General features: G+C 34.7%; 1 protein-coding gene across 2 annotated transcripts; it reads right to left on the reverse strand.

The window, feature by feature from the left end:
- Positions 1 to 2,836: 2,836 nt before the first annotated feature.
- LOC123529499 (neuroglobin-like) lies at positions 2,837 to 53,330 on the reverse strand. Of its 2 annotated transcripts, none has more exons than XM_045309872.2 (4): positions 53,198 to 53,330; positions 50,787 to 51,115; positions 24,290 to 24,521; positions 2,837 to 6,398 (listed from the first exon to the last, which is right to left on the reverse strand). In XM_045309872.2, the coding sequence occupies exons 2-4, from the start codon at positions 50,963 to 50,965 to the stop codon at positions 6,234 to 6,236; spliced, it is 576 nt and encodes a 191-aa protein (XP_045165807.1). In that variant the 5' UTR covers positions 50,966 to 51,115; positions 53,198 to 53,330; the 3' UTR covers positions 2,837 to 6,233. The 2 variants fall into 2 exon arrangements, with proteins under 2 accessions (XP_045165807.1, XP_045165798.1); XM_045309863.2 differs by having other exon boundaries at positions 53,193 to 53,315.
- Positions 53,331 to 61,581: the final 8,251 nt, after the last annotated feature.

Genomic DNA, 61,581 nt, shown 5'->3' on the forward strand with positions numbered 1-61,581 from the left:
TTTCAGTTCTGACAACCTCTGTTTGCAGGCAAGTCGGAACATTTCCTGGAAATACAGAACGATTAATGACTCCAACAAATATTGCGTTCAGCGAAACATTTTCGAGTATTTCATGACAAGTTGTTTAAATTGTTTCCTGTTTTAGCCTTTAAGTTAATAAGCGAAACAATCTGAACAATATGGAGAGAGATACAGGCATTGATGTTTGTCCAACAAATGAAGTCGTTTAAAGGATTTTTCTCTAAAACCATACAAGCGAAACCATTTACACAAAATTGAGAGGCAGCTACGGAGCAAAATAGGCGAAAATCCATTAAGTGGCTCATAAGAAGTTAAATTTTTGCTATTTTTAGCTCAAGCTATGCCTGAATGGGACTGAGCATAAAGATTTTTAAAAAATTGAAAGATGTTTAAACAAGGATGACACAGACCAAGTTCGGTGAAGGTTCGTCATCTGGTTCATGAAAGAAAAAATGTCAAAAGATTTTTCTATTGTTAGCTCTGGCGCCCCCTAAAAGGGAATTATAAGAGGAACCATTTCAACGATTTTGAATGACAACCATAAACTGCTGTAACAGGTTAACTTTGATGAAGATTCATCACCTGTTTCTTTAGAAGTTGTTTCAAACTTTTTCTATTTTTAACCCTTGTGGCTCTACAATGATCCAAGCAGAACAACTTTAACGAAATTAAGAGAAGACAAAAAGTTTAGCGATAAGCCAAGGAGCAGTTCATAAGAATTTGTTAAAGGTTTTCCTCTTTTTAACTCAAGCGCCCTTTTAGCTCAAGCGGCCCCTAAAATGCCCAGGGTAGAACGACTTGAAACAAACAGAGAGAGTTATAAACAAGAATGTTTCAGACCAAGTTTGGTGAAGGTCAATCATTTGGTTCATAAGAAGAAATCGTTTAAATATTTTTAATTTTTTAGCGGTTTGGTTCCCTATGAGGGGCCAAGTGGGACCACGTAAAATATTTGACAGCGAATCCTACAAGGATGATAGAGAGCAAGTTTAGTTAAGATGTATCAAGAGGTCGTTAACAGTTTTTTCTATTTGTAGCTATAGCGGCTCCTACAAGAAGCTAGGCGAAACCATTTGAACAAAACTGAGAGAGAACAATATTATAGATGCTGCAAACCCAGCTTGGTGAAGATCTATTAACTCTGCATGGTGTCCTCTAAAAGGGGCAAAGCGGACCCATTTCAACAAAACTGAAATATAGCTATAGACCGAGTTTGGTGAAGATCCATGAGTGGTTCATGAGAAGTAGCCGTTGAAAGGTTAAGCTATTTTAGAACAAATGTAAAAGAGATCTAAGCAAGGATGTTACTGTCCAAGCGTAATGTAATTTAGATCAATTTAGATCAGTAGCTGTAGAGAAAAAAAGTTGTTTAATTAAAAATGTTGACACAGGACGACGGACGATTGACGACGAACACCAAATCTTCTACCAATACCTTAGCTCAAGCTGAACATAGTTAAGGTGAGCTAATAAACTATTCATTATTCATGCAGTTAGAGAGTTAACCTTATATCTAATTATAAATTTATCACACAGACATGTCTACTCTCAGCGTCTACATTATTTATATAACATTGAAAAAAAAAACCCATAGAAATTAAACATCAGATCAAGTACGTAGTGGTCTGTGATCCTGTTTACGGCATTTTCTTAAAATAATGTATTTAGTATCATGACTGGTAGAAATCAACTTCATGTAGCAATGTGCTATAACTGCATGTATAATAATGCTTCACCGTCATGTCATTGTTGTTTTGGTGGACATAATTTAGTTAGAAAATACACCATTTTTTGCCAGTATGTTCGTAAGTGTATTCCAGTTACTGAATATATTTCATGCACTTTTTTCCTTGAACTTTTCAGAATCCATCAAAGATTTCTACTTTCTTCTACTTACTTAATATGATACACCATAACTTTGTTTAGAATTAACAAAATAGCGGGTCGTTGGTAAATTGCGTTGAATTTCCCGCCCAACTTTTAATCTCCATTTAGCTTGATGGCAAGGATTGAGTTTAAGATAATTTGTTTCATGAAAATTCTGAATGCCGTTATGTTGTTCTATACAAGTGCAAAACATTTAACAAATAATTTATAGCAAAAGAGTGCTTTAACACTATTTATGCACGATGGGCGGTTATACGTCGGGCGTAATAATAGCACGAGGGCGCAGCCCGAGTGAAATTATTTGTACGACGTATTACCGCTCGAGTGTATAAATAGTGTTAAAACACTCTTTTGCTATTTATTATTTCGATTCTAATATGCCCTTAATTTAAAACAGTAGATAAAATATAGAAGCGCTCTTTCTTGGTCGCAACAAAACGTTGACGTCACCGCACGTTAACATGACGTCATTCTAGCATTAGAATGTTTTAACAGAGACAAGCATATTAGAATTAATGATAGAAGTTTTTGTACTATTGGTCCAAATCTGTGGAATGAACTGCCGTTAGAATTACGCAAAAGTAAATCACTTGATACATTAAAAAAAAAAATCTTAAGACACTGTATTTTAAAGACTTCATGGCATTGTTTTAATTTTTTAAATAATTGATTTACATGCGATAACAGCAGGTCTTAGTTATTAATTTTTTGTGAGTTTTTACATTTCATCATTTATATTTTTAAGGTTTGTTAAGTTAAATATACAACGCCATTGAATATGTCATTATACAGAAATAGGCGGTTTCAGTTTCAGACGTTAACACGGCGAAGATAAATTTAACATTCATTTTTTAATGTTGCAAGACGGAACTTAAGTCATTCGTATAAAAATAGTAATACAACAACAAAGAAAACATTAACATACACAATAATTTCATAATTTTATTTTTTTTCTATTGCAAATAAATGACATATAGGACGAAATGGGTTTTTTTTAATAATTACAAGTCGAAATTAACTCTGCTATTTACAATATTAAAATGTTTGTAATAATATCTATATGCTTCTACATGTATAAGGAAATGCTTTTTAACTTAATGTTTGTTTGAAGTTTCGACAAATTACTATTACCATGTAGGAGGATCCTGCAAAAAGTTATGTCACTAATGGGTTTCCGTAGTTTTATCCCAGGCATTTTTTAAAACGCTTCATTGCACTTGAATGGTGTGTCTAATCCGTTTATTTCGTGAAAACTGCTTTTCAAATGACCGAGTAATTTTAAAAAAAATACATGCAGTCATATACAGTGACCAATGTACTTGTCACATTGTAAAATGGACGAAAAGACTGAAATTCGCAGCTGTATTAAATGCCGCGTTAGGCGTAATATAGATTCAAAGCAGGTATTTGATGAATTGTGTGGTATAGATGGACCTCTGGCCATTTCAATGCGCACAGATTTTAGGTGGGTTAAAGCTTTTAAAGGTCGAGATGATATCCGTTCTGGTAGGTAGGCCTAAAACCTCGGTTACCGAGGCAAACATTGCTGCTGTAAAAGCTGTGATCGAACAGGATGCGCAATTGTCCACGACAACGCCTCCTCCCACAAGTGCGAGGTTGTTAAGTCTTTTTAGGCTTCTGAAAAGGTGGAAGTTGTAAACCATCCGCCTTATACCTTCTTCACATCTACGATTTTTTCTTGCGATTCGTTACGATTTGCCAATTCGTAGGCAGTCGCACGCAATCGTAAATAGCTCGTCGGTAGTCTTAAATAGCTCGGCACTTCTCGCAAACGATCGCAAGCAATCGTGAACGTTGAGGTAATATTTTTGACATGTCAAAAATTTCTTACGATCGTCCGCGATTTGAATTATCGGCGAATAGCTCGTAAAGAGCTCTTAACAAGTCGTAAGTATCGTAAACAACACGTAAACCACTCGTAAGCGCTCGTAAATGTATCGTGAAGACTTTGTTTTACTATTAAATACGATGTGTTTACGATGTGTTTACGACTTCTTACGAGTTCTTACGATTTCTCTCACGATGCGGTACGAGGGGTTTACGATTTGTTACGGGCACTTTACGAGTACTTTACGAGTACGCATGCTTTACGATTTATGAGAGGTATAAAAGCTGCCAAATCGAACAGTTCCTTTCAGTTGCTGTCAATACGTCAAAGGAGTGATAACTCAATCATATCTGCAACAATGCCACCTAAAAAGAAGGTAGTCAACAAGAAGAGGAGAGCACGCCCGCCTCCGTGCAAATTTAAACTGCAAAAACATGATATTCGTAAATACTCGTATCTAACACGCAACTACTCGTAACAAATCGTAAACAAATCGTAATGAACTTGTAAAGCCTTTGGTGAATCATGATATTCCGTAATTCACTCGCAACAGCTCGTAAATAACTCGTAAATAGCTCGTAAAACGATCGTATTGATCCGTAATTACTGGGAACAAATCGGTAATTTTAGTCGTAAATGCTTCGTAATAACTCGGAATAAATCGCAATTTGATCGTAAACAGCTCTGAAGTAGCTCGTAAATGTGGGGAATCGGTAAGCTTTTACTATTTTGTGCAATCCGTCACAAATCGTAAGAAAAATCGTAGATGTGAAGTGGGTATTACTCAACTGACCTGAGTCTCTGTGACTTTTTTTCCAAGGCTTAAGAAAATGCTTTCTGGAAAGAAATATAAGTCCAGAAGTTCTCTTGGCAGCCGCATTTATCAATGTCTCAAACAGATACCAACAGAAGACTATTTATCTGCTTTTCGCGATCGGGTAAAAAGGTTACAAAAATGTGTTTCGGTAAAGGGGGAATACTTTGAAGGTTTGTAATAAAAAATAATTTGATAAAACGTAGCACTTCAGAAATCCGAACCCAATGGCAGAACGTTTTGCAGGACCTTCGTCCTTCACCGTTTTAAGTATGAAGTATCTAACAAACCTCCTACCAACGTTTAAAATTCTATATAGCACTACCATTAAATTACTGTTTTCAGATTAAAAATCACATATCTCAGTTTGGTTGTAGTTGAATTGTCAGGTTGTTTAATTGCATGCATTCATGTTTTTATGTCAAAAATATGTTTAACATAATATGTAAGCACTACACTGTTTTGAAGAAATACAATATAACACTAACATAACATGGAATCGATCAAGATAACATGATTTCATTAAAAGTTGTGTGATTACGATTTTTGAACATTTATTACAAGCATTATCAGACAGTTCAAGACCTCATCTACGATATTACCTATCGTAAGTAATCGCAACGGTATAATGAAATGTCAATAACCGAATGAAGATATATTATGTCTCCCACACAGTGCTTCTGATGGTGAATGCATCATCTCTTATAACAACTACTGCTTTAACAACACTTACAGAAATTAAGGATAAGCCACATTCTTCGAGCTCCTGTCTGTTGATTTTCAATGCATACATTTTAAGTTTTGTATTGCAGAACAGATTCATAGAAAATATAATTCCATTCCTTGTGACTCTCATTAGCCTTGAAATGCTCTTTACACAAATGTATGGCTCGTGTTAGAATCATCTCACCTGTATTAATAACAACAATTTACAGAATCAGGAAACAAAATACTGTTTTCTTTAACGACTTTGAACACGCTACACTGATCTGCAAACTTTGTTTTTCCATTCGAGCAGCGAAAGTCTTTCATGCATTAAATACATGTCACTCCTGCCCTGGAATTTATATTACAGCTGAAGAATTTGATTATGTTTAGTGATGAGTTTTCCCGTGACTTTCTAAATTATTTACAGTCCCCAATGTTGAGGTCGTCTTATTACAAACATGATAATGAAACATTTCAGTTACATAATAATTATACTAATGTCATTCGGTATGACTCTTCCGGTCCAAAACATCATTACTGAACGTTGTATATGACATTTGCGATCTACGTAGCCGGACCAGTCATCACGCAAATGTAAGCTATTAGGCTTGCCGGCGAGTCCGACAACTGCATTTGAACCTCGTCGTTATATATAATTTGTTGAATATCATTGAAGTAAACTGGTACTACTTAGCATACTATCATGTTGTGAAGACACTTGGATAAAAATTCATTATCAAATACGTTTTAAAACTGAATTATTGCTTGGACGAAATCACGTGTTAAGATCCTCAACGTAATATTTTGAATTTGAATGATACCTCTTCCTCGTCAAACAAACGTTTTCATAATCCTCTATAAATTCTTCGATCTTTCTTACCACAAATCCAACTTTCATTTTTTTCATAACGTTCTTAACTATTTTCATGGCCTATAACGAATGTTTTAATATCATCAAGTGGAATTTCTTGTCGTTGCCGACGATAACTCGGCTTTAAGTGCCTCGTCCAAGTGTTCTAGAATAAATTTGATTAGCAGTCTATAGATGACATCCATATTATCAGTATATCGGTCACCAAGCGTGAGCATCACAGCTTTGAGGAATGGTTCTTCGATTCTCTGAAAATGGAAAACAGAATACCCTAAATCGATATAAAATTTTATTAGTGTAACAGTAAATGGTTGACCCAGCTATATAGATTTTAACTACATTATTCACAGACCTATAAAGTTGTAGTTAATGAAATATGGTAAGCAAGAAATATTTCTCATTGCCCTATATTGCTCGTATGAGTTTATGTCAGAGAAGCATCATTGTAAAAGGAATAAGCATAATACGTAAAAAGATTATCAGTTTCAAATACGATCTAAACCCATTTTGTTGATAAAGGAAATAAAGAAACATGTTTGTTTCTATGTATCTTTCGTTACACGCTGCATTTTGCCGTACACACTACACAGACATTCACGGAGATCAGGCAAAACGTCAGTGAAAGCAGTTCATGAACGGGAAAATAAAATATAGAATAACTGGTTTCGTTATATCGCAAAGTGAGGGTACGAATCATATCCTGCAAGGGAGACATTATGTCATTTTACACTCGGCAAACACTGATTTGGCCGTTCAAAAATTAATCGATAAGCATTTTTGTAGTCTTTTGTCATAACTTGTCAGAGCCTTTCAATCAATCTTTTCAACATTTTACATGGAGCGTAATTATACAAAAACCGTTTCAAACGTAACAGACACGTAATTTCGATATATCGGCATCTGTTTGTATGAGAATTTAACACTAAAGATTAATGAGATATCGAAAAATAAATTGGCACGTAAATAATCGCAAAAGTAAATGTGAAATACCTTCACATCCTTGCGGTAAAACAATGGTATTAAGCTATAGTCTATGTTCTCGGATCTGACTGTACATCAAGTTATACAGAAAAGTTAAATACGTTTTATAAATTTTACCCACAATAACGACTTTGCCTATGAACGTTTATGGCTGAAAACAAAATGGCAATCATTAAAAATTGTATGAAAGAATCAATGAATAGCGACAGGACTGATGAAAAAAACGCGTCCAACATTTTACCCGAAGAAGATTCTTACATTTACATTGATTTCATTAAAATAACGCATTTATTTAGGCCTAAGAAATGAATTTATTTTCTTTTTTTAGTAAATAATATGATACGACAGAATAAGACTACACGCCTGTGTCGTCATAACAACAAGTCGTCAAAACAACAAGTATGCACTAAACTGCGTTATCGTAAATGTTCGCCAAAACTTTCAATGAAACGAATAATTATAGCTTATTAGATTTGTATCGAAAAATATGCACGAGTTCTTGAGCGGAAATATTGCGCGACTTTATTATTCCGTGAAAAAAGGAGTTCATATTTCTTGATGCAAATATAATAATCTTTTCATTACATACGCATCTACGCTTAGAATTATTATATAAAATTTAATGAGCAAAATTGAAAATATCGTCGTTAAAGAACTTTTAAATTCGACGAGATACATGAACCTGACGTCATAAATTACGTCACACACCCGATATGAAATTTGAACGTCAATATGGAAAAAATATAGACGTTTCAAGTTCCATTGAAACTAAATGGAGTTATTAAATGAATATGTTATAATGATGAAGTATGTACTTAATTGTAATTTCACTTCTTATGTTATTATTTTTCATAACAGCTTCAATGCATAGGAAGCTCGATTTTCGGTCTCGTTGCGTATAATCACACTGGCCATAGCTTTCGCAGAAGCAGTGGTTCCAACGCAGCGGCGGTGGAGGATTCGTCGCAGAAGCGGTGGAGAAATATGGCCGACTGACTATATTTACGCTCTCATCGGTACATTTTCTAACGAGTGTTTCACGTTTGACTGAAAACAACCAGTGAGACAGGAGCCCACATGTGTATTCTTCCAGCCACAAGCACTTGTTCAGTGCAATTTTTTGTCATTAATGTAAACACTTCTGTACAGTTTGACGAGGGACTGCCGTTTTTGTAGAATTTCAATCAGAAATGGTAAAATCATGTACAAAACGACCCCTGACCACGTTTGCATCAAAATGTAAGTCTGACACTGTCAAGCAAAAACTTTTTCTCCTTAATCGGAGATTTTTAATTGCAAGCATACAAAATAATCAACCAAAAATCATCCCAACGCAGTGTGCGGTGGATACAGTTGCAACGCATTACGGTGGATCTTGTTTCTTTAATGTTCGCTATTGACTTTTAATTGGAGTAAACAGCATTTTCCCAGAATTTTGGTAGGGCCATGAAATTACTTTGACATTAGATAGCGATAGAAACTGATAGTTTAGAATAAATATGACATTGATTTGCAAATACGTAAATACATAATATCAAGTGACAATATAAAGTTTCTGATTTGATCACATGTGACTTTTGCATCGTATGATAAACTAACTTGACTAAAAAAAAATACAATTACTAATATGTAGCATACCGTAACAAAATGCCATTGAGCAGCTGTGTTTCTGGAGTTAAGACTTTTTACAAGTAGGCTAATTTACCTCTTCTTCAACAATATCCTTTTATTTTTAGACGTTTACCATAGAATCTTAGTGACAAGATGAGATTATTTGATTGCCCGTCGTCCGTCAGTCGTCTGTGCGCCCGTCGTCCGTCCACAATTTCTTTTGAACACGATAGAGACCTCATTTTCAACAGATTTTAATCCCTGATGAATTCAAAATGTTCAATTTATGAACATAATAGCAGTGACATTTTACTTTCGACTTTAACTACATTTACACACAAATTAAGTCACAATAAGATCTCGGTTCCTATTGAAAACCAGCTAGATTCCATCATATGTTCAAGAGATACAATCTGACTAAAGTACTTGATCTTCTAAACGAAGATATGAGAACGACCCATTCACATTCGTCTTCTGTATATTTTGGATTTCCAATATTGCTTTTTTTATTTTCGCAAATCTATTTTTATCTGAACCAATCAGACGACCTGTTCGAATGTCAGAGTAAGAAAAATTTGCAGTTAGTCCAAGGTTCGAACCCTGGACCCCTCGCTAACAAAGCAAGTGCCCTACTGACTGAGCTAACCGGCTATCTGACCTCTTACGACATAAGAATTGTAGATATCAAAAACCAAGGCTTTTTAAGCGTGCAGATTGTTGTAAGTTAGCTTTTGATTGGCTAGCGGAAGGGTCGTAAGTAGCTCGTGTTCAGATCCTAAGCGTAGCGTAATAGGATATGTATTGTGCTATTTTTTTAACCTGTCAAATGTGCATACATTACACGCTCTGTGCATTCGATATTATAATATTCGGACCAACTTCGGTGCTATCCGTATGTTTTACGGCAAGAAATTTTGGTTAGGTGTCCACATTTCATCATTAGTATTGTAAGTGAAACACGTACTCGTCGTTCGTATCTGTGGCTCAGTGGTTACAGCATATGACTATGATGCTGGAGATAGCTGGTTCGAGCCCATTAGGGGGAAAACATTTTTATTTTTCATTTTTAATTGTTTATATGATTTATAAGACTCCGATGACAGCAGTACCGACACCGCGAGCGAAACTGAATGATGAATTTAGCTTGTTGTAATTTATACGTATGAAATTTGTAATGTAGTAAAATGAACGGTGAATAAAAATAACATAAACATATATAAATAATGAGAAATTTAAAAAACGAGATAAAAATATTTAAAAAATACTTGTGAAAATACAATGAATGAAACATTGCATAAAAATGTACATGTACAAGGTGTTTCTTGAAAATTGTTAAGAAAAAAAAAACAAAGAAAAAAAAAACAGCCTCTGAACGGCTTCGATCTTAAGATCTCCAGGTTTCAAGCTATTGACGATGACCACTGAGCTATCGTGACTTCCCTACCTCCGTATACACGCTTTAAATATAAACCATTTTATATGCTGGTTACTTTCCGTATACTATACGGAATGTACCGAATATGAACCGAAGATTGAAATATTCTGTGCACCTCCCATGTAATCAATATGCATTTGACAGTTAAATAAAATAATACAATTCTTTAGTCAGATTGCAAGAGATACTACCCCTGAAAGAGGCAAATTTTCTATTTTGGCCCTCTCAACCATATACGGTTTCATTTATGCTTGGATTTGATACAAACTTGCATATGTGTGCCCAATCACATGATCGCGCTACGTCATATAAATTTGAGCCCGAAAGTGAAAGTGGAAACGTAAACAAAAATTATAAATCAGGGCGTAAGTTTATTATTCAATATATTGTGTTAATATCATGCACATCGTTCGAAACCTATTTGAAAGTGCTAGCCCCGGTACTACAATTGTCCCGCCAAAACTTTCTCGTTTTAACGCTTTTACTGTTCAGCCACTTTCGACAGTTTGCGCTCAATGTGCAAGTCAATTGAACAGGAATAGCATTAAAACGAAAAGCTTTTGGTGGGGAACTCGCGGGTATAGCACTTTAAAATAGGTTTCGAATCATATGCACGATATAAACACAATATATAGATAAAAAAATACGCCCTGATTTTCAATTTTTGTTTACCTTTCTACTTTCACTTTCGAGCTCAAAATGACGTAGCGCGAACACGTAATTAGACACACTGTGCATGGAATTTTTATCTTAATAATCTCTAGGTCAAGTTCGAAACTTTGTAAAGTGGGGTCAAAAACTAGGTCACCAGGTCAAATCAAAAGAAAAGCCTGTTAACGCCATACGCCACATTCATGGCCTTATCTTTAGTAATACTTATCTTGATGATTGAAAGATAAACGGAGAAACAGAGTACAAATCACTAACAAAGACAAGCAGAAAGAAATGTTACAAGAAATGAAAGACAAAAACTTCATTTTCCTCTGAAAACTATCACAGCGCCAATCAAACATATTAAGAGACCTTTAACTCCTTGTTCAAGTGCCAAGAGGACAAGGAATCAACTCATTTCAGTTATTCTTATTATAACAACTGAAGAGAAACTACAGCTGGGAATAAACTTAAATATGCTAAAACATGATTAAAAATCCTAAAAAAATGACAAATGGTTGCAGCATGTGCAGTGTGTTGGAGAATACTCCCCCGCCCCCACCCCAATGCGAACCTGACTTCGATATTATATGGCCAAAACAAACAAAGGGACAGCAGAAACCCTGTCAGTTTGTATATTAGATAAGATGGTCTGTTCGATGATGTAAAAGTCGCATGTGGTAAGCATTTAATCAAACAATCGATATTGTCAGTTGATATTTTGTATATAATAAGGGAAAAGAAAAATGAAGAAAACCTTCATGCTTTAATATCAATAATCATAATTGGGGGTGTATTTAGTACGAAAGAACATGGCGTTATTATCTGGCAGTTGATTTAGTAAAATGATTATGGTTTAAAATAAAGCTTTTCGTTTGTCATTCAACAGAACGGGAGTGCAAATCAATAGTATATTTTTACTAAACATTAAGTTTCTGTTGCTGTCTGATATCAAAGTGATTTCATGGACCTGCCCATACCAAAATCCCAGGAAAATGCTGTTTACTTAAGTTAAAAGTTCATAACAAACATTAAAGAAACAAGATCCACCGTAATGCGTTGCAATTGTACCCACCGCACACTGCGTTGGAATCATTTTTGGTCGATTTTTTCATATGCGTGTAATGAAAAGTCACCTATTACGAAGAAATAGTTTTTGCTTGACAGGGCCGTACTTACGATTTGCTGCAAACGTGATCAGGGGTCGTTTTGTACAAGATTTTACCATTTTTAATGGGAATTCTACAAAAACGGCAGTTCCTCGTCAAACTGCACAGAAGTGTTTACATTAATGACAAAGAATTACACTGAACAAAAGTTTCTGGTTGGAAGAGTTCACATGTAGCTCCTGTCTCACTGGTTGTTTTCTGTCAAACGTGAAAAGGTCATTAGAAAACGTACCGATGACAGCATAAAAGTAGTCAGTCGGCCATATTTCTCCACCGCTTCTGCGACGAATCCTCCACAGCCGCTGCGTTGGAACCACCGCTTCTGCGAAAGTTATGGCCAGTGTGATAATGTACGCAATACTTTGAAGGGATTACTATTGATTAATGGGTTTGTTAGTGATCGTGTACGGAAACACGAGAGGCCAGTATAATAACTGGAAGGACACGTAAGCCAAGTCCCCATATTTATCATACTGACGCCATACATTTCCGTGGAGGGTCACTAACACACCGAATAAAGGATTTGTTTTATCGACCTCTTACTGACACTTCATAGAAATATAGGTGGTCACTACGTGACCATCTTTTAACGAAAGAAAATGCTATGATCTTGTGGGAGCATAAACAAATTATAATGCATAGCTATTAAAGCAGCATCGTCAGTTTTCATTGTTAGTGTAATGTAATAAACGGGCGGTTATGAAGTCAGTTTAAAACAGCAGGACGTATAATCTTATTGATTTTGCATATGCACTTTGATATTTTACCTTTCAAATACTGCTTTAGACTGAAACGAAAACATGTATGTATTGCACTCCTTTATAATTACTATCTTAAATGCAGTGGCAACAAGTTTAAAACTTAACCACTTAAATAGAAAAAGGCAATCAGGTCTGTATGGATTTTAGTATCAATGAGGAAAGCTGAATATGTCTAGCAACTTTTCCATTTGTTACATTTGCTACCACGATTTGCATACAACAGAAAGCATATTCTAATACTGGGTACATGATATAACTTGTTGCTGTATGTCAATATATTGACACAGGATACGTTATTCGCGGCACGTATGTTCTGTAGCAAATACCGTGAGTTTGGCAAACAAAAGCTATAGACAATTTCTCTTTATCGACATGTCTAGCCAGAAGGAGAAATAAATTGCAAAATCAATCGGAGTCTGCCAATAAGATAAAGCACTTTCAGGCGATTTTGTTGATATAAATAGACGGAGTCCGAAAAAAATATTAATGTTCTTGCAATTAACTTCCTGCGCAACAAAATTGAGAGGTTCTATGATAAAAAAAAAACTAACTCTTCATCCGAATACAATGAACAATTTGTCAAATGAATCCAATGTGTTTGTACTGCGACACGTGGGATATGTATGAGGCATATCCTTTACATGACTGGTGGCTGGATAATTCATTGCCGACGTCAAGAACTCTGATTGGTCATTATATCTTTTTGTTGATGAAAGTACAGTCCGAAATGTAAAGCAACCGGATTGCTTAGAATCATCTTATAGAAAATTGACGAGCTATGAAATATAACAAGAATAGTTCAAATTATGAGTATCAATGAATATTTCACTATAAACATACAGTTTTGTCATTTGATGATTTGACGAGTACTGAATACATTGTGAGTATAGTAAAACAACTAGATCGACAGAACAAAGATCAGCTTAGTCGATATTTGAGGGTGAGAAGAGTTTTGTATATTCCCAGAAAAGTTGTTGAACTGAAATATTATAGATTTAAATAAAAGGACATTTTTATTATATATTAAAAATATAGCTGTGGTAACGTAGAGAAACAAAATGATGCCATGGGTTTCATTTTATAATGCACAAATTCGAGTCCCATATCCGCCATATGTACTTTTATTACGTATTTTGGTATTTCGCATTTCCTTTGCGTCGTCTCTGTCGTTTTGTTGCAATTTGTTATTTAACCGAAAGTTTTTGTCTTATATATCCTACAGAAGTGTTCAGCTTTTATGCCCAAGTAATGATAATGAATATTGATCGGCCTGGTTCAAATATACATGCGAATATGGAGCGTACAAGGTATTATTAATAACAGACTTTTTATTTAGATAAAACGAATACCGAGTCCGTTGGAAAACAGTCGCCGATAATAATGCCAAGTACCTGCTCTGTACGTAAATAATTTTGTTTGTTTGTTTGTTTGTTTTGGGTTTAACGCCCTTTTCAACAGTATTTCAGTTATGTAACGACGGGCAGTTAACCTAACCAGTGTTCCTGGATTCCGTACAAATACTAACCTGTTCTCCGCACGTAACTGCCAACTTCCCCACAGGAATCATAGGTAGAGGACGAAATATTTCAGACACAATGTCTTTTATCAAATCGTCACGGAGAACATACGCCTTGCCCGATGATCGAACTCACGACCCTGCAATCTGTAGCTCTGCGCTCTTCCTATTGAGCTAAGCGGGCGGGCTTTCAATATTTTTGATACAAATAATACTTTTAATGCAGTTTAATAGAAAAGACTTGGCTGATGCGGGACACGAGCCCACGCTTAACAAAATGATCACCTATTATATATACACACGTTACACACCTGAGCTATTTTGCCGATATGAACTTCAGCTGATCCTTTGCACCTAGAACTCGGCTATTCAAAACGCTTACTCTACTACGAAATGTACTTAGCTAATCACTGATCGTGCGTCAGCAATAGATCACAATAGCAGAGTCGGTTTGACTGAGTCAGTAAGTCTGTCAACGAAAATTACTAGAGTTTATCACACCTCACGTCCTCTAGTTTATCACACCTCACGTCCTCTAGTTTATCACACCTCACGTCCTCTAGTACCGGCTTTAGCGGAATACGTTAAATTGGTTTCATAGGCTCAGTTAGTTTCAACTTTATATTGAAAGTTATTATTATGTGGGTATTTTCCATTATAAACTTCAGCTATTTTCGACATCAGATAATAGAGCGGACACGAAACAAAGTCATATGACCTTTGACCCCTAAGTGTGACCTTGACCTTGAAGCGAGCCATCCAGAACATGCGCTCTGTCGTCTCGATCTTTTCTTTGAAATCCTTGAAAGGGTTCAAGAGTTACAGAGCGGACTCGAAATTGCTAACGGACAGACGGACACCGGCGTCGTATCATAATACGTCTCTTCGGGCGTATAATATAAAATTGTAGAATTTCAAAGAATTTGTTTTCAAACTTTATTATGGGTCACATTTATTTTCATTGGACACTTCATCGTTATAAACTCGGTTCTTCAAAGATACTCAAAATTCATAGAGAACTAATAATCACCACTAGATATTGAGACAGTTTAACAACATTCGCGCTATATGAGGTAATTTTATTTATAGTATGAACATGTAGTAACTTGAGTGTTTCATTAAGCTAAAATGTTGTTCAAACAACGAATGATTAGGTTTTAAACGCCTTCAAAGGCAAAATTATAATCATGAAACAAAAGATTTGACTCAAACAATCATCAGGGGACGACAAAGACAATTATACTATTTCAATGTCGAGAAATGAGAATGCAACTTCCCTACTTAACTATAACATACATGTCAATACAAGATAAGGAGAGAACGTTTCAATATTCTTAAGCAGTAACTTCAAAGGGCAAATGTAAGGCACTTCAAAGAAACTTCCTAAGCAAACTTGCTTAATTATTAAACGAAAGGGAATCACACTTAAAAGTTAACATCAAAAGCATATCGCTTCGTAAAACCCTCATTCGATTTCCATTTACTACATCCTTTATTATTTTAAAAACGTGGAAATAAAACAATTGATCGATTTCTGAGAGTAACGGACAGGGTATCGACGATAAAACACGCCGAACTCTTCTTTTTAATGGAAAATTGTTGTACTATAGATTTGTCATCAAAATGAAGAAACCCTTTCAGAAATTACAAGGAGCATAAACATTTGTGTAAAATGAAAATGAGTGTGTATTAGGCTCTCAAGATTAATAGTCAGTATGCATAACGTAAATTTGGAAAATAAGTTGGGTCAGTAAAACCTACCATGCATCCCCTAGACAAACTGTTATAACCAAACCAAACCAAACTGGTTGTTGTAACCGACATTACCTACCGGCTTCTTTGTTCCGATGAGGTCTATAAACACCTTATAGACCGCTTATGAGGTCTATAAGAATTTCCAGACCGTCCTATTTCTACTGTCTACATAAAAATCTCAAGTGCCTGTCTTGGGAACCGAACCCGAGTCACTCCGATGCTAGTCCAGTGCTCTAACCACTGAGCCAAATTGTCGACACACTTACGTTCTTGTCAGAGATTAAATTTAAAGTTTTGCGTAACCGACCGAAACAATGCAGGAGAATCATGAGAAGTCCGTTCGGGACATTTTAACTAAAGGTGAACGCTTGATTGACTCCGTAAATATAGTATCAATTGTTTCAAAAAGTACGTTTTAAGTAAAAAAGAAAATTCAACCAATTTTACATAGCTTGAACATTGATCTAAACATGACTTTACTGTAAAGTTTTAACATTCAATTCTAAGCAGGTCTTGATATTTGTCAGAAAGTTAAAACTGGCATACTCTTCCGTCAGAGTGGAGAATGCTTCATTAAACATGACTTTATTTTACATAAAAAGTATTGACAATGATATAATTGAAAAAAAAACATCTACAAACTACACACATTTGCTCCAAGTTAATGAATAGTCTGCTAATGAAATTTGACGATTTTCTGTACAATTAACATGGAACAAAAGTAACGAAGTTGTATTTTTGAAAACCACTAAGTTAAATTATCGTGATACATTCCGAGCGTGTCTGAAATAAGACTGACAGTTTAAACATAATTTAAAGGCAGTTTTTAGGAAATTGATGGGAAACTTGTTAAAGTGCATTTTTTGTTTTCTGAAAAATGATCTAAATTTTGCTAAATGTCTTTAATTCATATCGAACTAACATTTGACATTTTTATGCCTTTAGATATTATTAGATATTTTGCACTGTACAAACATTGATTCTATACTTGTAATGACATCCACGAGTATATGACAACTTCCAATCTGACTAAAGTACATCTCCTATTACGCTACGCATAGGATCTGACAACGAGCTATTCATGGCCTCGTTCTGACAACCCTTCCGCTAGCCAATCAAAAGCTACCTTACAATATCCTGCAAGCTTTAAAAGCCGTGGGTTTTGATATCAACAATTTTTATGTTGAAAGATGTCAGATAGCCGGTTAGCTCAGTCGGTAGGGCACTTGCTTTGTAAATGAGAGGTCCCGGGTTCGAGCCCTGGATTAACTGCAAATTTTTCTTACTCTTTGACATTCGAACAAGTTGTCTGGTTGGTTCAAACAAAAATAGATTTGCGAAAATAAAAATAGCAATATTGGAAATCCAAAATATACAGAAGACGAATGTGAATGGGTCGTTCTCAGATCTTCGTTTAGAAGATCAAGTACTTTAGTCAGATTGTGACAACTTCTACACATGAATTAGGTGTAGAGAAACAAAACGACATTAAACTTTATAACATTTATTCAAATCGTTGCCATGTCAATCAAAACGGAGGCTTCTAACTACAAACTTAATGTTAATTAGTTGTACTCATTACTTTCATTGTTAAAAAACTGAAACTTTTTATATATTCTCGATGCTGTCCGCGCAGTTTTTAGCACAGTTCGTTGTGTCTTTATGGCGTGTGCTAAATCATGGTATATTATGATACGCATTTCTTGTGATAATGTAGCTAATAAACATTTTTTTAAATAATTATAAAAAAAAACCCCATAAAATACCATTCGCGTCAAATTCTGACTGGTTGACTAGACACACATTGATGATCTCAGAGGGAGACCAATCTGTCTAAAGTACATATCCTATTACGCTACGCATAGGATCTGAGAACGACCTATTCATAGCCTCGTTCTGACGACCCTTTCGCTAGCCAATCAGAGCCTAACTTACAATATCTTGCAAATCTACATGTAGCCTTGACTTTTTATATTTACAATTCTTATGTTGTAATGTATCAGATAGCCGGCTAGTTCAGTCGGTACGCTACTTGCTTCACAAGCGAGGGGTCCAGGGTTCGAGCCCTGGAATGACTGCACATTTTTCTTACTCTTTGACATTCGAACAAGTCGTCTGATTGGATAAAATAAAACTGGAAATCCAAAATATACAGAAGACGAATGTGAATGGGTCGTTCTCAGATCTTCGTTTAGAAGATCAAGTACTTTAGTCAGATTGAGAGGGAGACTATTTCACAAATGTACACGGATTTTTCATGCAATACAAAATGTCATGTCCTAATTGCTGACAGATATTTTTTTAGGTTCGTAGCACGTTGAGCATTATGTTATATCAATAGTATCAAATACATTGTGACACATATTGTCTTGCTTTTTCTTCTAACTATTATTTTATCATATATACACGTTACAAACGTTCTTCAAATCCGAAACCCATCTGGACTATGTAAAACAAAGAAGCATGTAGGTAAGTCTGTTATCATTCTCGGAATAGGTCTGCATTGTGTTTATAGACCTGTGTGGAGATTTGAAAACCTCGATCGCTACGCTCGCTCGCTTCACAAATCCCTCACAGGTCTATAAACACAATGCAGACCTATTCCTCGAACAATAACTATTACATGTTCCCATGAAAAGCTGTTTAGAACTATACAATATATATGATTTCACCGCCTCCGTAATAATAATTCATTTTATGAAATGACAACCATGTAAGACAATAATTGTATCACATTTTCATTTTATGGTCCGAAGTTGGACCGAAGACACTAGCCATAAGTCACAGTATGTTGCTATTAACAAACGTATTTGCATACTGACGGAATATAGTTAGAATGTATAAAATTGTCATCAATTAATTGGCGATTATGTGAACTGTTTTGTATGATAATGTAGAGTAAGAATTTTACATGACGGCACTTTAGAATACATTACCACTATATTTGGTTGCATCTAAAAATGTACAAAGAAATCGTTATACTTAACTAGCATGGTATTTTTTCAAATAAAACGAATAACAATGAAAAAAAACCCCAATCAATCAGCTTAGATAAATCCGTCTTTCGAAGAGACTGCTTTTCGCGCGTTTACCGTTGCCTATCAACTGACTCACTGACACACCATGAGGTATTCAAGTATTATCCAAGTCAAATGATTTATCGCGGCCAGAAATTTGTACAAACCGGACAGAAGTTGCGAAATTGTCATTTGTGCAGGTAAGAAAGCGTTTACCATAATGTCCAGTACTGGACAGGTATAGTGACCATGCACGGACACAGCCATTTTTCTCAGAGGGGGTCCGATCCCCTGCGCCCCCCCCCCCACCCCCCCTGGAAATTTTGAAATTTAGCACTTCATTTTTTGCATTCTGGGCCAGTTTTATGGATAACCTGTTAAATCTGGGAAAATGATAAAATCAAGCTTTCTTGAATGTAAAATTCTTAGTTTCTTTTAGATAAATAATATGAATTATGTCGGGGTCGTATGTAGCAGCAGCCGCATATACTTTACATGCAGTCCTAATGTTGCCTTTTTCGAAAAACATTTTCTTTCCTTCTTGTCTTCTTTCCTTTTTTAAAGATTTTCCAGAGGGGGTCCGGACCCCCGGTCCCCCCCCCCCCCCCCTCTGGATCCGCGCATGGTGACATATCATTCTTTCTGTTTATGCAGGTAAACTTGTGTTTGGGTTAATTTCAACAAAGCACAGTTGGCTGAACAGTGTACAAATTCAGGCAAGGGTTGAAAAAAAGTGGTAGACAATGAAAGTAGTAACAGTTTTATTAAAAAAAAACAAAAACAATGAGGCACAAGACCACAGTTATTTGCACTTGGTCGACCACAATACGGAAGTGGTTACGCGGAAAATATTTCCTCTGTTTGATGGTGAATATTGGTGAATTTTTGAGTGAAAGACCTGCAATTAATGGCATGATTTAATAGAGGAGATATGAAATAGTAGGTACATGTACAATTTGACAGAATGAAAATGTCAGAATATGCATAACATGACTTTTTGATAGGGCCTGTTTTGCCTGTTTGCGGCCATCTATAGAGTATTCTTCATACGCATGTGATTTGGTTCAAAATGGTGGAAAAAAGAGCCGGTCAACCCAATGTTTACTGTGGCTGGAATTTTTTCTCTTGAATAGTTCTGTTGAGTTCAGGTATTTTTATAGGGGTTGGAATGCATGCAAAATTGCTATAGTGTCCAGTGCCTATATAGAACATATAGTAAAAATAACTGTGGTCTTAGGCCATGAGACAAACATTTCCAACATCTTTGGACGGTTCAAAAATCCCATGTTAAACATACGATAAAGGTTATAACACACTAAATAGCCACCACTATATATTCTATATAAAATGACAAGTTTTCACAATGCTGCAATACACACCTAGACCCATTTTAAATTTCTTTAGCTTACATTTTCTTGTAGATCAACATTAATACTGTAAAAATATCCAAAGAAAAGTAGGGGTCATGTTTGATACAAGAAAAATATTTCTGGTCAAACGGACACACCGTAATTTTTACACTGAAATGACAATCACAATTTAGGGTAGGGGTGTATGAATAAATTTCACATGTTAAATCAGTTTGGAGTCTTTTTTCAACATGCAAATGCTACCAGTATGTCAAGTATAGGCATGCAATATGATTTCAACCAATATATAGCAATGATTTCAAGGAAAATCCTTCTTACAGCAAAAAAAACTGAGAACTATTTGAATCCGCCATTATGCGACTACCATTTTTTCATAGGTGCTCAGGCTATTTAGTGTCTGTATGCCTAAAGCCCGAAACGCGTGAAAATGTTCCGAATGTAAATCGGGAGAAGTAGGCGCTCTATGTATAGAGTTAGATTATGCGTCTAGATTGATTAAACTGGGCGACTACTTACTTATTACTTGAGGATGAAAAAAAACGTGTTTTTTAAATGTTGCTCTTAAACAAGGGTGGCGGTTGAACTACTAAAAGTACAACAACAGTTAATTCACAACAAATCGTACGGTATGTTTTATGATCAGTAGAAGCTAGTATGAGACCTGTTTCACCCATAAGTAAAGAATTCACAGGTCCATCATGAAATATTTTCCCCAGCGTACATATACTTGTCCTATTCAATATGATCGCGGCCTCGATCAAAAATGCTGGCAAAACATTACTTCATTCAAACGCTATTTCAAGTATGAGATACGACTGTCAAGTATCTGTGTCAGAACATAGTAATTGGATGAATTCATAATTACACAGAACGAGTCGAGGATAATGCACACGCGAATGTATCATTATGATTGTTAGTGAGCATATTGTTGGACTTTCCTGTTGACAAAAACCTGAAAATGTCATGCTAGGAAATATTAAGTAACTTTACATATCACAATTTGAGGAATTACAAATTGCGTTTGAGAAAGGGTACAGAGCACGGTACAGCCTCATATGACGAGTGTCAAGTTTAACATGATTCTTAAATAGTTTCCTAGATATTCATTATTCTTCACCGTTATTACCTTCTATCATTATTTACAAAAAAGTAAATGTGCTGAAAGTTTCAACAAGCTTTCTTTACACTGCTTGGATATTATTGACATGATAAAAATGAAGAGGTATTAGACCCCTAATAGTAATGTTTAAAAAAAATGGCATCCGCTTGGTATATTATTAAAAATGACCTTGTTTCGGACTGTGTTGCAATTTGTAAACAACTTGGACCGTGCCGTGTATAATATATGATTTCATCAAAAATTTCAAAGTGATGGCCACTTTCCAAAACGTTTGCAGAGAATTCATTACACCATTAATTTTGACAAAAGAAACGTCAAACTATTGGTAAACAATTACAAAACACAAAATAAAACTGTCAACATCATTTTTTCTAGGGTGCCTCAAGTAAAAGGATTTAATGAGACAGATTTTAATTCCAACATTGAAAAATTAAGACCGAGTCCTGTGGGACTGTTTTAAATTTTGCTCACTCCATTCAAAAATAACCACAATATGTAATCTAAAGAGTAAACGCGAAATGGACAGCTTTAACCGCATGTAACTCAGTATTTTTAAAGATGTCTAACACTGCCCCTTTCTGTTTCAGAGATAAATTCACGAACGGCAAGAAATCGCTTATCTAATGAAAACCTCATTTTTGTACAATAAAATACTAATGCCTTGAAAGAAGTAAAAACTTACTAGAAAAACAAGGAATATAAGGAAAAACGTTTGGTCCGAGTGAGGCTTGAACCTATGCCCACCTGAACAACTTAAGTCAAAGTAGGTCTCCCCGTACTTGGATTCGGTGTTGTTATATTTCCTGGTCCTTTGGTATCATGGAGTCCATTCAATATCTATGTAATAGAGTTCTGCTTAAGCCAGTGCTAAGAGGTGTGAAGGGTGTTTCACTTTCCATTACCTCTCAAGAACAGTTTCAATCAAACCAAGTCGGCTATTATTTTGCTTGCTTGCATTCTGTGCTTCCAAAGGATATTCGTGATTGACTACTGACAGCTCCGATGCAGGACCCAACTCTGACGTTTTGTCATTGTGATATGTATTTACTTTGTCTATTTCATACATATCTCTAAATACTACTTAGTGATTTCATTTTAAGAGACTAATGTCTGTCTTTGAACGTGACTCTTCTGGATATTGGATCGAAGGCAAAACGTTGTTAATACGTAGATCTACTTTCCTCTTTATTTTGGCAAAATATCTTTGTAGAAGGAAATCTTGACGTTTTTTTTTTTTCAACATGAAACTCTATCAACTAACACAAATATGAAAACCTCATATTAATTCATATTAACATTTATTCAAAATCGATGCCATATCTGCAAAAGTATACACAAGCTTTGCTCTTTCTCGGTGTATGAAAATAAAATCTATAAAAATCTTTGTTTATTTAGTCTGTTTCATGAGAGGCAATGAAATGCAACACCACCACCCCTCTCCCCCCCCCCCAAAAAAAGAAAAAAAATATACCGGCTAAGGAATTCTTATTTAGTGATAACTCTTATGATCCAAATTTTTAAAAGCTATGATTGTTAAATACCTAAAAAATTCTTTGAAATAAAAGGCATCACAAGCATAATAATATCAGACTCGAGTGTTTTTGCTTTGTGATACTCAATTCATAAAGAGGCCATGTTGTAAAACAATTTCATCCATTGTCAATAAAACGCTGAAATTCGTTCACAGTTCGGCAAGATCTCCAACTTCTTTGTCAGAGATATTGTAGTAAAAAAAAATGACAAAAGGGTCATGATACCTTAAGTCGCCTACTTGACCTGTACCTTCTGTACCTTTTGAGGTTGCTTCTGAACAATTTCTTAAACGTCTATTAATCAAATCATGAGAAGATGTAAAATATAGGGGTTTTCCCTTGTGGCTCTAAAATGTATTAAGCAGAAACATTTGAACAAACGACACCTGTCCATACAAGGATACTACATACCAAGCTGCACGAAGATCCATCAGGTGGTTCAAGAGAAGAAGTTTACTAATCTAAAACAATTTATCTTTATTATGTTCTTGTGGCACCTAAAATGGGTCAAAAGGAATTCTTTCAACAAACTTGAGAACGTTCTTTACAAGGATGCTACAAACCAATGATGAAGATTCATAACGTGTTTTAAGGGAAAAAAGTTTTTTTCTACCTTAACCTACAGTTGCCCAAAGCAAATCATTTAAAAAAACTTGATAGTTCCTTACAAAACTGGTACAAACCAAGTTTGGACAATACCCATCAAGAAGTACATTAGAAGAATTCGGCTAAAGGGGCTCCGGCTGCACCCAAAAAATGGTCTAGCGGAACCATTTGAAAGATACAACTAGAATGCTACAGACCAAGTTTATAGAGGATGCTGAATCATCAGAAAAGTCGTTTAAAGATTTGTCCAGTTTTTAGCACTGTACTAGTAACAGGACTCAAGCCTACCCATTTGAAAAAAAAAGAACTGGACATAAGACCGTAAATGGAGCCATCATTTGAAAGTATTTTTTTTTCTATTTTAGCTCTGGTTGTTCCTGAAATGGGTCAGTCAAAATCATTCGAAGACAGTGTATATATGGTCATGTCAGGGTGCTACAGACCAAGTTTTGCGTATTTCTTACCACGGTATCAGAAAAGAATTACTGCTGTTTTACAAAGTATGGTAATACATGATGATTGATACGGGCTTACGTTTCTTCAGACAGATTACCTATGACCACTGAATAGCCATTTAAATGCATTTCCTCTACAATGATTTTGAAACATATTTACCCAGAACATGCTTGGTGAAAATCCGGTAAAACGTTTGTGCATTGCCCCTGTAACTTTAAGTAGCTCCAGAATATCATCAACATTGTCTATGTTATTAATAACTTCGTCTAGAACTTCTAACACTTTAGTTCCATGTTTTTCAAGATTTTCACTTATTCTCAAGTTTTCTTCTGAATCGATGTTTCTAAATTTATCAAATAACACTTTTGTATCGTCATTGGCCTTGAACATTCTGAAAAGAGAAAAATTAGCAATCAACGTATTTTTATAATAAATATATAAAAAACTTACACTCTGAGGAAATATAAACACTGTTAACATATCAATATCCAATACACGCTGCTAAATGTTTGTGTTTTTTAAGAAATATAGCACGAAAAGGTTCATGTATTTGTGAATACATTCTATGACAGACGATGAACACATTCATTAATTTAAAATTCATTTTTGAACAAACTTATAATACACTGTTCACGGTGGACATTCATTATTTTCACTCACTCTGTAAAACTTATGTTTAAATTGAATTTGATTTGAAAAGGACAAATAACACATTTTGAGAGACAAGAGGTTTGTTTGTATATGAACCATACGTCGCAAAAAAAATCTATACAACCAGACAAATCGTATTGATGTTTATGTCGTCGTTATTCTGCACTTAACCTGCATAATAAGTGCAATATAAATCATTTATTTCTGGAGGCAGATAAAGAGGTTGAAAATTGTAGGAGTACCCATTCATGAGATACAGTTCAGTTTTCTAAGCACCAAAAAAGATTTCTACCAGTAATAGAATTTTGTTGTTGATATTTTAAACAGTTATTCAAAAAATGTAGGAAAACCTAATGATTTCTTACTCTGGTTACAGTACATTGCCACTTTTATGAATGCCGGAACTATTTTCGACATACTGCTGGAGCAGTAACATATTTCCAATTAATAGCCCATTAAATTTGCCGAGTTTACATCATACAGAGTATTAACCAGAATCTTCTGTAAAGTGAATTTTATTGCCCGTATACCATGTCTCACTATCGAAACCCCGTGTGAATATGTTATAAAGTTAATTGCTCAAACCAGTTTTATAAATATTACATCACATATATTGTTTCACATTGTAACATACAATGTGAATGAAATAAAAAGGAGAATGTATGCTGTGGTGTTGAAGAATACTTTATGTTTTTTACCATTGTATAATTGAAATAACTTAAAGAATCTTAAGTCCTGTTCGTAAGACATATGTATCGGTAGTCACATGGGGTGTTCAACATAAGATTAATGATTAGCGGAGCTTTAACCATTTTTCTGTACAATACCTCTTATTATCCTAGGAGTTTATCATTTTGATTTCATTCTGACTGTGTTCACACTGTAAATTACCTTTTTAGCTCCCTTTTACTGTTGAGCACTAAAAGCTCAACCGATAAGATCTGTAACCTTAGCAACCAAAGCAACAGGTTTTTGATAAATCTTATCTTTATACTACTGTTTATTATTCGCAATGTATTTAAACTTTCACGACAAAAGACGTATTGAGAATTTCTCAGTACAAATGTCTCACATTAAAAAATATACCTTGTTGCATGAAGTTTTGTTGAAACCTGTTTCATGACGTTGGTGTTTCATGTATCAGTTAAAATTAATGATTTACTATTTCTGCACGATTCCCTTAAATGTTGTAACTACATATAGAGCGGCATGTTTCACAATTTCATGTTTCAACTTGATTAGATTAGCTTATAAACGTTAGACATTAGCAGTACCTCTTTCGAAAGTCATTCAACTAACCATAAATGCTGCTACTGGATGACGTGATATTAAAGCACGTACGGATACGTGTTAAATGCAATGAAATACGTGTTAAAGGCAATGAAATACGCGTTAAAGGCAATGAAATATAACAGTTTAATGCACGTTTTAACCTGAGATTCAGATTCTAGCATAAGTGTATAGATGCTAGGAATACCTTTCCGCAATGTAATTACTTTTCCTGATAAAAACTTGTTAATAGCATCATATTATCGCTCTAAGGTCACATTGGATTAATTCACACATTGCTTACAATAAGTATGTTGACGTCAGCTCTCCTCCAGGGACGGCAATTAATATTAATATGTGACAGAACAATATATAATAGTACTTAATAGTACTATCTATTTAAGTGTCCAGAAACACATAAAACTATACTTAAATGGACTGAACTCACTGATTATGTCGATATGTTTTCACTGTTATGCGCATTATGTAGTAAAAGATATTTATGGCAAATGATCTTTATTTAAATGTTACATGTTTTCACACTGTTTGTTCATCATGTATTATTGTGTGTTATTATCCTCGTGTATTTATAAATGCAATGGATTTAAATAAAGTATCTATCTATCTATAACATTTATATTATGACAGTTATTTGTACACTAATTTGTTACTACAGAATATTCGTTCCCTGTGGTAATCACTTATAGAAAACATGTACACTTTTGTCATTTCTCTTCTCGTATACGTTTGAATATTGCACTACTTTAGGTGTTCATAAAGCTTGGTATGATCAAGAAACTAAGCATACAATATAATATTGTGTTCATTATGTAGAGTATATGTTTCAGAAATGGATGTAATATTTTTACAGTGGCTTTTCAGCAGGAAAACCTCAAATTTATTTGCTGTAGAACGGTAATATATAACACTCATTATAGTAACCCGTACAAATAAAATATATCTGCATGGCTTATGTCCAATTTTGAGACTTGCACTACACAGAATACTACTTCAGGGAACTGATAAGGCTAATACTGGATGAAAAATGGGATAACATGTATACAAAAAGGGCGATGAAGTTATATTAATAAAAGACAGTTTGTGGTCTTGAACTACATTTTTCCTCGTTTAATTTTGATCCTTTTTATCAAGATTTAAGTTTCATTAAATTGCCGTTATAAGATGTAACTACTGTTGATAATAAAAAATTACAATATTTTAAAATAATAATGAATTAAGACTTAATATTATATTCAAGACAGCGCCTATTATAGTTTTTATATTCTAACAACTTTTATCAGCCCTCTTTAACGCCCAAGTAAATAACTAAAATAGAATTATACAAAAAATATTGCAACTGACGTTTAGTTTGTTAAATTGATACTGGGAAAATTCCACTGTGGTCTTTTGATACTGGTATGCTTGACGTCATACAGGTATTGACTGAATTGATGATTGCAGTAACTGTGCCATTAAGGCGAAAATAACAGGTTTTTTGCTAAACAAGTCCCCACCTACAAAGTCAGCAATACACATGTCTAAATGAAAACATGACTTACAGTTCTCCTCAGCAATCACTTCAAATACTTTTTGAATTCTTTTTTACGGACGCATTCAATAATTATAAACATATCATATATAGATTCAATCAAATAACATTCCATAAAAATGATAAATGTTGGTAGCTTTAGATCAAAAGCACGAATTTCAGCTTTAAAGCAATATCTAAGAGGATGATATTAATCGCACTGTTAATTATTTGGAAGAATCATGCATATCATTAAGAGGAGTGGATGAACACAATTATCATAAATCTGCCCTGAATAATGATAAAGTAATCTTTACTTCTTTTCAATAAATTGAAGGCAATAACTTTGACTCCAATAACGAAAATTAATTGTGACTTCGTCTTATGTGTTGGCTTTGTGTGTGTGTGTGTGTTGTTCGTTTTGTCCTTATGTGTTGGCTTTGTGTGCGTGTGTGTTGTTCGTTTTGTCCTTATGTGTTGGCTTTGTTTGCGTGTGTGTTGTTCCTTTTGTCCTTATGTGTTGGCTTTGTGTGCGTGTGTGTTGTTCGTTTTGTCCTTATGTGTTGGCTTTGTGTGCGTGTGTGTTGTTCGTTTTGTCCTTATGTGTTGGCTTTGTGTGCGTGTGTGTTGTTCGTTTTGTCCTTATGTGTTGGCTTTGTGTGTGTGTGTGTGTGTGTGTGTGTGTGGTGCACGCGTCTGCGTGCTGGGGGTTTCGTTTTGAGGAGGCTACGTTTTTGGTGCGTGGCATTCCCTGTTTGATATTTTTCTTTGTTTTTTTACAAAGTGAATGACGACAATGAACGAAAGGAAGAACTGAAAAAAACGTAACTTTTTCATGAACATTTAAAAAAAAAAAATAAAGCTCCTGTTGTACTTGCTTTTTCGCATCTTTTAAATAACTTCATACAATGTTTGGATAGAAATGAAAACTTATTTATTTTCATAATCACCTTTTCAAACAAGATTTCTGGTGGCGGTATGAATCAAATTTAATCATATAGATTTATACAAAGATGAGGCATTCCCGCAAACTGTTACTCTCTTCAGTAGATCGAGCAGTTGTATTCTATGCCATCTTTTCGTAGAGGGATAGTTAAGATGAGTGCAATTTCAGACTGTCTAGAAATACAACGACGGTCGATAACACTACTTGATGGAAAGAAAATAAGTCTATTTCTCCAGTCTAATAATCTACATACAAATAAGTGCTAAAAAGAAACATTGCTTGGAGGATAGACAAAATTCAGCCTTTGGAGAGAATCAATTAAGTAAAGAAAATATTTGGTTTGTTTATTTTCTAAACAGCTGGGAGGATTGTATATTAACCCTTAGCCTGCTGGTGGCAAGTTATTCTGCCTTTGCGGCCAGTGCAGACCAAGATCAGCCTGCACATTCGTGTAGTCTGAGCATGGTCTGCACTGTTCGCTATTCAGTCTGTAGATTTTCAGAAAAAAAAACCCTATTGTTGAACTGCCCAATTTGAATGATAGACCAGTCCATTTTAGCAGGCTAAAGGTTAACATAATCAAGACGACGCCCAGAGAGTGCAGGGCATAAAAATATTTCAGCAGTTTAATGATAGGATATACTTATGTCGATGTGAACGATTTAAAATGTAACTGTCTTGTATATTATGTAGCAAATGAAATAAAACCTGTAGTTGAGAAGCTGTTTAATTAAATGATTCCCTGGCGACTTCAATTTGAGAACTAACAGTTGACACCATTAATCAATTAGGTGGAATACAGTGAATGTGGAAACCTTATTCAAAGGCCTGAATGGCCTGAGTCGGCTAATGATTGATGTACTGACAGTATAGTCTACCAGTTTCAGTTTGTTTTTAGTTTTTTTCTTAAAATTTCATAACACAGCTCGATATTTACCCAAAATATTATATCCGGATACGATTACACTTTTCTCCAGTTTGAACAATATATTTTACAAATTGTGATGATACGAAGACATTTAGCAGCAATTGGCAGTATCTGACATTGAAGTTTACGGTTAAATTACCTCTTATTTAAATCTTTTCGTAGAAAAGTTGTTTCGTTTCGCCAAACATAGACGATCTACTTTCGATTTCAAAAACTACAAGAAAATACAATTTAATGTTTCGCCGATTTGTTTATTTCTCGAAAAATAAGAATTAAATTCATTTTTAATATCAGTAGTAACTAAACAAACCAGTAAGAGCTTCTTCTTCCGATAATTTATCCGTTTACTGACTGCAAAATTCAACCCACGCAAAGTTTATAGAAATCATACGATGCGTGTTTACGTTCAATGTGGGAGAATTAAGGCTGATCGGCTATGTTACCTAACGCATCCAGACGATTCAGATTTTGTTTTTAAAAAAGCATTGTGTGCGTTTCTGTAATTTTATATACGTTTTTATACGCTTAGAAATTATTAGACATGCGTATTTGCATTATTTCTATACGTAATTTACGCTAATACGCATCTTATCTGGAGCCCTGCTGGAACTATTTTTTGTCTTTCGCTGGATGTTACCCAAGCTTTGTAAGCCTGCGCAATTCTTAAAATGCACATTTATGCTTAATGAGTTACATTCGAGAATTGCACAATTACAAGTCATAAATATGACAGATTACATCGTATATTCGTCATAGCAAAGGGAATTGACACAACTTAACTTCATTCATGCAGTGAACTGTTTGAAATTTGAGAAATCTAATGGAACTACATCCCTTCACATGTTATTCGGTCCATTTAGAGAATCGTTGGATAGCAAGGACTCGTCAAAAGGCTTTCAGCCTTTAGCCGACTCAAAAATGGTTTAAGGTGTCAATTTCTAAAATCTAAGAGCGCTATGGAATTTTCTAGTCTTCAGGGAAACAGCAAATCAGATCAAGAGCTTTAATCAAGTAAAGTAGTTCGCTTATTGATAAATAGTTCCTGTATTCTTTTCTGATAAAATGCTGACGATGTGTTTTAATTTAGATTTACTTAAGTGCTGCAAAAGATTGCAATCCGGTATGTAGTCATGGTATATCACATTTTAATATGGCTTTTTCTACGCACCTAAGCCTAAAATAAAAGTTCAAAGTTATAAAAGAAATAAGCAAAATAACTGTTAAAGTGTCTAGTTGAATTGCTAGTGAGTATATTTCACCAAGAATACTTGCTACATTTATACAGAAGTTCCACGTGGTTCTGGGAAAACTTGTCTATGAATAGAAATGGAACCACTGTCTTACCCTGAATGATCGTAAGAGGCGACTCATATATAGCGTCTGAACACTTAATTTTGCTGTATCTCTCCTATTTCAGCTTCGCTATTCATGCCTCATTTTTTCGAAGTAAAAGAGATGTGAAACCATAGTTCCTGGTGCTGTATAGCGCCATATAACATGTTTTGTTCATATGCGCCGTAAAACCCAAACCAACCGTGGAATGAATTAATCGAATTGGATTTTTCGGTGATTGAATATTAAAAATGGCCATATCTTTCTTTGATAAACGTACTTTAAACTTCCTTTAAATAAAATCACATATTCTACTTAAAATATAAATTGTAAACCTAGTAATTTTGAAAGGAATATAAACAGAGCTATTTTATGTTAAGATTTAATAATAAATTCCTGAATAAAAATCTCTTTCAAAGACTGATTTTCTGATTATGTTCTGCACAGTAGAGCGAAATCTAGTCAAAACACAATAGTAAATGATGCCTGACATATTCCATTTCATCTTTCTTGTTTGAAAAACTGCCATTTCATATCATATATGTCATATCAGTGATCGGTTTTCCCTCTAGAAGGTTTAGGGGTGATGGGGGATTAGACAAATGTCCATCCCTCGCCCGCCCGTAAACAAACTGCCGTTTAAGCGGTAAATGGGATCATTAAATCCTTTCCAAAGGTTTTGAAATACATTTAATTCTTGGATGCAATGACATGCATTATGTCTCAACTACATTGTTTGGCTTTATTCCTTTTTTATGAGATACCCCTTCCAACTTTCATTAACTATGTTGAAGACTAGCATCATAAAATAAGCTGGTATTTCAGTTTCATCCTAAATAATACTGGTCTTAAGTTCCCGCGTTCATTACCTTCAGCTTGATGAGAGAGATAAACAATGAAATACGATCGATACACTCTGGTTATTGATGCAAAGACGAGGATCACTTGGCATTATTGACAACTATTCTTGACAAAAGAATTAAAATAATCTTGTTTCGAAATTGCTAATTTAGGAAATGTGTGGACTTTTTATGTTATTTAACAGATACGCGTGCATTGTTCCCCCGCCAGAACTTGTGATTGTTTCTGGGAAAATAATTAAACATGTTCGCTGACGAATACGAACGTTATCAAAAAAGATTTTTTTTTTAAACTAAACAAGTGACCGAGTGTTGCAGTGGCAATACATAAGTCCCTTACCGGCGGAATACTTTGTTAGTGTTCGTCCCTTGTGGTTCTTGGCGACAGTGTCAATCAACCACACTGGAATCGTATGCAAGGAAACTGGTGAATTTGTGGACAGACCTACCAATTCTGCACTCAAAGTTTACGCGTTTAAAAGTCCATCACTGAGTCAAGTAGGGCCATAAACTAGGTCATATGCATTTAGTGGCTAGGGAGGCAAAAACAATTTTCACTTTAATTTCAATAGTGGCCTTGTCCTTTGACCACCAATCATAGGTCATGTATGCGACATATTTTCTGGTCACGAGAAACATTTGCTTGTAGCGGTAATAAAATCCTTCAATGCATATAAAGGTTGAGGAGTGGAAACAAATTTTTGCTTGACCTTAAACAGTGACATTGACCTTTAACTGTCAAGCATAGCTCTTGTTGACACCTTGTCTCACCATGGGAGCGTTTGTGTGTAGCACTTAAGAGAATACATCAATGCATATAAAAGTTATGGTGCGGAAACAACTTTTACTTGACATCCAATAGTGACATTGACCTATGACCTTTAAGCATAAGTAATGTTCGTGCAGAATCTACATATTGACCTATATTCACATATCAAGTTGAACCTAACTTGAATATGCAGGATGCCCGCCCGCTTAGCTCAGTAGGGACAGCGTTGGTCTAAGGATCACCGGGCGGGGCGTATGTTCTCCGTGACGATCTGATAAAGACATTGTGTCTGACATCATTCGTCCTCCACCTCTGATAATTCATGTGGGGAAGTTGGCAGTTACTTGCGGAGAACAGGTTTGTACTGGTACAGAATCCAGGAACACTGGTTAGGTTAACTGCCCACCGTTACATGACTGAAATACTGTTGAAAAACGGCGTTAAACCCAAAACAAACAAAATGAATATGCAGGATCCCGATTTGCGGACCGACAGACGGATAGACGGACAGGGACTAAAAAGACTTCTTACGTAAATGTATGCGAGGACACCAGTTTATATACCAACATTTGATCCAGATTTCATTAAATGCCAAAATACAAAGCAAGACGAATGACAACACACATGGTCACATATTGAATTTATGTATACATGTATATTGGATGTACAAACCATAAATAATAGCGAAGAAGACGTAACTACTAACATTGCAGAACAATATTTTTTTTAAAAAATACGGAACATATTTATTGTTCCACAAGTTTTATTTTGAATGAGAATATTAACGTTTTTCATTTATAAGTTCTTTATTTTAATAGTTCACTCTTGCTTATACTTATATAAACATGTACTCCACAGCATTAAATGTTACACTCCAGAGTAATAGATTTAAAAGGATTTCTGGAAACATACCAGGACACTACAGCATAATGGACACACATCCACAAAAAGCTACCATGTATAATGCACGGTACTATTTAAATTGATAATGAGAATGCGTCTCTTTTGTTTTTAACTTTCTTTGTGAAGACTATATTTCCAAGCTGTTTACTACAGACAAGAGAACAGACATATTGCATTCTGCAGACACGTTTATCTAGACGTTGGTTATCGATTATGTAATTCAACTAACATAAATCTGATTCAAAGCAGATATACAAATATTTTTCTTATCCACGTTATCTATATTTTGCACGCAATATGTCAGCCGAAAATAAGTATAAATCCATATTTCACTGACGCAATAAGTCAACAATTTATATTTAAGGGTTCATTTAGCAATTTTATTTTTTTTTGCTATTTCTCTTAGAGCATTATAACGGTAAAGTGAAACCTTTTTACACGCCCGTTTAAAGAACGGGACGTATAATGTTTTTCACACTTTACGGGCGGCCGGTTGGGTGGTGTGGCGGGCGGAAAAAAATCGGTGTCCGCTCAAGAATAGAGTATTTTGTATCAGAACTGGACCAAACTTATATAAAGTGTGTATCGCTATAAAATCTTGACATAGTTTTATAACCAGCCAGTTCGGACCAGTATCTCCAGGGTTATGGCCCTTGAATTGGTCAAAACTGAGTGTCATCAGAACTAAATATAACTTATGTAGAATGTGCATCTCTATAAAATGTAGGTCAAGTTAAATAACCATCCAGTTCGGATTAGTATCTCTAGTTATGGCACTTGAATTGGTCAAAATTGCCCAAATTGACAGTGTCCGCTCGATAACTAGAGTAATTTTTCATTGATATCAACTATACTTATGCAGATGATGTATTACTACTAAATCTTGGTCAAGTTTGATAGCTGGCCAATGCGGACCAGTATCTCCAGAGTTATGGCCCTTTAATTGGTCAAAATTGCGAAAATTGACATTTTCTGCTCCATACTTAAACTAATCTTTTGAGCAATCTTATTTGTATTTGGCATTAATGTAGCCTCAATGACAAGGAATGTCATGGACAAACCCAAGTCCCCTCTCTTAAAGGTCAAGGTAACACTTAGGGGTCAAAGGTCACAGAAGATCTTAGGCCATAACTTTGCAATTTGTTTGGCAAATATAATTATCAGAACAGAACAGATATTTTATTAACATATACAATACATGTATCTTGTTAATACTACATGAGATTATACATGTAATACAATACACGTGATAGGAAAAATGACATTAAGTATATGCAGAGAATGAACAGATCTGATTTTAACCATTGGGATGTTACAAGAATATTACAACGATATCACAATAGAAACGATGTCAATCTTGTTATACTAGTATACAGATATTAATGCTCACAAATAATCCGCATTTACGAATTCAAGAAGTGTAGGTAGTTTAATACACGGTGATCAACTGAATGGCAGTATATGTTATATAATTAATGTTAACACAAACAAACCCACAAGCATTTCCAAGACACGAGTTTAAATTCCTTGCAATAATTCGTTTCTCTTGTTATTAGCTAATGTTATATATTTATACAAATTTACTAGAATAGATTTATTACTTGATTGTAGCAATTCTAAGAACTTATACATACTTGTATGAGTATAGAAATAACGTTTAATGAACTTTGTACGTAATTCTATATAAACTCTGCATTTAAGAACAAAATGAAATTCATCTTCAGTCTCATTAAGATCACATAACTGATACTTATCTTAATGAAACAGTATTGCCAGGAGGCACAGATAACCTTTTTTGTGAAGTTACTTTTTTTAGAATTACTTTCCTTCGTTGTTACTATAAATAGCTTAATATATTGTAACGTTTTTATTATTGGCCGTAGGAAAAACCGAGATCACTTTTCTGTGGTAAAACATGCATGTTACTTCCAAATTTTAGGTGTATTTCGACATATCTCAACCTGGTAAGGATTTTTTTGTGGACTCAGATTTTTTTTTTAGAATTACTTCCGATTGTTGGTACTATAAATATTATAAACTTATATTGTAACATTTTATAATTGGCCGTAGGGAAAACCGAGACCACTTTTCTGTGCTACAACATGGATACTACTTACAGTGTTTAGGTAGCAAGGTACACTTAGATGCGAAAATTTTGTGAGTATTTTAACGTATCTCTACTTGGCAAGGTTTTTTGTGGACTTACTTCCCTTTGTTGCTACTTAAATAGCTTATTCTTGAAACTTTTTAATCTGGTGGTTAGAATCGGATATGTTATTGTTTGGGCTTGCGGTCTACCAAACTTAAACAGATCATATTTTACTATAACATCTACGTCAAGTTCGATAAGTCGCCATATAACCTTAGACTGTGTCGGTGCGACGTTAAATCCATCAACACAAACAAACAAGTTCGATAAGTAGTTACTTTGGACCAGTGTCTTTACAGTTATGGCTCTTGAATTATTGAAAATTGCCGAAGTTTGAATCATATGATAGTAATTTATTTCCAAATCGGTCATTTCGAAATGATCCTCTCCAAGAATTATAACACAACCACAGAATTAAAATTTCATTGCTAACGTAGACGGGCGTATAATGTGACATTCTGGCAACATATATTTCAGTTAGCGTTCACTCGCATGTTTCATTTTCATCACTATGTATCTGTTCAATTCAGAAGCTTTGCAAAGCTTAAAAATAGTATTTAGCTCACTTTGTTGAGAGATCGTGCGAGCCGAGTTTGGCGTACGTCCGTCGTTCAACTTTTAGATTCAAATGACTGTTCTGTCGATTTTCATAAAATTCGTTTTTAGCTCACCTGTCACATAGTGACAAGGTGAGCTTCTGTGATCGTCCGTCGTCCGTCCGTGCGTCTCGTGCGTCCGTCCGTCAACAATTTCTTGTCTGCACGATAGTGGTTTCATCTATGATTTGATTTTAATCAAACTTGCACACAACTTGTATCACCATAAGATCTCGATTCCTTTCTTGAACTGGCCAGATTCCATTACAGGTTCCAGAGTTATGCCCCCTGAAAGGGCCAAAATTAGCTATTTTGATCTTGTCTGCACAATAGCAGCTTTATTTATAATTTGATTTTTACCAAACTGGCACACAACTTGTATAACCATAAGATCTTGATTCCTTTTTATGAACTGGTCAGATTCCATTATGGGTTCCAGAGTTATGGCCCCTGAAAGGGCCTGAATTAGCTATTTTGACCTTGTCTGCACAATAGCAGCTTCATTTATGATTTTATTTTAACCAAACTTGCACACAACTTGTATCACCATATGATCTTGGTTCCTTTCTTGAACTGGCCAGATTCCATTATGGGTTCCAGAGTGATGGCCCCTGAAAGGGGCCAGAATTAGCTATTTTGACCTTGTCTGCACAATAGCAGCTTCATTTATGATTTGAATTTAATACAACTTGCACAAAACTTGTGTCACCATAAGATCTAGGTTCCTTTCTTGAACCGGCCAGGTCCCATAATGAATTCCAGAGTTATGGCCCCTGGAAGGGCCAGAATTAGCTATTTTGACCATGTCTGCACAATAGCAGCTTCACTTATGATTTGATTTTAACCAAACTTGCACAAAACTTGTATCACCACAAGATCTTGGTTCCTTTCTTGAACTGGCCAGATTCCTTTATGGGTTCCAGAGTTATGGCCCCTTAAAGGTCCAAAATTGGCTATTTTGGCTTTTGCAGCCATATAGAGACTTCATTTATGGTTTTATTTGATACAAACTTCCAAAATATCTTCAACAACAATAAATCTTGGATTCCATGACAAATCAGATCCATTCGTAGGTTCCAGAGTTATTTTACATCTGATTACCTCCCCTGATTGTAATCAAAATGGATTTATATCAGTAACTACTTATAGGACTTATTTGAAATTTCATAATTGTCATTAGTTGGACTGAGTCAATGAGTGTAGATAACTATGGACTGATTTTATGTCAAATTACCTCCCTTTTTTTAAATTAAAATGGGTATATCTCCATAACTAATGAAGATACTGATCTGAAATTTCATTTTTGTCAACAGATTTATTTGGCAGATCCTTCTTTTGTTCTTTAACTTACAATCATTTTTTTTAATTGCTTCCCATTTACGTTACTATAAATAGCTTGTTTTTAGTAACTTTTTTATTATTGGCCGTAGGGAAAAACCGAGACCACTTTTCTGTGGTACAACATGGATGGTACCTCCAATTTTTAGGTTTATTTTGACATATCTGTACCTTGTAAGAATTTTTTTTCTTTTTGGTTTAATTTCTTCCCTTTGTTGTTCCTGTCCTTTGGACTTAGATATTTTTTCTGAGGACCTTCTTGTCCTCAGGTGCAATGATAACAGGTGAGCGATATAGGGCCATCATGGCCCTCTTGTTTTGTTAAGCATCCTCTTATATAGCTCTCTCGTTTTTTTTTTTTGTTTTTTTTCAAAACGACATCGGGGACATTTCTTGCCCCGCATAACTTCTTATCAGTTACAGAATTTTGGAAGCACAAAATGACACCCTGCTCAAAAAGTGGAAGGCTCGGACGTAAGACATATTTCCCACTATTTTCTTTGCTGGTCCAGAGCAAAGTTTGCATGAATCAAGTTAGACGGCTATAGAAACAGTTGATACGTAAGCAAAGTTTCGACAGAACTAACAATATAAACACCAGATCCGTCAAAATACTCTTCAGGACTTGTAAACTCACAAAGCATAGAGCTCAACCAAGCGAAAAATTAAAAGACTTGGCTTGACTGAGTCTGTTCATGAAATGTGTAACTCCCACCCCTTTTATAGTGATAGTGTTATGTTGATACTCGCGCAATGCCACGTCAATTGAAGAAATCGGTAACTTTTCGCACTGTGCCTAATCAATAGCACTTTGGCTAGTACAATAGTGGTATTTTGAATGTTGTTGGCAGACATATCCAACTTTTATCCAGACACTGTTGCACCAGATTGGTGTGAACATGACTGTTGGCTAAAGTATTATCCTTAACTGCCAGCAAGTAAACACTACATTTCAGTAATACTGTTAAAAACCGAAAGGTACTATTAATTTTCATATCATTTGCGTTTTTATGCATTAAATCAAAGTTTTTGTTTTCTTTTGTAAAGAATGGTGATTAAAAAGACACATTTGAAATATACTGAATGGTACAAATAATAGTTGGGTATTGCTTTGGCAAGGTCTCTATGTTACTTCACAAAATAGCAAAAATAAGAAATGGGATGTAAGCTCATGCTTTTATGGCTTTTATTAGATATTTTCATTACATAAAAGATTTTAATATCTTCAAGTTTACAACACCGTAAATTGATAATTGTTAAGTATAACAGTAGGGCAAGCAGTATTATGCATGTACAGTTGTTAACAGTGGAATTGCTTCACGCCAGCCATACGCCAGCATTATAATGCTCACATGCTACAGAATTTAGTTTTCAGCACAGCATAGACAGTTGTTAGGTTTTCTGTGTATGATGTAGGCAAATCTACTCGCACGGTGTTTTAAAAGGTAATTTGAATGAACTTGTATAACAGTAATTAATTGATTAATATTTTCTGGTTCTTATGCCATTCAATGTACATATATAATAGACATTTAATTTGCTTAAGCTGGTGCTAAAAATATAATTAACATCTAAGGAAATATCTGCGTAATATTTATATTGCCATTGCACAATGTATGGAGGAAATGCCTTGCGAATGTAACACAGAACAATATATAAGGTCTGTTTAGACTAAAATATTGTTTATATTATAGACGACAGACCTAGCACAATGGAACCCTATGTATGGAATATTGCGGATTCTGACCTAATACAGGCAGTATCTCTTTATATTTATAATTACATTAAAAACGTATGAAACAGGTATATCTCCAGCAGGACCTGGGCTATTCTACTATATTTTTAGCTCACCTGTCACAAAGTGACAAGGTGAGCTTTTGTGATCGCGTGGCGTCCGTCGTCCGTCCGTAAACTTTTGCTTGTGACCACTCTAGAGGTCACATTTTTCGCGGGATCTTTATGAAAATTGGTCAGAATGTTCATCTTGATGATATCTAGGACAAGTTTGAAACTGGGTCATGTGCGGTCCAAAACTAGGTCAGTAGTTCTAAAAATAGAAAAACTTTGTGACCTCTCTAGAGGCCATATTTTTCAATGGATCTTCATGAAAGTTAGTCGGAATGTTCAACTTGATAATATCTAGGTCAAGTTCAAAACTGGGTCAAGTGCCGACAAAAACTAGGTCAGTAGGTAAAAAAAAGGAAAACCTTGTGACCTCTCTAGAGGCCATATTTTTCATGGGATCTGTATGAAAGTTGGTCTGAATGTTCATCTTGATGATATCTAGGTCAAGTTTGAAACTGGGTCAACTGCGGTCCAAAACTAGGTCAGTAGGTCTAAAAATACAAAAACCTTGTGACCTCTCTAGAGGCCAAACTTTTGAATGGATCTTCATGAAAATTGGTCAGAATGTTCATCTTGATAATATCTAGGTCAAGTTTGAAACTGGGTTACGTGCCTACAAAAACTAGGTCAATAGGTCAAATAATAAAAAAAACCTTGTGACCTCTCTACAGGCCATATCTTTCATGGGATCTGTATGAAAGCTGATCTGAAAATTTATCTTGATGACGTCTAGGTCAAGTTTGAAACTGGGTCAGCTGCAGTCAAAAACTAGGTCAGTAGGTCTAAAAATTGAAAAACCTTTTGACCTCTCTAAAGGCCATATTTTTCAATGGATCTTCATGAAAATTGGTCTGTATGTTCACCTTGATAATAACTAGATAAAATTCGAAAGTGGGTCACGTGCGGTCAAAAACAAGGTCAGTAGTATAAAAATAGAAAAACCTTGCGACATCTCTGGAGGCCATATTTTTCATGAGATCTTCATGAAAATTGGTGAGAATGTTCAACTTGATGATATCTAGGTCAAGTTCAAAACTGGGTCACATGCCTTCAAAAACTAGGTCATTAGGACAAATAATAGAAAAACCTTGTGACCTCTCTAGAGGCCATATTTTTCAATGGATCTTCATGAAAATTGGTCAGAATTTTTATCCTGATATCTAGGTCAAGTTCTAAACTGGGTCACATGAGCTCAAAAACTAGGTCACTATGTCAAATAATAGAAAAAAACGACATCATACTCAGTTCAAAACTGGGTCATTTGGGGACAGGTGAGCGATTCAGGACCATTATGGTCCTCTTGTTGATTAAGTAAAATGGTTGACAGTATTTTTGTAGACATTAGACTACGCCACGACATGTCAGACATTTTAACCATATACCAAACATATCAATATGAGAAGGCTTACTGATAATTCCGTATCCGCTTTCTGAAAGTTCTGCCCGGCTTATTTCAATAGACGCCGTCCTCCATTGAAACATTCTATTACTTCCAGTTAACGGTGATGGTACTCATGCATAGCAAACATGGTGATGGTACTCATGCATAGCAAACATGGTGAGTTTTTAAAACAACTGAACACAATTCTTTACAGATACTATTACAACCGCCGCAAAGAAACTAGGTTAGCCTACGTGTTTCTTTGTATTAGACATGGCGAGGATTATATATATTATAAATAGATTATAAAGATAATTGATCTTTTTCAATATAATATTGAAAGCGAAATGAAATCTGCCTGTTTAGGCCATACCAAATTGGTTAATAGTTCTTAGGAAAATTTTCAAAAAAAAAAAAAAAAAAAAAAATAGGAGCGAGCGAGCGAATTTTTTTCCCCCCTCAATTTTGAATTTTTCAGAGGCGGGTAGATTTTACACGGAACGAGCGGGTATTTTTTCCCAGCTTGGACCCTAAAAGGAGGCATAACCAGTTATGATTATACATGAAGTTAACATTTCTTTAAGAATAACACAGAAATCAAACATTTAGTGTGACTAACACAGTAGATAGCTTTTCTATATGTTTTAAAGACTACATGAATGGTTTTGCAAATAAATTCTTGCCAGAACTCACTGAATCAGTTTGTTTTTATTTTGTATTTATAATTACTAAGGGATGAGTGTCTTATTTTTAATTTTGATTGTTCTACATTAATCTGAAGGCGTGCCCATTTATCGGTAGAGGATGGTGAGGAATATTTAAGACAAAACGGACACCTAAGTGGAATAACATATCTTCTGAAATCCAGTTAGATGGCTTCGACAAATGAGCAACTTTTTGCCCCTAGTTAAACTCCAAACGGTAGAGGTGAGGGGAAAGTAATAAATCACTTGACCAATGAGACTAAACGGAGCTGGGCACACAAATGCTTCAACATTGCTCGAATCCCATTGGAATAATTTCTGAACAGATCAGGATAGCTTAAGCTTTTGTGGTAGAGGTTCATTTCAGTCAAAAATGACAACAGACGGACAAAAAATGATCCCAATATGGCCACTCTTAAAAGTGTTATATGTTGTGCTTTGTTTGAGCAAGAAATTTTGAGCTGGGAAGGTCTGTTTTTTCAGTTTCTTTCTTTCAATCAGTTTCTTTCTTTCAATCAATTCACAGCCAATTAATATACAAACAGGGAAAATTGGGGTTACAATACGACAGCAATTATCTTTATATCTACACTACTTATTTGAAAAGCTAAACATTTTTCTAAATTGAATATATGCATTTTGATAGAATATCTGACCAATCGTAGAACGTGCCTACTTCATCACCTAGGCCAAGTGTGGCATTAGCACAGACACTCCAGATTTAAAACAAATGATGAACAACATCATAATTCAAGTGTATTCGCTAAGAGCCATATTTTGGGTCCCGTGCGATTGGAAAAAAAGATTAATGGCGACATATACCAATCTGTTCCGTAATGTCTGAAGTTCATTCTAAGCCATGTCGCCAGTGTGAATTCTGCGACTGGACCGAATTATGACGTCATCAAAATGGCGGCCAGTTTTTAAAAATTAAATATATCATCATCTTCAAATGATTGACAAAGTTGTTTGTTTTTGGTGCTGAAAGTGAAGGTTTTTGTAGTTTACATCGTACACATACATAATTATTTAGTATTATGTAAGGAACGTCATTTATACAATATTAAATATATATTATGCCAAAATTTCATATTTGAATATATGAACAATTATCGCATATCATTTATGGTATTATAAAATAACCATGTTTGTGAGTATGAAAGGTAGTGTGTAAGGTTTAAATACATGCACTACATACTAATTAATGTGTAAGTAAACACAGAATGAACATATTACGTTACCAAAATTCTCGAAGTTTGTTTGAAACAAATGGTTGTTACTTATTTATTTGTGATTGCAGTATACACAGTTAGTTTATATATTTAGTCTAGGTAAAGATGTTTAATGAGGATTTTATAAATTTAGATCAATATGCAATGAAATATTTATGTAAATGGTGAGCAAAGTACATCTTTAAAGGGACGTGAAATAAAGGAAAAGCTTTGCTGAAGTAATTTCTATGCTGCATTGTAATTAAAATTAATGTAAATAAAAAAATAGAAACCTGTTGATAATTATCTAATAGTAATTATCTTACATTATTGAAAACAGTAATAATAGAGTAGAGAAACTTATAACCAAACGCACAGTCACCTCGCAGGGACTTGTACACACGACCCTTCAAAAATGTATGTTAATATACTGTAATATAATTCTACATGTATCTTTCTGAATGAGTGAACTCTTTTCTTTCTAGTGACCTCTTGTCGTGCTATTTAGCACAGCTACACAAAACTATAGAATAAAAGATTAATTTATCTTTCACATTTAATAAGTTACTTTCTGCTTTTCGTTATTCATACATATATCTTCACTATAGACCCATTCAAATTGATGTGTCGTCGCAAAACCCTTTTACCATGAAATATCACTTCCGTAAAATATACACAGTAAAACTGACATGATGTCTGTGGAGCATTTGCAATCATTTCAGAAATGTTTAAGCCGCTGTATGAAACACGTCAATAATTTTTTTTCTAAATTTTTTTTTGACAATGTTTTAACATAATGTTAACATATGTTCGTTAATATATTCTCTGTATTGTTTTAAATATTATTGTTTTATACCTGTAAATATGTATCAAAATGTCTGATCAAAACAACACTTAGCTCCAGTGGCACAACTTTGCACGATATGGAAGCTATGTACGGGTATATAAACACATGGTGGTAAAATGTGCCTTAGCGCTTATACAACATTCTTTTCTACCATTTGAGAATGCATTTAATATGATATCTCTGACATAGACTGACTTTGCATCTTGCTTAAGAGATTGTGATAGAGCCGCATCAGTAGGGACACAGTGGATCGCGCTAAAATCAGATACGAATACGAAACGATTATTGTTGTTAAAGCCATAGACAAATGTGACTGAAAGTAAACAAACGCCCCTAGTAGTAACTAGAAGTGTTATAATGATTCTTTTAGCAAACAAGAGCACCGCAATGCAGAGCAATATACGCCCGATGTATGACATGTGACCCCTAAGTGTGACCTTGACCTTGAAGTCAGCCATCCGAAACATGCACTCTGCATATTGTCTAGATATGGTGAACATTTGTGCCAAGTGTCTTTAAAATCCTTCAAGCAGTTCAAGAGTTACAGAGCTGGCACGAAACAAAGAGCCATATTTGTGAATATTTGTGTTAAGTTTCTTCGAAATCCTTCAAAGGGTTCAAGAGTTACAAAGCTGACACGGATTTGCTTACGGGCAGACGAACATCGTCGTCATAATATAAAACGCCCCCTTCGGGCGTAGAGAAAGTTTGTTTGTTTTCTGTCAAGACAGGCAATCGCAAATATTAGTTGTTGAAAGAGGCCAATGCTCTGTGGGTGAAAAATTACACACGGCAATCAAAAGGTCTTACAATATTTCAAATACGTCTATACATTCGGCAATAAGCACAATCAAATACATCGAAATTTAGTTTTTGGACAGAAATGTTAATATACAAGAGCTTTCCTCTACGGCTAAATTCTTTAGGGAACAATGATACTTATTCATCAGGCTGGTACTTACAGGACCAGTAACAGTTACTGCTGATAATCAAGATCTTATTTGAAAGTCCCTACCTATTTCATTGCATGTTATCGACGTTGGTTGATTCTGGGTCCTTCCGCGGAAAGCAAAAATGACACTTTAAACATGCCAAGGACATTGTTATGTGCTCGACCCTTACATCTACGCTTATATGCGCAAACCTACTGCAACTTTTCGTGGTTATAACTAATAATATTTACAGGTTGCAGCCGGTAAATTATACATTAAACATCAAGAAGTATAGAACTAAAATACTTCTTAAACGGGTTAATATATATTTATGTAAACTACTCTTAGCCCATTAGACCCAGATAGTTAATAATAATAATAATATAACACAACCGTTCTCTTATTATGTTGTCTATATTCTATGAAACTTTGTGAATGGTCGCCATATGTTCTTTGCTGTTGACAATTGTGAATTCAAGAAAGACACTTTTGATAGCTACAACTCTGTCGTAGAACTGTTATGAAAATTCTCAAAAAACGTTATTATATGGTGTGCCAGCCCTTGACAATTGATACAATTATTAAAGAACTTTCAGGAGTTCTCAGAATGTCAGACGATGGCAAATGTTTCATCACCCAATCGTGATACGCATCATGAAAAGTTTCCTTCTAAGAAAATGGGCTAAAATGACCGACATATTCTAAAATGAAGGTAACAATCCAAACTATGGACTATGGAAAGTTTATTGTTTAAAGACTTCATTATTGTTAAATAAAGTTTTGAGATCCTATGGAAACTATTAATCATACTTTTTGAAAGGCTTCTATCAAAATAAATCATATCCATCGGGAAAGAAACGATAGAAGAAAGGTAGGAATTCTCATCATTGCATTTAATTAAGTGCGAATGTTAAAAGTCATTGTTGAGTTCAACACGATACGGATGATGGGTCAGCAAATTGGTACAATGTTCATGTGTAACAGAGACGTAAAGCACACATAAACAGCTACAGCACTATTAAAATATGATGATGTTCGTATATTTTGATGGTATAGCACATACCAAACAAATATATTCAACAAGAAAATAATCTGTTGAAATAAAGTGGGTGGGGTACGGTATATTTTTATTATATCACATTATTTAATTGTTTATATACTTCAATAGTGTTATTGCATTGACAACAAATATTCTAGGATGGAAAACCAGAGATAATAAGATGAAGATTTGCTGTGTAACATAAATAAATAATGAATTACGCAAAGTTATATTTACAAACTTGGCCACCATTTTGATGACGTCATAGATCGGTCCAGTCGACATGTCTTTTTGTGACATTCAGACATGGTCTAACAGTTTGGTATATGTCGCCATTAATCTTTTTTCCGATCGCACGGAATCCCCGTTCTAAATACACTATTCCTGACTTTTTGAGTTTGAGTCATCAGCTGCATGTATTACGAACGCATGAATTCCGATCAGTATCACCTTGACGCATTAAAACAGATATAAAACCTGTTTTGCCGTTATCATTCCGGTCCGCGTAATCGGAAAAAAAAATTCGGAGATTTTTACGTACGTGCGGGCGGGTGATTTATTCTTTTTCTCGGGAATGAAATCATTGATGCGGTAGTTCCGACGAACGACATATCAATTTGGTATGGCCTTATACTTGTAGACAGATACATGTGTGTTCATATGCAAAGCAGCTGTTACCGGGGTCATTCAGTGAGTAAATGCACAGCTGCCTTAGGTCTACTTTTTTATATTATTTATACCTCTAAATCGAATATATATTACAGTAATGTTGTACATTGATAAGCCGATCAAAGATGAAACTAGTTTGGAACTTTTTCTTTATTGAATTCTGATAAAAAAAAAAGCATGTGCAGCCGTTTTACTCATTTGAGATATACTTTTCATAATGATATGAGCCGCGCCATGTGAAAACCAACATAGTGGCTTTGCGACCAGCATGGATCCAGACCAGCCTGCGCTACCTCGCAGTCTAGTCAGGATCCATGCTGTTCGCTTTCAAAGCCTATTGCAATGAGAGAAACCATTAGCGAACGGCATGGATCCTGGCTAGACTGCGCGGATGCGCAGGCTGGTCTGGATCAATGCTGGTCGCAAAGCCACTATGTTGGTTTTCTCATGGCGCGGCTCATATAAGGATTATAGGAGACGGCGTAACTGTGCATACTAACATTGACAATTAATCAGTTTTTACATTTTTCTGCAGGTATTGCACTGAGTTTAAGATAGGACTTTTAATTCCTTTAGATATGTCTCAGTGTTTTATGTATGGTCCTTATTTTCAGAAGAAAAATAATAATTGGAGAAATATACGCTACCTAGGCTAGTAATTTATAAACATGTGTTTGTACATTTTCTGAACAAGAATGTGTTGCCTAATTTAAATCACTGTTTCAACACTGCCAAATGTTTTCCATTGTTCTACACAGTTTGTCTTGCAAGAAAATCATATGTGGCTGCCTTGATAACCCAATATTATTATGAAAGTGTTTTTGTCTGTTTAAAATTAATGCATAAGCTATTTCATAGAATAGCCTGCATTTACATCAAAGGAAACTATATAAAACCGAGTGCATTATCAAGCAACAGCACGTTTCAACAGCAACAGCTGTAATTACAGTAATTTATTTTACAAGCGATTTATCAAATTTGCACCCTGAGAGAATAATCAATTTGGAAACGCGAGAAACAAATGTTTTGAAAATATCAATTATTGACAAATGGCATGAGATAATGATTTTCTAGAAAGAAAAAAAAACTGTATAAATATTCATCAGAAGTAGCGCTTAAAGCATGTCTTGAAGCGTGTCTTATCATAATCACCACTGCGACTATATCAAATAAAGAAGGAAATGAACTAGAACGCCCCTATTCTTTTCATCTACCAAATCCGTCTCGTGAATTCCGGTCATAGTTTACATTGATCCAGATATATATCTTTAATTATGCTCGAGTTCTAAAGATGGATGGCTGTGTCTGACATTCAAAGAGAAATGAAGGAAAAATCTTGTTAAAGAAAGTAGTGGATGAAACAATAGCTCAAACATTGAATTATTGTGTTCTTGAAATATAGGACTTGCATTATATATTTTTCACATAAAAAGTATGATTAATGATGTTTCTTATTGAAAAGAATTATACTTCGCAATGTAAACTTGTAAACTGTTTTCCTGCAAAGTTTTACATCTTCCTTCTTAGAGTTTTTTATTCTACTTTCTACAGACAAAATCCTAGAGCGGCTAAAAAACTAAAAACAGGAGGATAGCTGACTCGAGTAAGTATAAATTAGTCCGCTTAGCGAGCCAAATAAGAAATATCTTAAAAAAGATGTCGGGGCAATTTGGAGCATGTACGTTGCAATGTGCATAGCATAACAAACCACCACTTTTTCTGACAATAAACAACGTAAATGAAAAAAAGCATATCTCTATATTGCCCTCTGTCCCTGCACGTTTTGATGAAACCTTTTATGAAAATTCAAGATAATCCATAGAAAGTACATGGTGAATTTAGCATGACAAAGGTTGTTGGTATAAATCATATGACTTTGTCATTGTGGTGTTGTGGTGTAAAGCGTTAGAAAAGCTATTGCGTAGTTCGCAATATTTTCAATATATGAGCCATGGCATGGGAAAACCAACATAGTGGGTATGCGACCAGCATGGATCCAGACCAGCCTGCGCATCCGCGCAGTCTGGTCAGGATCCATGCTGTTCGCTAATAGTTTCTCCAATTCCAATAGGCTTTAAAAGCGAACAGCATGGAGCCTGACCAGACTGCGCGGATGCGCAGGCTGGTCTGGATCCATGCTGGTCGCATACCCACTATGTTGGTTTTCCCATGGCACGGCTCATATATATAAATTGTGAAAAGCAAAAAAGATTTTAAGATCTAAAATGTTCGGTATCAACGAATTCTTAATCAATCAGGCATCCTTATTTAAAGGCATTACATATTTCTATTTGATGTATGATCACACAGGCTTATTGTTAATTTAGCCTCCTTCAAGGGTTAATCCAGACACGTTGCAGCCTCACGGGGAAATGTGTTTTATTTCAAAAACATACGCTACATCTACTCAAGAGATACGTGATGTCGGATTTAGACGACTTATGAAAATCTCTGGTAAGTTATAAATAAATAGACGTAAGTATTGAAAATGTACACCACGTTTAGCCAAATAGTTGTTATAATCACTGATACAATGTACTGACTGCCTGTGCCGTTATGTATCATCAGTTTGTTGGTATATATGAACACTTCCACGCTTTGATTCTGCGACTCCTGGGAATTTAAACTAACACTAGTTTTGTTGTAAATATTCCCTTCAGGAATATATTTGTTGATTTTTATCCCATGCCAGTATAGTTTACACATAATATTTGCTGTGTTTAACGTCACACGGATACAATTATGAGTCATTTTGGTGACTCTCCATATTTTTATGGTGGAGGAAGACCCCAGGAGTGAGGCTGAGGGGAGGGGAATACAGTTTACGACTCCCCTGTGTGATACTACACGACATCTATACAATTTCAGAAACAGACTATACCTTCAGTCAAATAGTATTGCATGAATGCAATTACCTCGTTTTCAAATACTACTCCTACATTTACAGTGATTTACAAAAAGTTAGAAATATTCTTTTTAAAACGGTTAAAAGTCAAAGTGCCACTGTCTTGTATTTACATAATATCAGATACTAATGTTATGTAATTATCGTTACATTTCAACAATGGGTAATATAACAAAGTCATCACGACTTCCTTACGTAAAAAAAAATCTCTGGAGATCATCAAAGACGTCATTACGCTCAGCCGAACCAATCATGACTAAAGGTATGATGACGAGTTCGGCACTATATATACACGACTGCTTCAAATACGAAAAATAAAAATAAAGATACTTTTACTTTTACGCAGAATGCACATCGTGAAATTTTTGAAAACGATTCATGCAGCAAAAATCACCACGGCATTTTCCTGTTACCTAATACATTCTGTTTGGTCATTTATTAAGATCATAAAGCAATTTAGTGCTCTGTGAACACTTAATAAATGGATTAATGCCAGATAAAGCATTAAATGGCACCTGGATATGTTATTATTTTACCAAACGCATGCATTATTAAACACTTAGCAACCGCTAACCACTCTTAATACATTAATCGCTGATACAGTGAAAACGCAATTACGATCTGGTTGCCAATAATCTCAAAAACCTTCAAAGATGTTGAATTCAGAATCTGTCATATATTTACGTACGAGGTTATCACCAAGACAGGTTCATTTCACACAAATAGTCCACATTTAATACACTTATGAGATCTCAAGCTTTGGATATATCTATGCAATAAAACATTTTTACAGAGATGTACTCATTCACACATACACCTTTTTGCGTATTTGTTTTCTCGGGGGATGCGGGGGAGGCACGGTGCTGAGGGAGCGGTTTGGGTGCGGAGATACCTTTTTCTATTTGATCTTTGTGCTTGTTAGTTCTGGGCAATACTAGTTCAACCTCAGCAGCGATTTCTTCTATGTCTAGAAAGAAAGTGGTAGGTCAAGCGTCAAGAGTTGTGCACTGGAATTGTAAGGGACGTACATGAATCATCACCGACGTGTCTTAACTACAGTTAATTGTTTATGTTATGAAAATACCTTTTGATAACAAACAGTCAACCCAAATGAAACCCTAACTGGTGTATTTATAGGTATGAGAAAAACAGATTTGTTCCCATTAAACATAGAAAAGGTTAATTCAAGAGCGAGACAAAACACGAAGGAAGACGCTATAACTTAAAAATAAATTATTCCTTCTTTTCAGTTTGTTTCTGTTCTTCTAATCTCAACACACTGAAATAATCATGCTGATGTTGTTTTTTTTTCTTGTATATACCAGCTTCTAACGTATCTGAGGACTTGGAGTTAATTGCGCTATATAATCAATATTGCTTCCATTACTCTCTAACCAAACGTGTTTTCCTAAATAATAAATGATGGGCGTCTTAGATCAATCGTGTTAATGACAAAGGAAAAACATTAGTGTTTTGCGCGTTTTGTTATTGATTATTTAGTTGACCTCAAAAATTAAATCATATATGGCGGAACGTCAATCACCGCCCCTTTTAATAAATTGTGTCACTTTGTGCTTAAGATCAAAGTATTTCCTTTTTTTAAATATAATTCATGTCAAGTTCCTTTAGTTTCCTTTTATAAATAAATAAATCAAAGGTTTTGAGTGCGTTTGGTAGTTTCTTAGTTATGTCTAGTTTCCCTGTATACTCTCTATATTGATTGGTATGAAACAACTTTTGTTTAATAAATATTATTCAATTCTCAGCAGGCATGGATTATACCATTGCATGATTTCAACGTTAGTTCATCTAAAATCAAAATAAATTAAAAATATATATATAATGAATACATACCTCACAAACATTTCCACTCCAGTTGATGCCATATTCCTTTTAATTCCTTTCCACGATTTCTTCAGTTTAAACACTTGTCTCGCATTCAGCGGTAATCGCGGGTCTGTAGGGGCTGGGGGAGCGGGTTCGGGTAGTATTCCATCAGCCATTTCATCATTTCCTAATCCACGTTCATGCATAATTTTGTAAACACACGGTTCAATAATGTAAAGCCTCACTCTGATCACTCGGCTATCTCCGCCGGTTGACTGTCACACACGTTTGGAAAATAAAAGAATCCGTTGGAGCGCTGATTAAGTATTGATCCAGGAATATTTTCCTTGTTTTCTCTGGAAAGCAACAGATAGGAGAAGAAAATACGATATTAGTAGGATAGGCTGCTTACAGAATAACGCTTCACTTACTGTACTATCGATGTTCTCATGATGGGTTGCTATTTGTTGTAATAACAGCGGCGTTATATTATTGGGACTCGCTGTCCCGGCGGATTGATCACCCGATAGAAACGTCAGCTTAAATAGCCAGAAATATTTTATATCCATTTTCTCTAAGAAACCGTCAGAAAAAGTGTGATAGGATCATTTACATGTGCTTTATAATTAATGCATATATTGTAGACGTTAAAAGGTTTTCACTGTTTGCAGTCTTGCCCTTTTCCGATAGAACTGGTATTCCTAGATCGGAAATTATGAAAAATAGTCTATTAGATAGGATTTCGCATTTAATTACAAACCTCACGAACGAAGTTTAGCAGCCAAAACAATAGTTCTACAGACAAATGGGGAACATGATATATAGTACTTCTTACTGTTATCATGTGGTTATCGAAAATAGAACAGGCAATCACCCCGTCCCTGAAACGCACACGGTCACTTTTAATTTAAAGGGTTTTTTGTTGACAGTATAAGACTAAATAAACAATTTACCTCCTTGTTTAGAAAATTAGACCTGTAAGCGTCTAGATAATAATATAACAAATTAAAGACATTCAAAGCTTATTGATATTCTAGATAGACAAAGGGCAAATGTATTGCTCAAGAAATAGAAATTACAATTTTAGAACCTCCGTATTCCATTAGGTACGAGGTGTTTAAAGTCAGTAACCGGCCACATCCTTAAAACAGATATCCAATTAATGATGTATATTTACTTTTTGTTCGCAGTAACCAGAAAGTTAATGAAGATTTACAGGAGCGGAACAACTGCGTAACTTCTGTGTGCCAAGGCTGGATGGATTATCTTTCTTATAGACCAAATAAAACGGCTGGCAAATTCTGTAATTAAATAAGAAATGACTTCCGAATGTCATAGGCATTTCTTTTATTAAGGAATATGTGAATCGAATGGGATGGATGTTAAATCGAGCAATTTTGATGAGTTGTTGGAAGGAACGCTATGTACTGTCGAATTTCACACTATTTCATTTCAGTAATATATAGTTACAAAGTTTTTAAAGAGTCTACATGATTCTAACGTGACCTTCCACTAGATATGAACATACCAATCTTACCATGTTATAAAATACTGTCTTTTTTCACATCACGAAGATATAAACGATTATAAACGGACTACTATTTTGGTAATCCGTATTCATAAATAGAATGCGACAGGATCAACCTAAAATAGTTTTGGTTACCTCCCGCGGTCCATGTAATTAAAGGCTTGGTCGGCAGCTTTTGTATTTGCTAAAATTTATTTTTGTTAACATACTTTTACATGTGTGATATAAAACCAGGCAAATCCTCCTAAATATTTGTAACATCACCTATTCAACTTTCTCATCGGTATTCAGTATAACAATTTTGACCAGCTAGTAACAAAACTTAAGTGAGAATCAGAACCAAGTAGACAACAGGACGGGAAACAAAGAATATTTCATATTTGTCACAGTGTATTTAAGGATATAGTGATTCAGCTATGGTTAGGCTACCTTATGTGTTTTGAAAAGCATTAATAATGCTATGGAATTAGAGGCTCATACTTTAGCTTTAATGCAAAAATATAGAGTTCGAACAACATTCAATTGATCCCTGTTTCGATCGTAAAATGTATTTTCGTAGCCGCAAATCCTGGTTTAAATGTTGTGCGGATGTAGACCATTAACATAATTTTCAATGAAAAATGCTTCTCGGATTGTATGAGTGGTAGAGGTATTTCATTAAATATTATGACTTTCGATATTGAAATAATATTATTAGTTTGTGCACATCTAAAAGGAAGAACAATAAATCGTATAGTGTACATAAACTTTTTACAATATCATTGTATATTCTAACAGACAACATTTCCCTAAATTTTAAATACTTTATGCGTTTCACTTTTTAAGTAACAACTTTTGAGCGAATATTATATAGATTTTCAGAGCATATAGCTGTAATTAATTTCATTTGACGTCAACAAGCATACCTTACACGTGTGTTAGCTCCAGTATTAGTCAATTATCCCAACATGTTACACAGTATTGTTGATTTAGCTGTCACTATAGCAGCATCTGTTTATGTGTACATACCAGATATATACAATACAAACTACTGATGTGTAGATATGTATACAATTAATTACATCTAAAGCCTCATCGGATGTTGTTAAGAGGTTAATACAGTTGAAATCACTTTGATACGTTAACTATTAGACACTTGATTAAACGATCTAACATTTTTAATACGGCTTCAGTGCTATTTGGTTCTAAATACAAGCTAATTTTACTTTTGTAAATGTTACAAGATCTAATATTTATGATTTTGTGGTATTTGTTTTCTCTGAATAACCTTGTGCATTGACGAATTATAATGTTGTATACAAATTGTGAAAAAAAATAACAATACTTTTATCAAAAAGTAAATCAATCTTTACTTTTAAACAGGGTCTTCCGCATCACAGGAACATGTCAATTTACAAATCTCCACAAAGTTGAAAATACTATATAAGATACAGATAAGCGGCATTTTTATTGCTGAGATTAATGGCAGAAAACAGTGCCTGCTTCAGAAGCTTTTTCTATGTAAGTATAACCGATAAGGTAGTATTTACTGTCATTTTCCCAGCAGTGTGTCGCTTCATGTTCGAATCAAGCATAGTTATATTTACTATATATTCTATATAGACACTGGCCACTATTGCAATTTTGCCTGCATTGCAAACATCACTCAACACATGGGGTTGACTAAAATTACTAAAATTATAAACAAACTTAATACAAAAAAGGCTACAGGGGTTGATAAAATATCGGCTAAAATTCTGAAACTAGGAAAAGAATCTCTTGTACCCTTTTATACTGACTTGGTAAATATTTCAATTTCCACAAAGGTTTTTCCAGACAGGTTAAAAGAGGCCCAGGTAACGCCAATTTTTAAAAAGAATGACCCTTTCAGTAAACCAAACTACAGGCCAGTCAGTACCCTGCCAAACCCGTCTAAAATTTATGAAAAGGTATTATCAGATCAACTTACCTCTTATTTTGAAAATATTTTTGATGATTTTTTATGTGCGTTCAGAAAGGGTCATGGCTGCCAAACAACTTTATTAAGGTTATTAGAGGAGTGGAAATGTGCACTGGACTCAAATCACTATGTCGCAGCTGAGTAAAGCCTTTGATTGTTTACCATATCCAATTTTATTAGAAAAACTTCAGAGTTATGGTCTTTCAGAAAATTCGGTTAAACTTTTGTCAAGCTACCTGTCCTCACGTAAACAACAAATTAAAATAAATGATATTGTCAGATTTTGGGCAAATATAGAGAAAGGAGTTCCCCATGGTTCCATATTAGGGCCTCTCCTCTTTAACATTTTTATTAATGATATTTCTTTACTTTATCGAAAAAAAGCACCCTTTATAACTCTGCTGACGATAATACACTCTCCTTCTGTTCACCAAATTTTGATCTCTTAATGACAACATTACAATCAGAAAGTGAAATACTTATACATTGGTTTAGAATAAATTGTATGCAGGCAAATCCAGACAAATTTCAGGCTATAGCAGTTGGCAAAAAACTAAAGATAAATCAGCAAAATTCAACATAGGTAGTACTGTAATAAATTGTGAGAAAGAGGTAAAATTATTAGGAGTTGACATAGACTTTAATTTAAAGCTTGATAACCATATAAAAATATTTGTGCTAAGGCAGCAAAACAACTTAATGTATTAAAAAGGATTGGAAAAAACTTAGGTAAATTAAATAGACTTACAATTTTTCATACTCTCATATTATCAAATTTTAATTTTTGTCCTTTGTCTTGGCATTTTTGTTCTGTAAAGAATACCAGAAAAATAGAAAAGATCCAGGAAAGAGCTCTCAGATATGTTTATAATGACTACAGTAGTGTTCCTATGATGAATTGTTAAACTTAGCCAAATTACCATCATTACATGTAAGACGTTTAAGAACAATGGCAATTGAAACATATAAGATATTAAAAAAATTTGGCACCTCCATTATTGTCCAACCTTATTAATAAAAAAAGATTCTAACTATAACTTTAGTTATTCAAATATTCTTCAGGTACCACAAGTCAGAACTTCAAATTTCGGTAAGAACTCCTTCAGATATGCTGCACCTGTTCTGCGGAATTCCCTTCCTGAAAGCTACAGAAATGCTGTAAATTTCAGTCAGTTTAAAAATCAGATCTCTTCTTGGAATGGAAATGATTGTAAATGTTCTTTGTGCAAAACTTGAATCCTCTAATAGTCGCATCTTTTTATATACCCATAGAACAGGTTAGCAGCATACTTGATGATGTACATGTTTTCCTGAGTGACATTATGTATTTAATTTTGCCCTGTATTTTTTAGTTTTGCTTGCATGCAGTTGTATATTATTTATTTTTCCCGCAGTTGTGCTTTCTTGATTTTCATCATGCAGTAGTATTATTTTCTTATTTTTGCCTTGTCTTTCAGTTATGTCTTGCATGCAGTTGTATTTGCTTGTTTTTCCTGCAGTTATGCTTTCTTGAATTTTCTTGCTATCATGTAGTAGTTGCTGTTCAGTTCACCTCATGTCTGATCCTAAGATGATAACTTCCTTTAGCTTTCTTTTAAATTATGCATCTTTGTGCTTGTTTTGATGGCTTCACTTTTTCGGCGACGCCGTCTAAATTCGTTTTCGTTACCTATGCCACGTGACTTCAGTTAGCAAATCAAACTACTTGATAACGCATTATAGATAACTTATCAAAATGGAAGATTTATGCAACACTCTGCCTGATTGGACGAGAGTGTCAATTTCTTTCACTCTGTTGATTGTGCTACGCTGAGTGAAATGTAGACAAAGCGTTTATCCTAAACGACGCTGTTCACAGTTTTAAAGCTAAATTTGGCTCAGTATATTTAGCAAGAATATTGATATATCTCAAAATGATAAGTAAGTTTAATAAATATGATAAAAACCTGTTCAAATACCAACATATATCAAATTAAAGAAAGAGCTGAATACGGTCTGCGTATCACATGAATAAGGGTGTGATAAGAGTCTGTTATGTAGAGAAGTGCTTTTTAAAAGATTTTCCTTGTTACAATTGTCGTCTGTATATGAAAAGGTTTCTTGCTTTTGTGACTTTTTCAGATTGCATATTAAAATGAGTACTTGTTTGCTTTGATATATTTGTTATAAATTATTTAACTGATTGATTATATATGAATATCTTTCTTTAGTATGGTATGCAAATATTGAACTCAGTTGAAATCTGTTTTATTATATATATGCTATATAATGACTGAATCTCATTACACTGAAATGAAGGTACGCTGCATACAGTTTATCTATGTGATATGACTACGGTCAAACTTTGCTTATGGAACAGAAATATTGAAATAATTACAATTGTATGTTTTGCTTGACCTTCATTTTTTTATAGGGGTGACGTCATTGTCCAAAGATTCATGAATAGCGAATATGCATTTGTTAAAGCGGGATCAGTTGGCCTATTTTAGAAATAAATAAAAATAATAAATAAAAAAAAATCCTTTAATTGATTTTTTCTTATGTATTCTAATCAAACTTGATTTGTAGCATCTTTATTAGGCCCGCAGCCAACTTTGTTCAGCTGGGACATTTAACCCCTTTTAGGGGCTGCTAGAGCTAAAACTAGAAATGCCTTTATACAGCGTCTCATGAACAGCTTGGTGGATCTTTGTCATACTTGGTCTGGAGCATCATTATAAGGTCCTCTTCCAAATTTATTTATATAGGAACTTGGGCCCTATTAGGGACCACTATAGCTAAAAGTAGATATGCCTTTCTTCTCATTAACCACTAAAATGAAATGGATTTTTATCAAACTTGATGTGAGGTATCTTGCTATTTTGTTACAAATGGGGATAGGGACCAATTTAGCTAAAAATATAAACACGTTTAATGACCTCTTCTCATGAACCGCTTCGTGAATCTTCATCAAACTACTGTTGTAATTATTCGTCTAAGGATAAACGAAACAAAATTGCAACCCTACGAAACCTTTGCAAAAAATTAAAAGAGAACCATTTAAATTGTTAAAGTGCGGTGTTTAGTTTTGCAAAATGTTAGATGAAAGATGAATGTTAGATGAAAAATTCATAAACTTCTTTTCTTATTACAATTCGCCGACCATCATTTTTAAAGATATTTCTTGTTTACATTTATTTTCTTATGGCAGTTTTTTTAGGTCACCGACCTAGAAGCTGCTGCTACATGGTTTTTAAATCTATTACATAGTCTTAAATATACTGTATTACATGGTTGTTAAATCTAAAATCTATCAGTAACACATTCAAAATGCTGCCATGTCATTTTTATGTTTCTTTTCATGTGCTAATATGTATGGTTTGTTTTATATACTAGATCTCCCTGATTATGCAATGTTATTATAATGTTCTGTCTTTGTGCTAGATGTAATTTTTAGGTTAATTTGCAACAATAATAATTTTAATGCTCATATGTTTTTTACCATGTCCTTCTTTTGCTGTTTTACTTTTGTTCCTTATAAATTTGTTAACATATAGTCGGTTCAAAAGCACCTAGATGTTGTTTTGTTACTTGTCTTGCCGACTCAAAATAAAATTTATCTTATCTTATCTTTGACTGGCTAACTAGTTTTTTTCTGGATTATATACAAGTACTTACCTGTTCTCCGCAAGTAACTGCCAACTTCTCCATATTAATCTGAAAAAAAAAAATGAATCGTCACGGAGAACATACGCCTCACCCGGGGATTGAACCCACGACCCTGCGATCCGTAATGCGCTCTCCCTAGCGGGCGGACTAATACGGTAAGTATACATCTATGGCTTTATATTTTCGATTATTTATCTTTTCTTAGCCTACGGTCTTGTGTAGCTCCTTTACAGTGAGAATGTTATTATAATATTTCTGTTAACCGCTGTAAAACACAAAATGATACGTTTCATCTTTGTATAAATTCGGGGCCTTATCAAATGAATTAGTTACTTATATGCACACATGATTCTTAGAATAGCTTTGATAATCTACCTGCAAGATCATATCAAACATTTGTCTAATTTTCTTATGCTAGCAGGCATATTCGGGTCAGTGGGACAATTCTTTTCCTAAATTTTACTATCATTTTTCCCAACAGTGTGCCGCTTCATGTTCAAATCAAGCTTAAGACCATAGTTATATTTACTGTATATTCTATATAGTCACTGGCCACTATTGCAATTTTGCCTGCATTGCAAACATCACTGACCACATGGGGTTGACTGGTTCTTTTTCCACCATCTTGAGCCAGATCACATGCATACGAAGAATACTCTCTAAATGGTCGCAAACATGCAAACATTGGCCCTATCAGAAAGTCATGTTAAGCATACTCTGACATTCTCAGTCTGTCAAATTGTACATGTACTCAAAACTCTATAGTAAACAAAGTATTGAATTCCCTATACTTCATTTAAAATTGGTATCTGCATTATACCCGACTGAGCTACTTGCCATATACATACTGGGCAGCTGAAACGAAAGAGATGCTAATATTTACGTGTCAAATAATGTCCAAGTGATATAACTGTTGTTATTATGTTTTGTTTGTTTGTTTGTTTTGGGTTTAACGCCGTTTTTCAACAGTATTTCAGTCATGTAACGGCGGGCAGTTAACCTAACCAGTGTTCCTGGATTCTGTACCAGTACAAACCTGTTCTCCGCAAGTAACTGCCAACTTCCCAACATGAATCAGAGGTGGAGGACTAATGATTTCAGACACAATGTCGTTTATCAAATAGTCACGGAGAACATACGCCCCGCCCGAGGATCGAACTCACGACCCCGCGATCCGTAGACCGACGCTCTACCTACTGAGCTAAGTGTTATTATGTTATTTATTAAGAAAAAATACTAAGAGACCCTTTAAACAGGACCGATTTACAATTTTCAGTATGGAAGGAACATACTTTTGGTGTTGACTCGCGTCATTGGTGTTTCTATCTAAATGAAGCCTTTGTTCCAAATAAATTTGATAAGTTCTGAAAGGTCATACTTCTTTTAACGTTAACATCACTTTTACATGACCACGTGAAAATAAATCGGACAGCTATCTAATTACATATACACAGTTGCCCATATATAATAACAAAATCTGTAAAACTGAACAAACATTTATATATTTGTCAATCATTAACGTCAGTTGGTGCAATATTTCAAACTAGAGAAAAAGTTAGATGTAAAACAAACAAATCTATATCTATATGTTTATCCCAAATGCAATGGCACGATATTACCATGTATAACCAGATTCTACATTTGAATACTGTAAGTTGTCTGTTTGCTTTAGGTTTAGTGCCATTGTTTCCAACATAAAGGCGAGCAGTTATCCTAACCAGTTTTTCTGGATTATATACAAGAACTTACCTGTTCTCCGCAAGTAACTGCCAACTTCTCCATATTAATCTGAAAAAATGAATCGTCACGGAGAACATACGCCTCACCCAGGGATTGAACCCACGACCCTGCGATCCGTTATGCGCTCTCCCTAGCGGACGGACTAATACGGTAAGCATACATCTATGGCTTTATATTTTCGATTATTTATCTTTTTTTAGCCTAAGGTCTTGTGTAGCTCCTTTACAGTGAGAATGTTATTATAATATTTCTGTTAACCGCTGTAAAACACAAAATGATACGTTCATCTTTGTATAAAGTCGGGGCCATATCAAATGAATTAGTTACTTATATGCACACATGATTCTTAGAATAGCTTTGATAATCTACCTGCAAGATCATATCAAACATTTGTCTAATTTTCTTATGCTAGCAGGCATATTCGGGTCAGTGGGACTATTCTTTTCCTAAATTTTGCTATCATTTTTCCCAGCAGTGTGTCGCTTCATGTTCAAATCAAGCTTAAGACCATAGTTATATTTACTGTATATTCTATATAGTCACTGGCCACTATTGCAATTTTTCCTGCATTGCAAACATCACTGACCACATGGGGTTGACTGGCATTTTTTCCACCATCTTGAACCAAATCACATGCGTATGAAGAATACTCTCTAAATGGTCGCAAACATGCAACATTGGCCCTATCAGAAAGTCATGTTAAGCATACTCTGACATTCTCAGTCTGTCAAATTATACATGTACTCAAAACTCTATAGTTAACAAAGTATTGAATTTCCTATACTTTATTTAAAATTGGTATCTGCATTATACCCGACTGAGCTACTTGCCATATACATACTGGGCAGTTGAAACGAAAGGGATGTTAATACTTACGTGTCAGATAATGTACAAGTGATATAAACTGTTGTTATTATGCTAATTATTAAGAAAAAAGATAAAGAGACCCTTTAAACAGGGCCGATTTACAATTTTCAGTATGAAAGGAACATACTTTTGTGTTGACTCTCATCATTGGTGTTTCTAACTGAAGCCTTTGTTCCAAATAAATTTGATAAGTTCTGAAAGGCCGTACTTCTTTTTATGATAACATCACTTTTTCATGACCACGTGAAAATAAATCTGACAGTTATCTAATTACATATACATAGTTGCCCATATATAATAACAAAATCTGTAAAACTGAACAAACATTTATATATTTGTCAATTATTAACGTCAGTGTAAGAATAAACTATCTTTCACTGGTGCAATATTTCAAACTAGAGAAAAGGTAAGATGTAAAAGAAACAAATCTATATCTTTATGTTTATCCCAAATGCAATGGCACGATATCACCATGTATAACCAGATTCTACATTTGAATACTGTAAGCTGTCTGTTTGCTTCAGGTTTAGTGCCATTGTTTTCAACTGCTCGACTAGTCTTTTCCTAAATTATCTCTTGTAAACGTTTAAAAAACGTTTCAATGAAGGATGAACTAACACTACATTAGGTCAAGACATTTTCAGTGCAATTTAAAATTTTAACCTATATCATACTAACTATAATAAACAAGCAAATTCGATGAATTTGTATCCCCCGCCGAATGGGGTTGTGGTGAGGAATGGCAAAGAAATATATCCACCTACAACTTCATTATGATTAAAAAAAAAAAAGGAATGGAAAAAAATTGAGGGGGGGGGGGGGGGGGGGGGGGGCATGGGTACAAAAATTCACATTTGATAATAAATATTGATGAAAAAAGAAAAAAAAAATATTGGGGGGGGGGGGGGGGGGCAGGGATGCATGATCGTGGGTGGTGGGGTGACTGGGTGGAGGAGAGAGGTTTGGGGTGCATGTTGATAAAGTTTCATGGACGGTTTGAAAAATTAAAAAGAAAAACAACGAATGAAAAAAAATGTTCATGGAAAAGAACAAAAGAAGTTTCATATTTATCGATATAACATAGGCGTGGCGTGTAATCT

The sequence above is a fragment of the Mercenaria mercenaria genome, chromosome 1, assembly GCF_021730395.1.
Source record: "Mercenaria mercenaria strain notata chromosome 1, MADL_Memer_1, whole genome shotgun sequence".
NCBI lineage: Eukaryota > Metazoa > Mollusca > Bivalvia > Venerida > Veneridae > Mercenaria > Mercenaria mercenaria.

Excerpts from the sequence above, each read along its gene's own strand:
- LOC123529499 (XM_045309872.2), bottom strand. The coding sequence starts at position 50,965 with ATGCATGAACGTGGATTAGGAAATGATGAAATGGCTGATGGAATACTA. Across the intron at positions 24,522-50,786 it reads GGAGTGGAAATGTTTGTGAG|AATGTTCAAGGCCAATGACG; the intron begins GTATGTATTCAT and ends TTCTCTTTTCAG. Across the intron at positions 6,399-24,289 it reads TTTCACCAAGCATGTTCTGG|AGAATCGAAGAACCATTCCT; the intron begins GTAAATATGTTT and ends TTCCATTTTCAG.